This window comes from Erythrolamprus reginae, chromosome 6, assembly GCF_031021105.1.
Source record: "Erythrolamprus reginae isolate rEryReg1 chromosome 6, rEryReg1.hap1, whole genome shotgun sequence".
In the NCBI taxonomy this organism is placed as follows: Eukaryota; Metazoa; Chordata; class Lepidosauria; order Squamata; family Dipsadidae; genus Erythrolamprus; species Erythrolamprus reginae.
Window position 1 is genome coordinate 31649291 of NC_091955.1, and position 72089 is coordinate 31721379.

At 40.1% G+C, this 72089-nt stretch overlaps 1 protein-coding gene across 2 annotated transcripts; it reads right to left on the reverse strand.

Moving 5' to 3' along the window:
* Positions 1–18725: 18725 nt before the first annotated feature.
* Positions 18726–48380, reverse strand: TES (testin LIM domain protein). Of its 2 annotated transcripts, none has more exons than XM_070755480.1 (7): positions 47945–48380; positions 31546–31631; positions 29916–30168; positions 28466–28801; positions 24976–25191; positions 21983–22141; positions 18726–20302 (listed from the first exon to the last, which is right to left on the reverse strand). In XM_070755480.1, the coding sequence occupies exons 1-7, from the start codon at positions 47969–47971 to the stop codon at positions 20111–20113; spliced, it is 1269 nt and encodes a 422-aa protein (XP_070611581.1). In that variant the 5' UTR covers positions 47972–48380; the 3' UTR covers positions 18726–20110. The 2 variants fall into 2 exon arrangements, with proteins under 2 accessions (XP_070611581.1, XP_070611582.1); XM_070755481.1 differs by lacking the exon at positions 47945–48380 and adding an exon at positions 37261–37324.
* Between the last annotated feature and the right edge of the window lie 23709 nt (positions 48381–72089).

Below are 72089 nucleotides of genomic sequence, written 5' to 3' on the forward strand. Positions count from 1 at the left end.
GTCCATCTCTTACTGTTGTTTTGCATTTCCAAGTCTACGGAGAGGGGCGGCATACAAATTTAAATAATAATAATAATAATAATAATAATAATAAAAATAATACTTTCTTTTTTGTGTCAATTTATATCATTTTGTCCAAGTAGAATAGTAGTTTGAGTCCTTTTGGTCGTTTAGTTCCAACGTTAATCGGTCCATTTCTGCACAATCATATATATTTTTAATTATCTCCTTTTCAATGGGTGTCTGTGGGTATTTCCATCTTTGTGCATAGGCTGCATAGGCAATTCTTGTGGCTGTTACTATATGTAATATTAAATATTTAATATTTTTGGAATATGGTTTTCTAATAATGCCTAACAAAAAGAATTCCAGTGTGAATTCAATTACATAGAAACATAGATAGAGGCCAGTTGGTCAGCGCAAGCTTTCAAACAAGAAGGAGTTATCTTGTCTGGGCCTAGTGCTTTTCCTAGCTTTTGTCTGTGAAATAGACCTTGCACATCTTTTTCTGCTATCACCAGAGGTGGGAGGCCCAAAGGGATTGGGTCAGTTGTAGGAGGCTTGGCTGTTGTCAGTGTAACAGAGATGGAGATGGTGGAGATAGGACATACTGATTTCTTCTCAAACCTACAGTAAAACACATTCTGCCAATTGTCAATTTCCTTCAGCATGGAAAGGTTTGCTGTAACCAGTGATATTTTAAAGAGTTTCCACATATTTACTGGTTCATTAATATAAGATTTTCCAACTGTTGCGGTATGGAGAACTTCTGGCTCTTTTCAATGGTCATGGTGATGATGTGGTTAGGAAAGGAATCTGCCAAACTCCTGTTGGTCATTTTCAACAGTAATATACACACTCACACATTCATTAAAAGAGCACTATTTATAGGCTATATATATGAATCTGGAGAAATGTAACCCATCCTTGGTTCTAGAAGGGAATAGTGTTGGAACTTCTAATTGTTATTTGTTGTTCCAGCAGCAGTGAGAGTGGTGGAAAGGACTATCTCCAATGTTAGGGCTGGAGAAGGGTGGGTGGATGGGCTAAAGAAATGGAGGACATGCCTATCAATAGCTTCCAATTAGTTATTTATAAATTAAGAAGAGACAGTGAGTGAGAGATCCAAAGAACTAAAGAGGGGGAGGGAGAGAGAGAGGGAGGAATGGAATGAAATGAGTGTGTGAGAGAGCAGAAGAAAAATAGAGAAAGGGTAAGAGAAAGAATAAATGAGAAATTCAGCATAGAAAGACAGACAGAAAGAAAAAAAGGAGCACATTCATGATTAGGTGGCCTAATCTATACAATGATTGGAACTTTCCAGCAAGGCAATATAAGCCTTTCATCATCCTATGGATCATCCTCTGACAATGGATTAAATCAGGGGTAAAATGCTACTGGTTCGGAGTGGTTCAGGAGAACTGTTAGCAGATATGTGGCCTGGTTCACCAAACTGGTAGTAATGAGTGGCTCCAAACTGATCCCCTGGTCACTGCTCATTCACCCTGCCCCATCCTGTCTCTGTTCTACAGCTTGCCTGCCTGAAGTGTTACACCCCTGATCTGCTTGCCAGGTTAGTCTGCAAAGTTGTGTCCTATCTAGCTGCCCCTGCCCACCCACCCCCACCATACCAGCCTGCCTTCCCTACTCCATTCTCCATGGCCCGCAGCCCCAACATGCTTTCCTGCCTTCCAGGCAACATTGCCAGTATCTCTGTGGCCAGCATGCAAAGTCAGGCAAGCAAAAGGCCACCTGGAAGGCAGACAAGCATGTTGGGATGGTGGGGAAGAGAGGTAGCAGCCTACTCCGTTCCCCACAGACCTGCCATGCTTGACAGCCTTCCATGTGGCTTTCCTGGTGGTCCTCCATACCAGCTTGCCTTCCAAGGTTGGCATCCATCCTGGCCTGGCCAGTGAGTGGGCAGGCAGCTCTTGGTGGAAGTGCAGACACTGAAAGAGGCAATGGTGGAGGTGCTCCAGGAGGGCAAGTGGATGTCCCAAGGCTGATGCATATGCTCCTGCCCCCCTCCTTGCAGACAAATCCAAAGATGGGATGGGGGCACTGCAGAAAAGGCTGCCTTCCACCCAGGCACACATACCTCCCAAGCCTTGTGGACCCGGCACAGGAGGCATGGGTGGAAGACGGCCTTTTCTACAGCATTCTCCCTCCCTTCTTTGGATCGCCCTGCAAGGTGGGGCTCTACTGTTCAACAAGCTGATGCTTTTATGGCCTGAGCGCATGAGACAAGTGCACTGCCCGTTCCAGAGTCCTCCGCCTATTCATCCTTGCTGCATCACGTCAGCCCCCTCCCCTGATACTGCCGCAGGAGTTGAGAGCAAGCGAGGCAGCAAGTGCCACTGTGTTCAGGATGGACACCTCTGGATGCCCAATCTGCACCTTTGACTTTTCTGCCATTGAGGATGCTGCTCCTTGGGAGCTTAAACTGTGGGCTTCCCATGGAGCTCTCTAGATGGGTGAGTGGCGGGTTCCCTGCCTTCTAGCTTGGTGGTCACCTGTGCCCATTGTCCCAGGGCAGTTGCTTCAAGAAGTGAGCTGACAGCTTGGTTCCGAGCAAAGGCAGTAGAGGAGATGGACGTAGATTGATGGCCACTGCGATGCTGAGCACAGGGAAAGAGATGTGGTAAGATGGTGATGGCCACCTTCACCCAGAACATTAACGCTGTTGAGAGAGACAGAGGGCAATGATGGTATAAGGCTGGCTTGTGGCTCTTAGCCAGTGATGGGCTACCAAAATTTTTACTGCCACACTGTGGGCATGGCTTATGCATTTTGTTTTCAGCATCTTTCAGTGCAAATTGAGTATTCTGAGGTGGAGCTCCATTTTCTCTACCCCACTGCGTCTCCCCCATGGGCAGTAGCCCACCCCTGATTATCTCTTATATAAAGTGTATGTACACACACGCGTGCACAACTCTTCTAAAATTATACACATTCAATTACCATATTTTTCGCTCCATAAGACGCAGTTTTTTTCCTCCCAAAGTAGGATAAAAAATCAGCCCCGTCTTATGGAGCGAAGATGCAGGCAGGGAGGGGGGGAGGCGCTGGAGCAGAGGGGGGGCGGCGATATACTCACCAAAAGTGTCCCGGAGTCCTCAAGCGGGGACACCGGGGGGCCCCCTATTCATCCCGGGGACCCCATGCTGCCAAACCCGGCCGCCCCCCGGCCGCTTTGCCTTGGAGCGGCCGCCCGTCGGCCTCCTATGCTTATTTGGCCCTCAACAGTGAGGCGAATGCGCGGGAAAAGGAGAGCCACTCGCACAGCCTTTTGGCGCGCATCTGTTTGGCGGACCCGGCCGAGGCCACCCCTCTCAATAACACCAACGGCGGCGGCAACGGCAACGGCGAGACCAAAAAGTTAACCGGCTGCAGTGTAATGCCGGGAGGCTCCAGCGGGGATCTCTTCAACAGGCTGGTCTCCGTCTTTCCCGCTCGCGCCGCCCTGCAGGTGGATCCCAGGAGTCCTCCGTCGCCCCAGCCGGAGGAGCTGCTCTTCGGGGTGTTTGAGAAAGCTGCCAACCCGGGCGCTGGGCTTGGTGGTCGTCAGGCTCCTCAACCCTCGGCGCTCTGCGTCTTCCGCTTCGCGGAGATTGAGGACGCCATCCGGGTGGCCAGAAACTCGTGTTTCGTGGCGCCGGACGCCGATCTGGTCACTGTGCTGGACAGCGTCTGGAGATTTGACTCAAACTATATATATAGTAGTGGCACTATTGCATTTTCACTGACAAAAAGAATGAAAGGAACCCTTCAATGATGTTGGGAATTTAAGTCTTACTTGAATCATAAGCTGTATTTTATATTAAGATGGATAACAACACATATGCCTCTTGGTTTTAAATATTTACATTCATTTTGATGGATTCAACTTTTTTGGCCTTGGTATTCCTTTGATGAAAGAGCCATTTTTTCCAAACAACGTTTAGCTTTTTTTTAGTATAATTCTGTAAGGACATTTTTTTTTCATTGACAACACCAAATGTATGTTAAGACAGTACATGAAACAGATGTATCTTGTTTTCTATTTTAAGATTCTGTTAAATATTTTATTATTTAAAAAGCAGAAATGTTGCTTAAATAGCTAGCACTTTTTGTAAAGAGTTCAAAAATATTTTTTTTCTATTTTCCTCCTCTAAAATCTAAGTGCGTCTTATCAGCAGGTGCGTCTTATAGAGCGAAAAATACGGTACATTTACTGCGATAGAAAAATCATGCCCAGAGCCCAGAAGGGAAAAAAAGGGAAAAAAGGAAATTTTTGCTACCGGTACTGTGTACCTGACCAAAATTTTGCTACTGGTACTGCGTACTTGACTGTACCCATAGGAGCCCATCACTGCTCTTAGCAGGGAAAACTACTCTTTTTAAAAAAGGTGAAAAAGCCCTAGCTTTTGCTCTTTAAGCCATAGAAATGCTAATTTTGATTGCTAAGCAAGAGCATTTTTAAGTGAGTATCACCAAATTTTACAAGTTAGCCATACCCACCTAGTCACATCTCCAAGCCATTCCCACCAAGCTACACTCACCAAGCTAAGCTTGCAGAACTGGTAGGGAAAAAAATTCCCTACATTTTAGATTTCACCACTGGTTTAAATCCTTTGTTCTAGCCATCTTATCCACCAGCCCACATAAGATTTGCAATTAGTGGATATTTCTCTTACAATCTTTTTGCAGCCCTTTGATAATTTATTAGAATATTCCATTAACTGAGTCAATTGCAATTGAGAAGCTAATGAATTAAAATAAATAAATAAAATAAATCTTAAATCTTTCTATTATTTTTTCAGATGTTTGTAAAAAATGAAAATTCAGTTGTTGCTTGAATATCTGGCAATTCCACTTCTGTATTTGTGGATACATATTTGTTTCTTATAAACAAATACCTCTTCTTACCATAACCAGCCCTTTATCTACTGTATATGCAAATCCATAAATAAGTAACTCAGTTCTGTTGACAGCAAAAAGCCCATAAAGGGTTGCCAGAGCTTTTATAGAAACATGTCTTATTTTAATCTTGGTCAAATAAACCAACTTTTTATTAACTTCTTCTAACAATCTTGATTTTTTTTTTACTTCACTCACATGTTGTCATAGGATTTCGTCTCTCTTCAATTTTTTTTCTATCCCAAACACTTCTTTAAGGTTTTACTAAACTTTTTTTTTATAAATCCAATTAAAAGTGCTTATACAGATCATGCACTTGGTTTTTCATTTTTTCCCAATTTAATTTTCAAAGTGTTAATCAATTTCTTTTATATAGCCAGTAGAAAGTCCTTATCCAGATCATTTTCTTGGTTGTCATTTATGTTTCTATTTTAGCAGCCTTATTGTAGTAGAATTCATTATGATTCTATGAATAGTTTGTGTCATTTTATAAATCTCTATATAAATAAAAAGTTTTCATTTTCTCTTTTTCCTTTTCTGCCTAGAATCTTTAGTCCCCTCTAGTGTTCAATTTCTGAAATTATAAATTCCTAAATCTATGTTATGACTTAACATACACAAAAATTTTACATAGAAAATTTTCTTCCTTTAAAAAACTGTTGACATATTTTTTCTGAAGATCACTAATAGCCTTAAGATAATTCAATAGGCCATTTCTGAAAGTGATTAGAAATTGAGATTAGTGAAACCAGAGTATAATGGTCTAATGATTATCCCTTGGTCTCTGGCATTCAGACCTATTGGAGACCTCTGTTCTGTGGTCTGAGGAGCAGTGTCCAAAGCAAATATGGGTAATGTACCATTGTCTCCTTATCCAGAGAAGTTTCATAGAACCAGTCTGTTGCAATCTTTGCTTATTGTCATTTATACTCCTTCACCATATCTCAGCTCACCATATTCCTCCTGGAAATCTTCCATAAATCAAAAAGATTTTAATTATTTAAAATGCCAATGTGTTTGTAAGAAAAGACAAATGTTGTAAATAAATATTAGATCAAAACTGAATATTATTTAGAGTTGTGTATGCTGATACATTAACTTTGTTAATGCTTCTTTGAAGGAGGGGTCCTTTCTGGCTCCCTGCAAGGAGGCAATTGTGCATCTCCTCCTCAAGAAGCCTTCCCTGGTCCCAGCTGTTCTAAACAACTATTGTCCTGTCTCCAACCTTCCCTTTATGGGGAAGGTTGTTGAGAAAGAGGTGTCACTCCAGCTCCAATGGTCCTTGGATGAAGCCGATTATCTGGGCCCTCAGCAGTCTGGTTTCAGGCCTGGCTACAGCACTGAAACTGCTTTGGTCATGTTAAAAGATGATCTCTGGTAGGCCTGGGATAGGGGTCAATCCTCTATCCTGGTGCTTTTTGACCTCTCAGCGGCTTTCGATACTATCGATCATGGTATCCTTCTGCACCAGCTGGAGGGGCTAACAGTGGGAGGCACTGTTTTACAGTGGTTCACCTCCTACCTCTCTGGTCAGTTGCAGTCAGTGTTGACAGGGAGTCAGAGGTCGATTCCAGATCCCTCCTCAGGGTTGCTCCTCTCCCCCTTGCTGTTTAATATCTACATGAAACCGCTAGGTGAGATCATCTGAAGACACAGGGTGAGTTACCATCAGTATGCTGTTGACACTCAGTTATACATTTCCACCCCCTGTCCACTCAATGAAGCAGTGGAAGTAATATGCTGGTGTCTGGAGGCTATTAGGGTTTGGATGGGTGTTAACAGGCTCAGACTCAACCCCACCAAGATGAGGTGGCTATGGGTTTTGCCTTCCAAGGACAACCCTTTCATTACTCTGGGGACTTTTAACCCCCTCAGAAAGGGTCCGCAACTTGGGGGGGACTTTTAACCCCCTCAGAAAGGGTCTGCAACTTGGGCATCCTCCTTGACCTACAGCTGACCTTAGAATACCATCTTTCAGCTATGGCGAGGGGAATGTTTGCCCAGGCTTACCTGGTGCACCAGTTGCAGTCTTACCTGGACAGGGAGTCTTTACCCACAGTCACTCATGCCCTTATTACCTCAAGATTTGACTACTGCAATACTACATGGGGGCTACCTTTGAAGAATGTCCGGAGACTGCAGGTAGTACAGAATGCAGCCGCACAAGCAAACATGGGCCTTCCGAGACATGCCCATGTTTCTACAGCACTACACAAGCTGCACTGGTTGCCAATTAGTTTCTGAACACAATTCAAAGTGTTGTGTTGATTATGACCTATAAAGCCCTATATGGCATGGGACCAGATTACTTACGGGACCGTCTTTTGCCTCATACATCACAGCGGTTGATCAGGTCCCAGAGTCAGCCTTCTCCAGGTCCTGTCAGCCAGGCAATGTTGTCCCCGCCCCTATGGAATGAGTTCCCCCAGATCCACCTCTGCCAGCAGGTTTGGGGCCATTAATGCTTTGATATTTTGCCCCGCCCAATGAATGAATGTAGGATGTGTGAGGTGTAGTGACCAAGCGGACAGCTGAAGCAGGTACAACTCAACTTTATTAACCTTAACTCAGAACGGAACATTTACCACAACTTGACAGGTTATTTATACTTGGCAACCAGCCAATGGGAACGCAATGCTGTTCCCTCCAAATAGCTCCCCCTACTGTTGCTAGGGACATAACACCCCTTTCCCCTAGGGGGCGCAGGCGTAATCTTCCAGATACGCCGGTCTACGTCGAACACGCTCTGAGCGACGGGGTGTCGCCCTGTACGATGCAGTAAGGCCAGGTGACTGAGCGTTGTTCCGGAACTCCCCCCCCGGGGCTTCACTATCAGTGATAGGTAAGACCTCCTTGCCAACAGTTAGAGGAGAGTGATATGATTCTTTTGCTTGTACCAGCTCTGGTGGGTTTCTTCCGAATGGAACCAATAACGCTTCTTGGGGTGTAGCTGGGTCCAATTCGCTTCCTTTTGGGCCATCCATTTCAGCGCTCAGAGGGCTATTCAGTAGCGCACTATCGTGCGCCTCTGGCTCTGGGCCTAATTCCCCATGCCGGCTCCTTAGTTGATCCATGTGGCGATGCCACTCCCTACCATCCTGCAATAGTATGGTGTAAGCACGGGGGGCCCGTAAATGGGTGATAGTACCCGCAACCCAACGCGGGGGCCCCATGAAATTCTGAGCGAACACTGGATCTCCAATCTGGAAAGTACGAGTGTTGGTCAACTGTCGCCTGGAGTTGGCATATAACGGATGCATCCGATCTAATACAATTCGCAACCGTCGCCCCATTAATAGCTCCGATGGAGCCTTAGAGGTGGTGGCGCACGGTGTAGTGTGCTGTGCTAACAATAGCTCATCCACCCTCTCTTGCAAAGTGCCTTGAGTAATTCTGGCCAACATATCCTTGGTGCTGCGAACCATCCGTTCTGCCAACCCATTGCTGGCGGGGTGCCAGGGGGCTGTCTTCGCGTGGCGGACCCCCAACCCCGCCAGGTATGCCTCAAACCCCCCAGAAGAAAATTGCGGACCATTATCTGAAACTATAATGTCCGTGTATCCATGGGTCGCAAACATGGCTGATAAAGCTCTGATAATCTCACAGGTCGTAGTGGACTGCATTATTTTCACCTCTAACCACTTAGAGTACGCATCCACAACAATGAACAACATCCTCCCTGCTACTGGCCCAGTGAGATCGATGTGCAACCGGGACCACGGCATGTTGGGGTTCTCCCATTCTAGAGGTGAAGCGGCTGGTGGGGCTGCTCGGGTCTGTTGACACGGATGGCAACTTGCGACCTTCCGTTCAATCGCTTTGTCTAGCCCCGGCCACCAAATATAACCCCTAGACAACGCTTTCATACGCACAACCGCGGGGTGGCCAATGTGCACCAACTCCAACACCTTAGACTGTAATGACATGGGAATCACGACCCTGGCTCCCAATAATATGCAGCCCCGTAGTACTGACAGTTCCTTTCTGCGGACCCAATAAGGTAACAAATTTGGACTTAAACAAGATGGAGGCCACCCCCGCATGATCCAGGAGGATATTACAGACAGGACTGGGTCCTTAGCTGATTCCAGCATAATTGTGGTGGCTGATACCTTGATTGGGGATGCATCGATGGCTAGAACTGTGGAAACGGGGGCCGGATCTGTTACAATAACGGGTAACGGGCAACGGCTGAGTGCATCAGCATGAGGAATACTCCTGCCAGGCCGATAAATTAATTCATATGAGTAATTTGCTAGAAACATGACCCAACGATTCATGCGAGGGGACAAAATCTCGGGGGTTTGACGGTTCCCGGCCAGAATTCCCAGTAGGGGTTGATGGTCTGTGACTAATTGAAAACTATGGCCATACAGGTAATGGTGGAAACGTTTAACTGCTGCCACCAACGCTAAGGCTTCCTTATCCAGCTGTCCATAATTCCTTTCTGGACGGCCCAGGGTCCTCGAGTAGAATGCGATAGGGGCTTCTTTCCCTGAAGGCAACAGATGGCTAAGTACAGCGCCGATGCCATAGGGTGAGGCATCACAGGCTAAGGTGAGTGGCAATTCTGGACTGTACTGAATGAGGGCATCATGGGACGCCAACAACCCTTTGATGGCCGTAAAAGCGCCCGCCTTGAGCTTCCCCCACCGCCAAGGAACCCCTTTAGTTAGCAATCTATGAAGAGGCTCCGCGATAGAAGCCTTGTGGGGGAGGAACATCGCATAGAAGTTCAAAAGTCCCAAGAATGACTGCAATTCCGCTTTTGACCTAGGTTCGGAGGCTTCGGTAATTGCCTGCACCTTAGCTGGAGTGGGGTGGATTCCCTGACCATCAACTAGGAACCCCAGGAACTCCACGCTCTGTGAGGCAAAGGTACATTTTTCGGTTTTCACCCTTAACCCTACCTCTTGGAATTTACTCAGGACAGCCCGTACCCGCTGTAATAACTCAGGGCGGGATGACGCGGCAATGATGACATCATCAAAATAAGGTAAAGTCCCTGGAATTCCGTACAATAATCGCTCCATGAGCCCTTGGAATATCCCGGGGGCAGAGCTAATTCCGAATTGTAATCGCGTGCAACAAAATGCCCCCCGATGAGTGATGATGGTTTGTAGATCCGCTGTCTCAGGGTCCACGGCTAACTGCTGATATGCCCTGGACAGGTCAACTTTTGCAAAAACTTTGCCCCCCTCCAATGAGTGTAGCAAATGTGCCACCATAGGCACTGGATACGAGTGGTGTGCAAGTGCCCTATTAACAGTACACTTATAGTCCCCACATAATCGCACCGACCCGTCAGATTTTATGGCCTTGACCAAAGGCGTTTCCCACTTGGCTTGGTCCACCTGTTCCAATATTCCTAAACTGATTAATCGATCCAGCTCAGTGTCCACTTTACCCTTAATAGCCAGTGGCACATGGCGCGGCTTCAGACGCACCGGTGGAACCAAGGGATCAACAGCCAGTGACACTGGGTTACCTGTATACTTTCCCAAGGTGCCGTCAAAAACTGAGGGGAACTCCTGGGCTAACTGCTGGGACATAGAACTATCGGTGACAACATTTACACCCGTAATGGTGAACCCCAATGCTGAGAACCAGTCTAGGCCTAGCAAATTTGTCAATGGGCCGTCTACTATTATGAGGGGCAACCGCCCACAAAAAGACTTGTAATGAACCGGAAAGTAACCTTTTCCTACGGTAGGAATCAAACGACCTTGGTAGTCCTTCAGAAACAGTGGACACGGCCCCAAACGCCCTTTTGACAGACGGGGAAAAAGTCGTTTTATGGTGCTCCAGGACATCAGCGAAACCGATGATCCCGTGGCGATCTCCATTGGGCACAAAGAACCCCCCACTCGCACGAACGCTGTGATCTTTGTAGCAGGCGACAACTCCCTCTGCAGCTCCGACGCCGGCGGAATATGAGGATCGGTGATTGGCGGGATGACTGACGAATCCCAGATGGTATTGCAGAACTCCCATGACCAATCCCTGATGGTGTTGCAGAACTCTCGGCGACCAGACGACTCCCTTTGCCACCCCCTCTGCTGGGGAGGACACGATTCCCGACTAGGAAATGACTGGAAGTTGGACGAATTCCTCCTAGAACGGCACGCCCGAGCGATATGCCCTTGCCTGCCGCAGCGGCGGCAATAAGCCTCCCGGAAACCGCAATTGGATCGGGGGTGGTCACCGCCACAACCCCCACAAGTAATACGTGAACCTCCGGCGGTGCGGGGCTCTCCCTGGGGGAATTGCTTGGTTTTAGTTAAACTGGCCAGCCTGTTCACTTCCTCCTCCTCTTGCTTTAAACTGGACTCGATGTCCGCTGGTAATGTAGGTGACGCGACTGTGCTGTGCGTGGCAGCTGTGACAGGCGGTAAATCCATGTCAGCCAATGATTGAGTGGACATTTCCACAGCCCGTGCCTCCTTCAACGCAGCTGAAAATGTTAAATCTGACATGGTCAATAGACGGCGTCGCAGGCGGGTATCTCTGACCCCATAAACTAAACGATCAAGCAGATAATCATCTAAATCCTGAAATTCACAAGACTTAGCCGCGCGACGGAGGGCAGCCACATACTGATTAATTGTCTCTCCCTTTGCCTGGTTCTGATGATAGAACAGATAACGCCTAGCGCTTCGAGAAGGCGGGGGGGACATAATGATTTTGAAGCGTTGTGAGGAATTCATCCCAGGGAACATCATGAATGGAACATGGAGCAAAAAGGGAGCGGGAGGTTTCCAGCATCTCAGTCCCGCAAAAACTTAAAAGTATGCACGTTTCCGATCACCAGAAAGGTCTTTATAGTCATTAGAAATGAGAAAGCACTCAAAACGAGCAAGATACGCCTCCCACGACTCCCCTTGAGGGTTGAAAGGGGGAAATACTATTTGCGTAGACATTGTTAATTACCCAGCGTTTGTTTACAGGAATGTGGTGCCGGTCGAGCGTCTGGGTGTGGATTACCTCGTCGCCAGTGTAGTGACCAAGCGGACAGCTGAAGCAGGTACAACTCAACTTTATTAACCTTAACTCAGAACGGAACATTTACCACAACTTGACAGGTTATTTATACTCGGCAACCAGCCAATGGGAACGCAACGCTGTTCCCTCCAAATAGCTCCCCCTACTGTTGCTAGGGACATAACATGAGGTATGAACTTGTTTGTCTATTTTTTAACAATGGGATTTTTAGAATGAAATTTGCTTAGATTTCTAACATGTTGTAAGCTGCCCTGAGTCTCAGGAGATGGACGGTATAGAAATCAATGAATCAAACAATCAAACAATCAATCAATCAATCAATCAATCAATCAAACAAACAAACAAACAAACAAACTTGTTGAACTGAATTAAAAAGGGACTAAGAATTTTTAAAGGCAAAACCTAAGGTATTAGGAGAACAAATGTCAGAATCTGAGGAAGAGTGAAAAGGGGGATTAGCCTAGAATCGTTACATAGTCACAAGCTAACTAAATCAAACTGTTAAGCACTGGCAAAGTCAAAAGATTCTGGCTGTTCAAATGTGGATAAATATTTATTGCAAGCTTAAACTTTTTACAACAATCTGACCAATTAACGGACAAGGGAAATGAGTGGGAGGGAAGAAGGGCATTCAAGCTGGGCTGGATTTAGATCTCTTGTGGGTATGTAGAGACTTGTGATTTATGATGCAATTGACTCCTCTTTCAGGCTCAGCCTGGTCATCTCCTATCCTTGTGTCCATTATCTAATTTTAACCAGGTGTCATCCATTATTTGAGAAGATTTCTGTGCATAGGCCTTACCAATAAATCAAATTACCTGAACCTTCACATGTGGAACTGCGTCTTCTGTGCCTGACAAATGTCCAATTGATTAATTATTAATTATTACAATCAATTAATTATTTAATTATGACAGTTCTTTAATTCTTATGTCAGAATACTGCAAAAAACAGGGGAAGAAAAAGCCACTGAGCTATAGCACACTAAAATGCTCCTTTCTAAAGAATGCCACTGCTCAGCTAACTTTGCACTGTGGAAAAGGAGCCTGCTTTCAGTTTTCGTTTCCCTTTTATGCAGCACTGTCATGGATCCATCCCTGACCCATCTCCAGAGATATGAGTTCAAAGGAGGAAGGTGAGTTTGAGTCAGCAGAAGAAAGCATGGAGTAAAATGTTGGTTAGAATTGGGGCTCTGAAAGTGCTAGCCTAGTAGAAAAGCCTCAGCTGGGTTGATCAGATGAGTGACAGGCTGAGTTTGAGTGAGGTGAACCACAGTTGCAGAAAATTGGTCAGGGGACATTAGGTGAGAACCTGGAGCAGTTGCTGCCCATTAGAATGAGGAGAAGTTGGAGTCCACACCTCCACCTGATCCAAGGACATTTAAAGCACAGAGGAGGCAGGCACAATGGCAGTCAGCTAGAATACTTGCAAGGAGCTAGAATACTTGCAAGGAGGCAACCTTGCCTCTCATAAAGGGCTGCACTAGTGTCCTTCATCTATGCTCATTGGGCTCAATTACACAATGACTTTTGCCCTACTGAGCTTGGAATCTTCACAACAGGGACTCTGAGGATTTATTGGGGGGAGGTGTATATGTGTGTGTGGGGGGCAGCACAAACACAAAGTCAATCTCAATCCAGCCTTGCAGCCAGGCTTGGCACACCTTATCAGCAAAAGACAACAACATTGAATTAGACGAGTGGGCATCAGAGGACTAAAAGGGCATACATTGGGGGTAGTGGTGAGGGAAGCTGCAGGAGTTGCATTTGTGTTCATAAGCGCAGGTGGGCTCTCAAGCACATGAATTTCGATCACGTGACTGCAGGGGTATTGCAATGTCCATAATGTCAGGTATCCCTTTATTCAGCACTGTTATAACTTTGAATGGTCACTGAATCAATGTTTGTAAGTCAAGGACTACCTGTAAAATAGAATTAAAGTGGCAACACTACTAAAAAAAATCTAGTGTTTTTTTTAGCGTGTGAGTGAATATGAACATAGGAAACAAATAACCTTTAATCTCTTGTATATACACTCAGAATCAAGGAGTAAAAGTTTAAAAGTTTTTATTTCCAGGAAATGTATGCTATAGCATGCACACACTGAAGCACGATACAGCAAGTTCAAAAATACATTTATTCTTTTAGGCTTCACTGCTTCCTTTTGTGACTTTTTGGTATTAAAAGAATATTTACACTCTGGTTCCTCCCAAAGAGGGAGAAGTATATAACTGAGGCCCAATCCATGATACAAGAGGCACTGTTATTCAAATATGCAGTAGAGATCACTATTACCATACAAGGCTGCTTACATTCTTCTAATCTTTTATTACCTCCTAAGTTTTTTAGAACGATGCAAACATCTTGAACTTCACTTCCACTTTGTAAATACAAGTTTCAGATTCTGCTTTGCTATTGGCTTAGGCTATTTAATAGTTCTGGTAGTGTTTCAACTATGGTAACAATACTTAAGTCACACATTTTTTTAAAAAAGAAATGCCTTTGATTTTTGTTGTTTGCAGCCTTTTAACATCTGCACATATTCCTTCCCACAACTGTTTAAATAAAGCTGAGTTTCAAGCAGTTTACATTAAGTTTGAATCTATTTTGTGCATGTGTGTTGTTATGGTTGAAACTGAAGTATTCATTGATCGGTAGGACATTGTGGTAGATGATTTTATGAACTACATTTAGATCAGATCAAAGGTGATGTAGTTCTAGCTTTTCTAAGCCCGAAATTTCAAGTCTGGTGGAATAAGGTATTCTGTTGTGAGCAGAGGAGTGGAGGACTCCTCTTGTGAAATATGTCTGGATTCTCTCAATTGCATTAATGTCTGATATGCAGTGAGGATGCCAGACAGGTGAGCTGTATTCGAGAAGTGGTATGGTAAACGCAATTGTTCCCTCTTGTCAGAACCTATCCTATGTATATAAACAATGTTATATGTATGTATATTATAAATACATACTTGACAAAATAAAAAAATAAAACAATAATATTGCCAGAGAAGAAGCCATGCAAGATCTGGTTAACAATTCTTAGTGACTTTTTGGCAATGCTGTTACAATGGGCTCTGGCACTTAGGTCATTAGATATGAGTACTCCAAGGTCCTTGACAGAGTGAGGGTCGTTTACAAGGTTTGTTTACTTTAGATTTCTAACTTGTACTTTTCTTTTCATGTACTTTTCTTTCAATGCTGTTCTTTCACACTATAAATCCAATTTTTTTCGGTGTGGGCAGAAAAGTATAATATCTGAGCGGCACATTTTCATGCCTGGGCGTGGATCAGTTAGAAACAAAAGGGAGTCACATGACCTCAGAACACACAGCAACATGGTTCCCTCTAAGCTGAGCAGTGAGCAATCACTCACTTAAAAATCATCATCAACTCAGAGTTTTCCAAACCTGCCCAGAAGCCGAGAGGGAAAGAGTGAGAGGGAAGGAGAGAGAGAGGAAGAGAGGAAGAGAGAGAAACAGATAGAAAAAAGAGAGGAAGGAAAAGAGAAAGAAAAAGAATGGGAGTAAGGAAGAGAAAGAAAATCAAAATCTAGTTTGAAACTAGCTCAACTATTTAAGTGGCATTTTGATATTAATAGAGTTGCTCTATTATGAGCTCACTGTTATAGACACACAGTACAGTATTTTATTTTGAAATTCTCTGAGGCAAAACAGGGTGGGTTTTTTATTTATTTATTTATTTGTTTATTTATTTGTTTATTTATTTATTATTTCTGTGCCGCCCAGTCCCGAAGGGACTGCCGCTCAGACACTATACTTTTCCGGCCAGCCCCCCAAAAAATTAGAGGGAACACTGCACAGCAATGGTCATAAATATGAAACGGCAGCAAAGTTTTGATCCTGCGATCATCGGGCTGCTGTGAAGGTCCTAAGTGTGAAAAGGGTGCATAAGACACTTTTTTCAGGGTTGTTGGGACTTTGAATGCTCAGTAAATGAACCATTGTAAGTCAAGGACAACCTGCCTTCCCCCCTAGATGTTTTTTGAGGAGCTTCAAAATGGACTCCTGATCTGCTGATCTGCTTCTAAAAAAGTGCACTGGTCAGACAGATAATCTTCGACTTCTGTTCTGACCCCAATGGAGGCCAACGTTTCTATCTCCTGAGTAAGATAGTTCTTAAGTGAGTTCTGCCTCACTTTACCACCTTTCTTGCCAGTCGTTAAGTGAATCCCTCCAATCTCCACTTCTTTCTCTCCCTCTTTTTCCCTTTTCTTTATTTCTCTCCACTTCTCTTTCCCCTCTTTTCCCTCTCTTTTTCTTTCCCTCCACATCTCTCATCTCTGTGTACTTCTCCCTTCCCCTTCTATCTCTTATTTGTTTCTCCTCCCTTTTTGTTTTCATTTCTTATTTTTTATTATTTCTCTCACCTTCCTTTCTGTTTATCTCTCACTTTGATCTCCCTTTTGCTTTCTCTTGGGCTGCAGGATTGGGGTGGGGGTTGATGGAGCCCTTGCGCTGATCAAGGCCATCCCGCAGCCCGCAGGGGGCAGCACTATGCCGGCTGAGGATGATGGGCGTCGCGTCGTGGTCCTCCTCCTCGTGGATGCCCCCTCATGCTTTTCCCCTGGGGAAAAGGGCGCCAAGCTCAATGGGGGGCAGGCAGGTCCAGGGTGTAGGGCTGCTTTCCTCCCTCGCAAGAGCCTGGCTATGCAAGCAAGTGCCCAGCCAGCGCCTCCCTCTGCTGCACCCATCCTGCCAAGTCAACCAGCCCAACGAACAGACACGCGACAGGAGGGGAAAAGCCCCCCCACCCCCTTATCTGCTCCAAGAGGAAAGAGACTCCCGTTTGTCCTTCTTTGCAAGCTGCCTTAATGCAGCCGAGAGGGAGGTCTGCCCCCACGGGGATGCCCCCAGACACCGCACCAGGTTTCCTCCCCACTGCAGCCATTCAGAATTTGTAGAGAGCAAAGCAAGCAAGGCGCCATGGAAGGATTCCCTGTTCTCGGGGAGGGACCTCTCTTCATCCACCTCCTGCCACTAATGACTGTAATTTTATTGCTTGCATCCTTACGATTTATACTGACTGATTGCTAACATGATTGATTGCTTATTTGTACCTGAAGAGTTGTACCTTATGATTTTTGACAAATGTCTCTTTTCTTTTATGTACACTGTGAGCATATGCACCAAGACAGATTCCTTGTGTGTCCAATCAAACATGGCCAATAAAAACCTCTATTCTCCCCCCAGCAGGAGCAGGCAAGGTCTGCTGCCCCTGCGCTGCACTGGGTGGGATGGAGCTGGCTTCCTTGTGGCAGTTCCTCTTTGGTGCCTCCGTTGCTTCCTGGGCTTTGCCCGGAGCCAGGAGGGGTCATTTCCTCCTCCAAGGAGAAGAAAGAAAAAAAAAACCCCTCCTGCCACGGGCTTTCTTGAGCGTCACCTGCTTTTCCTCAGTTGCCGCCGCGTGTCACTTGCCCAACGGAAGGCATTTCTCGTGGGGTCCCTGCCAGCAGCGCCCCCATTTTGAATGCCCATGATGACTAGCCGCCCCCATCCAAACTGGGGGTGCTGCCAACAGGGACCCCGCAAGAAACACCCTCCGCAAGGCAAGCCCAGTGGCAGCTGAGGGGAAGCAGAAGGGTGTCCCTTGGTGCTCGAGAAAGCCCACAGGGCGGCCTTGATCGGTGCGAGCCCCCCCCTCCAATCTTCTGCCTTCTTCTGAGGTCACAGGGGAGGTGGGCGCGTGCGATGGCAGCCCCGCACAGCCAGAGAAGCCGGTGCTTTCTCCCCCGCTGACAGCTTGGGAGGGGCAGATCAGCTGTTAGGCGGGGAGAAACGGCACTGGCTCTGCGTGGGCTTGGAAAACGCTGCACCATCTTTTGGGTTTGTGTGCGCCACAGCGCGCTGTGCAGGTTAGAGGGAACATTGCTGGCCACATGATTACAGAGAGGTCTTCCGACATTGCTGGCTCTTTGGCTTTGAAATGGAGATGAGCACCTTTCCCTAGAGTTGGGAACGACTAGCACATGTGCGAAGGGAACCTTTCCCTTTAAGTATATTACAAATCACAATTATGGGCAGCTTCTGGAGAGCTTTGGCACTACAGTAAGGGATTCCTAGAGATTCTGGTTCTGCAGTCGTGATTTAGACTACTGTTTCTCAACCTTGTCAGCAGAGCATTGCTGGCTGGGAAATTCTGAGAGTTGAAGTCCATGCATCTTAAATTTTCCAAGTCTGAGAAACACATTCCGGTTATCCGTATTTGCAAAAACATTTATGTTTGTACATGGATTTATTTATTGCAGAGTAAACACAACATAAGAAGTTAGCATTCATTTTTGTCATCTGCTATAATTAGAGGTGTGAGAAACATTTTTTAAGCTAATATGCAAAATATTTATTATTAATATATTTAAAGGGACGGTTGTATCTGCTACTTTCTCTCCTGTTCTGTGAAACAAAATTAGCCATAGAAATTATGGTGAATTTTGATTATAATATATGAAAATGATTTAAGATGAATCTCAGACTGAAATCAAAGCTTGGATTATATGCAGTACATATTACAATCACTGACAATCACAAGACAATTGATTTACAACCAATTACCTAATATAAGTAAATTATAAAACTTCAACAGATAGGTTATGAGTCTATGGGAGAACTTATTCGGGAAACTATTATTAAGGGTCTAGAATTATGAAAAAGGAAAAGGGCTGGTGCGTTTTTTTAAACATTAAAGTAAAGTATAAATTCTAACTTGTTTAACAAGCTTTTTAAAAACTTTTGAACACATCTCCCTCTGCTGGAATAGTAAGCTCATTACAGTGGCCAAGACAGAAAGTAAAACACATAGCTAGGGAAATTTAATTCCCGCAATTTATTTTTATTTGTGAGCATTACTTATATGCATACAGTAACTAGTTAGAAAAGCTGAGTTATATAAATTTGTAAGGTTTACAAAGCCCACCTTCTACCCGTTTCCACATCAGCCTTTAGTTTGTATCTTCTTACATTTAACATGCCACTTATCACATCACACAAAACCAAAGCTTGGTACATAGTTCTGAGTTAGCCCAGAGATCAAACCGAGTCATATTTCCTATACAAACTGACAGTTATTCTACAGGATTTCACATGAATGAACCTATTCTACCATGATACTAAACCTGAGGGTTTTTTGTTTTTTTTTAAACAACCTGAAGCTCAGCTATTCAGTTCATTTTCAGTACATTCCAAGTTATCATTAAGCTTCCACTGCTCAAAAGAATGTCAAATGAGACTCTGGCTGAGCAGATATGAAGTAAGGTAACTTCTTGGTTTACTCACTTTAATTTCTGGTGAATTCATCAAAAATAAGTACAGGATTGTTTAATTTTTCTGCATTAGATTTGAATGTCTTAGAATATATTACAGCTATTCCCAAAATTCCCCATGTGGGCTTGGGAATTCTGGGCAAGAAATGCATATTTCTTAAAAGTTCCCAAGGTTTGTTCTTGGCTGACAGGCACATGCCAAAAAACCCCAAAACAAAAACTTGTAGTCTGTATTTGCAGATCAAATCCAGGGACATCTCTAGAAATGTAGGACTTTGGCCCTTTGTTTGGTTTATGTGTGCATATATTCATGGAGTCTTAAAGAGTACAATTCAGTATGAGACTCACGCTAGAGAGACACTATTGGTGTATTTTATTAACTGGTAAATGTGGGGATTTTTACAAAGCACATTTGAATGCATTAGGTTTGAAAATGTCAGTATAAGGCATAAGGTTTACAACATATCCAATCAATATTTTGTAACTGAAGAATCTGTATAATGTCAAATATAGAAGAAAAATCTGAGGACTATAGGACAAGATACAAAGCCAATGGTCTTCCAGATATTGTGGGATTCCACAATATCTCATCACATCTCTCATTAGGATTCACTCTCATGTCCAACAACTATTCATAATGGAAAATGCAGTCCAATTTAATGGCCTGAGGTACCATATCTCTCTATAGGACATTTTTTAAATGTATGGATACATTGAAGTCCGTATCTTGAGAAACATCCTGCAACAAGAAACCAGGGGCACTGAGAAGTGCCTAAGAATTTAAATCATAAGCAATCAACTTAATAATATAAAAATCTTTGGATTCTGCCATTTAATACTTTTGATTTTGTTAAAAATAATCCCCCAATGCAGTAGACATGGAGAGGAATTTGAAATAAGGCAAAACTTGGTTCCCAGTTTGGTTTCCTTCCCATTAGGACATCATCTTTTTCTTGCATTCCACTGAGCAGAAAACCATTCCTTCTACTGGCATGAACTTCTGGCCAATCAGACACTTGCTGCAACAGGAGCACAGAAAGCACTCTGTGGTAGCATGCCAGTTGAAGTTGTTGTAACTCACACGTTGAACTTCAGGATCAATAGCATTGTGGCAGCCTTGGCAGATCTGGTGAGTAAATGAAATCACATTCATTTCTATCAAAGTTTAGAAGGTAACGAAGACCAGAATATTCAACACAACATAACCGACTAGTTGAAATTAGTCAACTTTTCTAGAATTATGACACAAAAATGCCAATAATCTTATTACTTGTAATGCACATGCATTTTTAGCATATGGATTCTTTCCCCTTGCAACGATACCCCCTTCATATAATGGAAAATCCAAGGAAAATCATCCAACCAGCCAATTCAAGGTGCTGGATACAATCTTTAAAGCCCTTTATAGCCTGGGATCCAATTATTTTTGAGACTACAGTATTCACTCTAAGCAGAACTTGCATATAATATATGAAGGTATGCTATGCCATAAATTTTCTGCAGGAACAGGTTGCTCATGGAGATGAAATTGGCCCCTTCCATGAAGATATGTATGTAGGAAAGTTATTCATGACTGGCTCTTTCCTGAAGTCTTTGAGGAATATAATAATGTTGAGGTTAGAATGGTTACTTCCCTTTTCAAATTTTCATTCCCGTAGTCTGTATTAATTTTGATCTCTTTGCCTCCAACTTATTTTATAGTACAAGAATTCTGTAAGCGAACAATAGGCAGAGCTAAAAATTCTTTTTTTAAAGATTTTTTTCCCCACCAACTTCACATAAACATCCAGACCTATACCATAATATCAAACTGAAGGCCATCTTAGGATCCAGTTTCCTGATCCTAGACCAGTCCCTTAACTACTATGCAACAACTCATGCTGTGTCAGACTGAAGGTCCAAAATCATCATTATTTGCCAATTTCAGGCAGGACTTTTTCCAACTATAACTAGAAACTGAAATTGAAATTGAGACTATCCAAGTGCAAAACACATGCCTTTCTACTGGCCCATAGCCCTCCTGATTTCAAAGTTGTGCTCAGAACACCCTACAAGGACAGATATAAATTAATAATCATATTGCTGACATTAGAGCATGTACTCTAGTCAAATCATGTATTCTGCAGGAATAAGTCTCTTTTTTTCTCATCCACACCCTTACAGTCTTTGGGCACTATGCCAGCATTTCCACTGAATTCTTACCTAATCTAGAATGATGATGTATAATTAGAGAAGACCTGTAAACTGAATTGAAATATGAATTTATCCAACATCTTCGTATAGAGTTGAATGGAAGGAATTGAAATGTTTTAAAAGAGTGCCTTTGATTCTCAAACCTTGCTACTCTCAACAGTTGCAAGCAGTCGTGGAGGTTAACATGAGTGACGATACTCAAGGCTATCAAAAGGACCAGAAGAAGAACCCTCCTATATCAAACAACCTGATATAGACAAACCATTAGGGTGATCAGTGCAATTTATGCTTCTTGCCTAGAATTCCCATTCCAAATCCCGAATAAAAAGGGCCCTGATAACATTTACAAGAACCATCACTTTCTCAAAAATATAAAAAGGAAGATTGGGACATAGCTAGAAGTTATTACATACTGCATTATTGTATTATGTTACTTGCAGTATACCATAAAGATTTACAATGTAAGATTGTATTGTCTCTTTTTTTTCTGTCTACATTATCTAGAGAACTGTCTTTCAAGGAGCTACTCGTGAAACAAGATTTTTGAAAGTCCACTTAAGTATGTAACTTTACACAGTAGTTATATATCCCAGACAAAGCTAGACTTCCTTACCACAGCATGATTCTTCACATAACAGGGTTTGCAGATGGGCTTTTCATTAACCATGACGTAGATTTCTCCAGCCAAGACACAGTCACAATCAAAGCAGCAGAAATGCTTCAGATGCCAGTTTTGACTTTCAGCTTGTGTGTACTCATTGTTGAAAATAAGCTACAGGAAAGACAAAGTTAACAGGTTCATATTAATCTAGTTGCACAATTGCTTTCTTCTACCATAGCACATGAACATTTTTCCTTGGTGTGGTATTAGTTTGTTCTATTTATTATTTATTTATTAATCTAATTTATATGCTGCCCAACTCCTCAAGGACTCTGGGCACCTTACAACAAATAAAATATTTAAAAGAACAATTTAAAAAATAATTACAAAACCCTAGTAAAAGCCTTACATATGTTATCTCTCAATATCTCTCATGGCCAGATCTAGATGGTATCTCATTCGGTCAACAGCCCCAGGCCTGCTGGAAAAGCCAGGTCTTTACAGCTTTGCGGAAAGCCAGCAGGGTGGGGAGGATATGGATTTCCAGGGGCAGCTGGTTCCAGAGAGCTGGAGCCGCCACACAGAAGGCCCTTCCCTGCAGCCCCGCCAGCTGGCATTGTTGGTTGATGAGACCCAAAGAAGGCCAGCCCCGTGGGCCCTTATTGATCTCTGGGAGGTATAGGGTAAGAGGCGGTCCCAAAGATAGTCTGGTCCTAAGCCATGTAGGGCTTTATAGGTAATGACCAACACCTTAAATTGTGTCTGTAGACTGACTGGGAGCCAGTGCAGCTCATGAAGAGTTGGTGTGATGTAGGTGTATGTAGGTGCACCCACAATAGTTCACGTGGTTGCTTTCTGGACTAGTTGAATTCTCCAAATGCTTTTCTGGGGTAGCTCCATGTAGAGTACATTGCAGTAGTCAAGCTGTGAGGTAATAAGAGCCTCCCGGTCCAGGTAGGATCACAATTGATGCACTAGGAGAATCTGTGCAAAGGTCCCCCTAGCTACAGAGGTTAATCCAATCTCAGACAAGAATCTAGGAGGACTCCCAAACTGCAGACTTGTTCTGAGGGGTAACCCCCACCCAAACCAAGGATGAACAGTTGGTATGGTCCTTCGGGGGCAATATCCATTTAATAGATAGGATTATCTATTTAATAGATAGGATTATCTCGTAGAGGGGCGGCATACAAATCTAATTATTTATTATTATTATTATTATTATTATTATTATTATTATTACATAAAACGTTCTAGGATTTCTTTTTTTTAAAAAAATAATGAAAATTAAGAACAGCTACCCTCCTCATTTCAATAAAAAATTATTTTTATAGAGCTGTACAAAAATGTAACTGTAGTTAATGCTAAATATTTCTGGGAATTGTTCCTTGGCAATTGAATTGTCATGTGCTACCAATGCATTGAATTGATTTTACAGAATTGAATTCTCACTGAACTAGTATGCTTAGATAATTAATTTATCACCCATACCATCTACATGGCAAATAGTATGTAACAAATGTAAGAGAGAAGCACACATCTCAATTAAAGATAGTATTATATTATATTGAGATAAGCTCAGAAAAGAAATCCAGGGGCTTTTTAAGGCCACTGTTCAAAATGAATGCATCATGGTTCTGGAATTTATCTATGAAGTCTAATACATCTAAGTAAACAGTCTTAGAAAAATATTTACTTTTATTTTGGGTAAAATGATAAGAATTCGTAGTTAACTTTTTATAAAATCGGTTTAAACCATTAGGTTATAATAAGACGTGTTGAAAAATTATTAGATAAGCTCAAACATTATGCACATTAGGGCAAAACCCATAACTTCTCACTCAGAACCAACAGGAAAAATATTCTTGGGATATTTCAAGAAAAATGTCAACTCAAAATACAGCAATGTGGGGAAAATATAATTCCATACTAGGATCCAATGGAAAAGCAGGCAAAAATAAAAATGAGAATGTTGTAATGGCAATAAAGAAAGTTATTGGATATTTGCATCTGAAATACCATGCAATTTCTGGTTCCCACATTTTAAAAAAGGACATAATAGAGATGGCAAAATGCAGAAGAAGACTATCAACACTATTAGGGTTTAAACAAATTTTTATGAGAAATTGATTTGACTATTTGGAATTTTGGGGGGCTGACTGAACAGTACCTGATTGAGATGTATAAAATAATATAAAGTACAGAGAAGATAGTTTTCTTCAAACTGCAAGACTAGACTTTTTCAGTTAAGCTGAATGGAAAGTTTAAATAAAAAAAGCACATTTTCACAAAGTGCATAATTAACCTGTGGAATTCATTACCAGAAGACATGATAATAGCCATTAATTTGGATGTCTTTCGAAAGGGAGGAGATAAATTCATGGAGACTAGATATATGAAGGGCTTTATCTGCTGATAAATATCACTTCCAATGGAACAACTGGCCAGTGTTCTCTAATCAATGTGAAAGGAAAAATGCTGCAATAAAATGAGCATTGGCCTCATCCATGTGGACTATTCTATCAAGAATGTTCCTAAAGTGTTTCCTACGCAAAATAGTTCATTCCCCATTATTCAAAATTCAGGTGAATCCAAGCTTCTGTATGAGGGCTTCTATGCCTCATCTTCTACTTTATTCAGTACTGACTGGTAGTACCAAAATAATGCCTCTGAATTCAGAAACCGAAATGCACAAATGGCAGCTAAGGTCAACAAATGAAATTATTTCAGGAGTTAAATAAAATTATTTGCTACTGAAATTCAAAGTTGTATGGAGATCTTTAACTTTTTTTCTTTTTGTATAAAAAAATTGACAAGATTAAGAGCTAGAATTGCTAAGCAGATCCATCACACTCAGATTCTGACCAGAGTACTGTATATCTTTACAAGTGCTTGGCATTGGTGGCCAATCTTGGCAGACAGAAAATTGGGCAAAAGGGATTCTTGCCTCATCAGTCATTAGTGCTTCTAGGTACTAAAGAACAACCAGGAAGACTCTTGCTCACCTCATCACATCCAGCACAGCGAGGTTTTTCACTGTCACAGTAGTGTCGGCCACAATAAAGTTTTCCATTTTTCCAGAAATAGATCATATCTACCAGGAGTTCACTGCAGGTGCAGCAGACAAAGCAAGCAGGATGCCAGAGTTTGTCATATCCAGCCCTCTCAGCGTACACAGCTGGGTCACCTTCTTTCATATTTTGATTGCACCGGAAACAGAACTGCAAAGAAATCACAAAAATCATACTGGAGTCTGCTTAACTGGGGAACTGAACTAATATGTATGTATGCATGTAAGTATGTATGTATGCATGCATGCATGCATGTATGTATGTATGTATGTATGAATGATTTATTTATTAGGCAACTCATTCAGAACAGCTTTGGGCAGCAAGTACATTAAAAGCACAAAAGGTCAGTACAACAAGCAAAACATGAAAGGGAAAAGATGCTAAAATAGATACAGTAACAATTAAATAAACTATGGAGTCCTTGGTGTTCTTTGAGATAGGTTGTTTTTTTGCAAATGTTTCATTAACTGGCAAAGTAACATTTTTTGTACTAGAAAAGAATGAGGTTTGGTACAGTACAATAGCTTGCTCTGTCCGAGTTAGTAGGGAGTTCTTTTCTCCTTGGCAGTTCTTTGATTAGGTTATTGTTTACTGCTTGATTGTTTGTCTATGTTGATAGTTTCTGGATTAGGATATTGTTTACTGTTTTTTTGCTTTGTATTAATCCTAGTGTAAATCTCTGCCTATCTGGGTGTTAATTACTGGTGCTTTTTTCTCCTTTTTAGTGTGGGGTGTGTGTGTGTTAGACTCTTTAATCTCGTTTGAATGATGTATAAATGTGATTTATCTCCATGTGCCTGTTGATGGCTGATTTGTCTGAGGACCAAGCTTCCAGAATTCCCTAGTGTTTCTAGATTTAGTTTGGTCTAGAATCTCTTTTCCAGTTGAAATTATGCTTGAGATTGTTCATGTATTGTAAAATTAATGAGTTTTCATCGTGTTTTCTGGCTGCTACTAAGTATTCATGGATGTACTTTTCTGATTGTCTGTCCTTCATAGTGACTGGTTCCCCCCCTCCCCCAGAATTATTTTTTTATTTTCTCACCAATCATAGTGACTGTTAAGAGTCTTTATACTCTATGTTGAGGTTGACTCCTGGTTTTTCTTCTTGAACAACTGGGTATTTTGGCTTATGTTTATGTAAGAGATTGGAAAATTTGCTAGTCTCAATCGGCCTTAAAGGTGAATGTCTGGTAATGTGATGAACCTTCAGCTACTGAATAGTTCATGATTTAGCATGGGATGGAAATTCTATGCTACTCTTGTGATCTAAATTCCAATCTCTAGCAGACCAATCATAAATTATATTAGGAATATGTGTGGATTAACTCCCTATCATTCCCCTTTTGCAGATTATATTTATTATATTTATTATATTTATCAGATTAGATTAATGAAAAATGTGAGAAAGACAACTGATATATCTCAGAGTTATGTGAGTTCTAGTGTACAGAGAACTAGTAGCAGGGGCAATATTTCTGAATGCCCTAGAAGCAATACATGTAATCTCCAATATTCTTTTTAATCTATGCTCTAGCTTGTATTTTATTTGAACAAATCTTTTTTAAAAAATTTGTAAATCAGCCTGAGGTTTATAGGTTTTGTAACAGTTTGATCTCAGACATTAGAAAATATTTACCAGTAACAAACAAGAATATTACTGAAATATATTTCCTCGTATGGTTGCAAAGAAAAGTTAGAACCCAATCACTTTTACATAATATGGACTGTAAATTTATATTTTTCATGAATTTTCTACCTTTGAGAAATTATGGAAGTATATGATGGGCACAAGTCTCTGAAACAGTTGAGGATGTACACAGCCTTCCAGGAAACTTCTTATTGTCACCTAAAGTTGAGCACACTTTCAAACAAAGGCCCTAAGACTAGTGTTTCTCAACCTTTGCTGGCTGGAGAATTCTAGGAGTTGAAGTTCACATATCTTAAAGTTGCCAAGGCTGAGGAGCATTACACTAGGCTACAATCATTTGCCTTTGTTATTTTTTAAGAAGTATTATGACATTTACCATATATCGGATCCTAAAGCATTCTTGAAAATAAAGATAAAGATGCTTGGAGGCAACATACCAGTGTCATTTAAAAAGATGGCATAGGAAGTTTTGGAGGGCATCCAAAGAAGGTGTCAATAAATAAACTGGTGCCACATGCATCAGATTGATAACCCCAAATAATTTAAAAGGCTACAGTTAAATAGTTATTTCTGTCCCTGAGTGTGTCATTCATTCATGACTTTAACTAAGTAGAGCATTCAGTTTGGATTTCAGAAAAGGATAACATATTTAAGTTAGGAAACAGATATTTGAAATCTGCTTTTTATGGCCACTCTGGAGAAAGAGAAAGAGTGTTTCAATCTCAGGTTACCAAAGTTTCATCATATTTTCCCCCACCTTAGCCAGAAAATCTCCCGATGAGCATTGATAAACAGAGAGGGGGGGATTTGTATAGCACATTGGCTTTCTACTGTATCTGTTTTCCTGATTCATTGAAAGAAACAATGAGGAAGTTGTAAATTCTATTTTAAAATGGAACCAAAGCACCTTCTTTTTAAATTAAGTGGGAAAAGAGGAAATAAGATTGGCTTTCTTTTGTTGGTTCCCATTCAATGGTTAGTTTCCTCTCTCCACCTCTAGGGGAGATTTGTTTTCCTGCAGGGTTATTAGTTTTCCTCTTGAAAAACATTCAAAAAGAAATAATACAGCACATGGGGAAGTAATGGCAAAATATTGATCTCTATGCAGATCTCCAGTTGGGTATGTTATATTGATATTATTATAAGAGTTCTGCATGGTTGAATTGCTTTCTGTTGCTGCCCAGAAGATATTCTAATTATGAAGTGGATATTTTGGCTCAGATTTGGAAATATTTTTTTTATTGTAGCTGTCTAATATATGGTGACTGCCCCTAAAGATATTTAAGCAAATCCTGCACTAGTACATCTCAGTTACTTGTTAAAAGAAAGATTCTTACCCTGAGCATGGGGCTAGCCTAGATGATCTCTAAGGTAATTTTTCCATTAAAGTCTAACCAGCAGTAGAAGTTGTCAGATTCTATGACTCCCTCTCCCATCAGTAATCGCCAATCCTGGTTGCCATACATAGGCTTTTATTTTTGTTCTAGCAATTTTAGTTTGTAGAAAACCCCTTTGAAATAATAGCATCTAAAGGGATAAGATTTTATCCAAGCAAAACCTCTCATTTCTTTTTTTTAAAGAGGCAAAGTTATCATACATTAAGCTGAAAATACGGAAAGCACATTATGAGACAATAAACCTCCAAATAATTTATTTTCTTTGATCTGCTAAATAAAGAAAATAAATAAATAAATAAATAAATAAAATAAAAAATACAATAAAAATTTATTTTCTTTGATCTGCTACTCACGTACTCATGCATCACCCACTTACATATTGAGTTCCTTTCTGACCAGCCTGTTTGTCTTCCATGGCTCCTACGGTAGTGGAGGTTCCCTTCTCGCCATTACTCAGCATATCCTTCTCCCTGGCTTTTCCTTCCACTTCACTGGGAAGTTTGACATCACCCACGCCCAGTGCTTCGGTCTTGTATTTCTTCACAAACTGCTCCATCTGCTTCACCTCATTAGGTGTCAGCTCATGGCATTTGGAAGGGTCCTGATCATGAGCAGGCAGCTGCTTGGCCAACTGTTTCTTGCGGTACTGAGCCCCTTCCGAGCCAGCCACAGGCTGTTTCTCCTTTGGAAGCATCTGCATATAGTGCCTCGCCTAAAGAGTGAGGAGAGAGGGCTAGAATTAATGGTCCATGGGATTCCAGCTTTCTAAACAAAAAAGGGAAGGATATTAGGAGTGCTCTGTAGAAATTGCTTATCTTCAGGGGAAACGGAGAGCAAGGTGTGCATGGGGGAGATGGAACTCCTGAGTCACCTGGAACAAGGAGCCAGAATTTAGATTTAAATTGATAAAAGGGTGGCTTTCCTCCATTGCCACACAGCGGTACTGAATACTTTTAGCTATTAGTTAGTTTTTATCCTAACTATGATTTGCTGTCGGTCTCCTGACAACAGAAGGATTATTTTCTTCCAACAGAAAAAGGATTATTTTTCTTAATGGCAAAATATAACAAATCTGACAAGTACCTTCACAGTTTCTTAAATAATCCCTAAAACCTAGCCCTTTAAGGTTTACAAGTGCTTCTGTTTTAGATCACCCATCATGACATTATATAAACTTCGGGTTGAAGCACTAAAAGGAAAAAAGAAAATACCCAACAAGGCTATCCAACTACCTCATCTAGAATAATAGTTTAATAAACCAAAGGGCGCTTTTTCTTTTGGTTGACAATACTGAATTTAGTCTGACCATATACAGTAACAGAAATGTGCATACTTAAGTGCTCAGCCTCTAAGTGATGACATAGGTTCATGAGGTTTTTTTCCCAGGGTGGTGTCCCATTTCAGGATGTCATTTTAAAATGGTTCATTTGAGGGATTCATAAATCATCTAAAGTGGCTGGGATGCCTCCAATGTAATACTTGCTCCTAACTATGAACATAAATTCACATCCCCTTCCTTCTTAGTCTCATTCAAACACCATTATTTTTCTTACGTCCATGCTGCAAACCAATTGCTTTCGGCTGCTTAGAGAGGAACTTGCACAGGAAAACCAGGAAACTAAATTCCACTTATCTGCATATTCAATCATATAAATTATAGCTGAGGCAATTATGTCATTTTCATATTACGTTCCTTATATATACTTGCTGCCCACCACAAGAGACTATTCCTGACTTGCTTGTCTACTCCCAACTCCCCCTAAGTAGAAAGGATAATTATTCCTCACAAACATATGAGTATTTATGATCATAAGCTGATATCTCACCAAAGTTTGATTCTGAACAGGAGGTGCCCATTCATAAGTTACTGTATTGATGGACACATTCTTCTTGGCTGTCACGGGATTAGTCAGTATCATTACATTACGCTTATACATAGGGATACCATCTGATTTCAGCTTTGCAATTAGAGTTGTATACTTTGTATCCTCAAAGAGCTTCCCCACTTTGCGGTCATCTTCATTACTGGTGAGAATATCATGTTCCTCTTGTCCACACTTACAATTTCGACATATTTTTCTACGTTCAAAAGAGAAACATAATTTAGGCAACATAGATACATGGAAATAGAACTGGTCTTGTATAATTTATTCAGCCCAGCAGAATTCCAATTTATTTTAATTCTAGTACTGAAGATTTTATCTAGTTAGATAATGAAATGTCTGTAAGAAAACAACCAAGCTCAGAGAGCATCCAGGACTCCATAGTTTAACCCTGAATTACAGATATTTCTTCTATGCCATGAGTATCTAATGAGTCTTGAGAAGGACTTTTAAGTAGCATTCAAATTACCTCATGGGATGTAGCATGAGGGTTTTTTTTAAAAAATGTTTTGTTGTTAATAAATAGCAAAAAGAAAGGGATCAGGATGTTAAACTGGATTTTATTATTTTGGTTATATAAACCTGTTAAATAAATAAAGTTATACATTTGCAAGAATGAAACAGCATTTGATGTTTGTTGTTCTATAATTTAAAACTACCATTCCATTGTATTTTCTCTATCTTTAGTTTTCATATTTAATTGATTTTTGTCTCAATTTACAATTTTTAAACTATAGGTTTCCCTTCTAAATTATATTTAAATAAAAAGAGTATATACACTGTTTCCCAATTTAAAACCAAACCATTAGGAAAGTCATGGTTACATTTCAACAAAATTTAAAATGAACTGTGTTGATATTCATTTTAATTTAGGTCAGTACCTTCCAAGACAAAGAGGAAACAAAATATTCAAAACTACTGATTCTGAGATTAAATTGTTATCATTAATTTGGGAACAGCATCCCTTTCAATTGTGATGGGCATGCAACAGTGGAATATAGATCTGCCTCTGCTTTCTGCTTGTGGTCACTCCACATAGTTCTGCTTGATCACTGTAATCAATCTAATCCAGCAGTTACATTTTTATGTTTTTATTATTAACAGAAATTTGGAGTCTCTTATGTTCAACACAAATCTCCCCAGATTTCTGAAATTGCTCAAGAATATAAAGGTTTTAGTCACACCCTTCCTTTTATGATGTGAGCAGCAACCAAGATTCCCAAATCTGAAAGCACCGAAGTACAGTTTAAGGCCATATATGGTCTTGGAATACTAAATTGGACAACTTATCCTAAAAGAAATTTAATGATCACAATTATGCAGAGTTAAGGCACTTTTACATCATTGGACACATAGCAGTAATTTAAATTCCTCAACTGGTATGTTAGGAATTTTCCTAAATGGATAATTCTGTTTTTTTCCTTATTCATAGGGACTTTTTTTTGTTAACAAGTGTTATACTCCCACCTAGTGGAAAAATATTAAACTGTAGGTTTTAAAGTATATCTGTGTGTCTGTATTTATGTTGCATGCCCCCCTCTCCCTCCCTTCATATTTCTATATATCATTTTACCTCCAAAAGTGTAGTTCAAATCCTTCACATTTATCTTTACATTTTAAACATTGGGCTCCAAATCCTTCTTCATGTCCTAAACCCATCTAAAGTGACAGAAGCAGAGAAGAGGAAAAACAGTTTTAGCATAATATTAGCACAATAGTGGCATTATTGTAAGACTTTCACTGTTGGGGCAAAAATTGGCATACTTCCAAAATAAATTAAATAACTTGTCACTTTGGCATTACAATGAAATAAATCATAATGTGGTGCTTTATTTTGGTATCCATAAAAGATTATGATTATTATAAAGAAGTTAAAATGGAGAGAGAAAAATATGCAGCACATTTTTCTGATAGTGGAGGCTGGTATGTACATCTGCAACTAACACTTTTCCATTAAAGGGTATATTTCAGAAGAATGAATATCCATTAATGGTCTGCCTGCACATTTAAGCATACCATGTTCATTTTTTTTTAATGCACAACTTATCTGATACTCAATACATGAAAGAGTCAAGGCAGAGCATAATCTGTAGTGCAAACTAGATTAAATAAGAGAAATATGAGCATAACAATGTACAATTTAAAATAGTGGTAAAAGAGTTTTGAGCAATATCTTGTTACATAAATGGTCATTTTATTTATTTATTAGATTTGTATGCTGCTCCTATCCGAAGACTCGGAGACATTGTTATCAGCCATTCAGTTATGCTCCACTCTTGGCCACACTATGGATTAGCACTCTCAATGCAGGCCCCTCTGCCTCACATTGCCTCTTTCAGATCAGTAATAGTAATCTCGGTGTCATCCTTTATAGCCGTGATGGCGATCCTATGGCACACATTCTAGAAGAGGCACGCAGAGCCCTCTCTGTGGGCAAACATGCCATCACCAGCTGCTCTTCTGGTTTCTGGCATGTACAAGTACTTATAAAGAATGAATTGGGCTGTTTCTTCAGAGATAGAACAGGAAGAGAATGTTTCAGACTTGCAAGATTGGTATTAGCCTCATGGGGTAAAGCAGATAACCAGATGAGCTAACTCTATTTTATTGTAATGATACATTGACAGATATTTGCAAATCTGAAAGTACAATTCTCCTTCTGCTCCTTTATTGTTTGAAATAAATAAAATAAATATTGTTTGAGGGAGGGTCTCTTCTGAGCCACTTGCCTCAGTCACTATCCAGCCATGGGCTATATTCACTCTTATCTGACAATTTGGTGGCAGTATCTCTTTGCTCAGTCTGCCAAGATCTTTCTCACTTATTCTACTATTTACATCAAGCCACCATAGTCCTTTTAGTTGTGAATTGAAAAAGGTCCCTCTAAATCAGTGTTTCCCAACCTTTTTGGAGCCGCGGCACATTTTTCATATTTTCAAAATCCTGGGGAACATTGAGGGGGGGGGGGGCTAAAAAAGTTTGGACAAAAAAATCTATCTTCCTCCCTTTCGCTCTATTTCTCTCTCCCTCCCTCTTTCTCTCTCTTCCTTCCTTTCTCTCCATCCCTCTTTCTTTCTCTCTTCCTTCCTTCCTCTCTTTCTGTCTCCTCCTTCCTCTCTCATCTCTCTTTCCTTCCTCTCCCTCCCTTTCTCTCTTTCCTTTCTCTCCCTTTCTGTCTATCCTTTCTATCTCTCACCCCTTCTCCCTCTTTCATTCCCTTTCTCTCTCATTCCTTTCCCTCTTTCCTTTCTATCTCTTTCTTTTTCTCCCTCCTTCATATCTTCTTTCTCTCCCCCCTTCCTCCCTCTTTCCTTTCTCCCCCTCCCTTTCTCTTCCTTTTTCTCTATCCTTTCTACCTCTTACTCTTTCTTTCTCTCCCTCCTTCATTCAATTTTCTCTCCCTCCCTTTCTCTCTCTTTCCTTCCTCTCCCTCCCTTTCTCTCTTTCCTTTCTCTTCCTTTCTGTCTATCCTTTCTATCTCTCACCCCCTTTCCCTCTTTCATTCCCTTTCTCTCCCTCCCTTTCTCTCTCATTCCTTCCTCTCCCTCTTTCCTTTCTATCTCTTTCTTTTTCTCCCTCCTTCATATCTTCTTTCTCTCCCCCCTTCCTCCCTCTTTTCTTTCTCCCCCTCCCTTTCTCTTCCTTTTTCTCTATCCTTTCTACCTCTTACTCTTTCTTTCTCTCCCTCCTTCATTCAATTTTCTCTCCCTCCCTTTCTCTCTCTTTCCTTTCTCTCCCTCCCTTATTCTCCCCTGGGGCTGCCTGTGCCTTCCCTGCACCACCCAACACGGACGGACAGCCCCCGGTCGTCGGTTCCTCACCCCCTCCCACACGGAGGGAGATCAGGCTGGCGAGGGCGGTAGATCTGCGTCCCCAGCCACTGGAGGGAAATCGGGCTGGCGCCACCTCCCCAGCTGGGCGGAGGGAAATCGGGCTGGCGAGGGCAATGGATCCGCGTCCCCAGCCGCCGGTGGGAAATCAGGCTGGCGGGGGCGGCGAAACCACCTCCCCAGCCGGGTGGAGGGAAATCGGGCTGGCGAGGGCGATGGATCCGTGTCCCCAGCCGCCGGAGGGAAATCGGGCTGGCGGGGGCGGCGAAACCACCTCCCCAGCCGGGTGGAGGGAGATCGGGCTAGCGAGGGCGATGGATCCGCGTCCCCAGCCGCGTGGAGGGAAATTGGGCAGGCGGGCGGGTGGCCGCGGCTCCCTGCGCGCCCCTGGAAAAGGGTGCACGGGGGGCATTTTGGGGTGCTCTGGCGCAGGCGTGCCCAGCCTACAGGGAACGGTGCCCGGGGCCGCTGCAGCCGGCAGCCTCCCGTTCCTGCTGCCATTGCCCTCCCGCCGGGCCCGAAATTGCCGCCTCCACTGGGAAGCTCCAGCTGGGTTTCCGGTCTCAGAAGCTGAGCTTCACGGCACACCTGATGATGTCTCGCGGCACACCAGTGTGCCGCGGCACACCAGTTGAAAAACACTGCTCTAAATGGTTTTCAGATTAAAAGGAATTATAAAGTAATTATCATAGCTAATCCTAAATTGTGTAGATAAATAATTAAAAAAAAATCATCCAGGACTTAAAAAATATTCTCCAGTGCTCCATCCCAGGATGGAGCTGTAATTTTGGTCACTATCCCACTATCATCTTTTCAGGGGCACAAATCACCACAAGTGAATGAGGTCTACGAGGTGCTGAACCACACAACTTTGGAACCAGCACATTGTGTTCAAACAACCACAGTTATTTACTTAGCAGTATATTTATAGCATAATAACGTGGATTGAACTATATTAAACAGCTTATATAACAAACTATTATTAAACATTTATAGCTCAATAAATTTAATATACAGTACTGCTCAAAAAAATAAAGGGAACACTCAAATAACACACCCTAGATCTGAATGAATGAAATATTTGCATTGAATATTTTGTTGTGTACAAAGTTGAATGTGCACAACAGCATGTGAAATTGATTGTCAATCAGTGTTCCTTCCTAAGTGGACAGTTTGATTTCAGAAGTTTGATTTACTTGGAGTTATATTGTGTTGTTTAACTATTCCCTTTATTTTTTTGAGCAGTGTATAAAATGAACTGTTTAGATGCTATATTGTTTCAAATTGATTTATTGTAATAATTGCTATATTTATATACCACTGTTTATAGTCAATAGATTTAAAACAATACAGAAAAGCAAAGTGATTACAGTCTATTTTTCCTTATTTCGCAGTAACAATGATTAATCTATTCTCAGTATAAAATGTGTGCAAGTGCTTGAGTAAAATCTTTTTACACACTAATATAATTTTAAACCTAAGCACAATCCATATTCTATAACAATGTTTGAGTAAACAGATTTGGGGGAGGATTTACTTTTTTTTCTGGCAACAAACAATATATGCTACTGCAGTCAGAAAGTGGATTTATTCCAATTTAACCACACTGAACTTTGAATGCCTTTTTAAAAGCTTCAGCAAAAGCAGATCTTAAGCATGGTTACATTTGCCATCATTTTGATTATTTACCTCAGAAGATGTGTTATAATTACTATAAACTATACATTGGACTGACATGGAATACACTAAAACTAACTTTTCAACATGTCCAAAATTATAACAAATTGACCCATGCAAGGGTCTAACAGAGGATGGAATCAATTTCTCCATAAATGGAATCATGGAAGAAACTAAGATACATAGGTCATCTGAAATGTTGCCAGAAGAGATTTCTGTATGTCAGTTGCTAAAAATTCTAAAAACATCTGGCATTTTAAACATGTCTATTTCAATTTTAAACCCGTCGGCATATGAAAGGCATTATAAGCAGACGGATTGAAATCATCTGTTTCACAGTGTCTTCATGACTAAAATATTACTTCAGAGCCAATGTTGTAAATGGTTACAGGCAGCCTAATGTTTGAAGAAACAAAGGACTTGCTTTAATCAGTTTGGAATGCCCTTGGGGGTGAGCACTGGCTGACTTCTACATTAAACTGCATTGTCTTCAGTCTGCATCTGGCCTCATTCAAATGACTCTCACCTTGACTTTTGCATGGGAAATATGCTGCCCTGTTAAGCTAGTTTAGCATGGCTAGTTTTACCTCAGCCCCAAAATCAGCCCTCCCAATATATTGACCTCCATGTTGCTTCCTGGGAGCCTCAAGGAAGTTAGAGTAACATCCTAAAAGCATGGGCTTTGCCAGGAAGCAACCCTTGACTTCTGCAAAGATAGAACTTGGGAGTCCCAGTTACCCTAGACTGGACTGATTTTGACAGGAAATGCTGTTTGAGAGGAAAAGCATCCTAACCAGCATGCTGTCCTCATTTAGAAGGCTGTAACTTGCCCAAGCCCAGACTACACATCTACTTTATAGTCTACATCAGTGATGGCGAACCTTTTTTCCCTTGGGTGCAAAAAGTGTATGAAAACACACTATCGTGCTGCACGAGTGCCCACACCCATAATTCAATACCTGGAAAGGGTGAAAATAGCCTCCCCCCCCCCTGGAGGCCCTCTGGGGGCCAGAAACAGCCTATTCCCCAACTTCTGGTGGGCCCGGTAGGCCTATTTTTTACCCTCCTCAAGCTCCTGGAGCGGACAAAAACACCCTCCCCCATACTCCCAAAGACCCTCTGGAAACTGAAACTGAAAATGCCCTCCCAGATTCTTCGTGCAAACCGAAAAACAGCTGGCCAGATGGCAGATATGGCTCCATGTGCCACCTATGGCACCTGTGCCATAGGTTCACCATCACTGGACTACATAGTGACAAGAAATCCATCCACTCCTTTATTTTCCTATCTTTACAGCTTCAATCTTGCCAGCTTTTCCACAAAGGGGTGAGGGGGGCACGGTTGTCAATTTGTTGCAAATCCCAGAGCATAGCCACAGACTCTGAAACAATCACTGTCATGAAAGACTACAGAAATGATAGTGACACCAAAGCTTCACACATCCCATTTGCAACATCTTAGAGCAAACCATCTGTTACTGCAGGACATTCATAACTTCAGAGTGTTAGGAATATATAAGTTGATGCCCCTTACAGGGAGTCCCTCAAGTTACGAATGTAATGGAATCTGCCCATTCCGTTCGTAACCCAAGGATTTATGGGAGTGAATCTCATACCTTGAATGAGATTACTCTGCTTTTGCCTACGCATGCAGTTCATTAAGTGCATATGAGGTATCTCTGGTGGGGAAGGCCACTCAAGGCATTCCCCCAACCCACAGATAATCCCTTTTCTGAGGTCCCCACAATTGTTTTCCCCATCCGGCCAGACCCGTAAACTTACCTTATGAAAACCTGTCACTTCTCCAGCCTGCTTCTTCCTTTCTCATCAGCAAAGAGCTTGACGAGGCCTTTGATGACAAAAAAGGAGGCTGGTGAAAGAGTAGTAGATCCTTGGAACAAACTTCCAGCAGACGTGGTAGATAAATCCACAGTAACTGAATTTAAACATGCCTGGGATAAACATATATCCATCCTAAGATGAAATACAGGAAATAGTATAAGGGCAGTCTAGATGGACCATGAGGTCTTTTTCTGCCGTCAGTCTTCTATGTTTCTCTATGTTTCTTTTTCATCACCAGAGGCCTCATCAAGAACATCTCTGGCAAGAAAGGAGGCCTGGAAGGTTGCATGTGGTTCTCCGGGCCTCCTTTTGAGGATTGCCATCTTCTTAGGCTTTGGTAGTCCTTTTCAAAAAGCCTTTGCCAGTAGGAACAGAGTTTTGGAGGGATAAGTCCTTCCCTCCCAAGCTCTGCTGTTGCTGACAAAGGCTTTTTGCAAAGGGCTACCAAACCATACAGCTGCAGGCTTCAGCAAGGAAATGTCAAATGGAGACTGAAAGACTGAAGCTTTCCATCCATTTGTAAACCTCCAGGCCTCAATTCATAGAGCATAGAGGCCTAAAGTGCGAGATCAGTAGCCCGAGATCTCGTGCTAATGACTTCACATGATCTCATGGTATGTTAGGCCTCTGTTCTCTGTGAATGCACCATGGTATGTCTGTGTGTGTGTCTGTTAGCATATGGGGTTTTTTAAATATTTAAATATTTTAAATTTGTCTGATTGCTTATGATTTGTTTCTACATGTTGTGAGCCGCCCCCGAGTCTTCGGAGAGGGGCGGCATACAAATCTAAGTAATAAATAAATAAATAAATAAAAGACTGAAGCAAAAAAGAAGTCTCCACAGGCAGAACAAGTGCTGTAGTGCTGCAATACTAATAATTTCAGGATTTGTTCATACTTGCTAGGGGGCACTTATCACATACCGTAACTTCAAAGGGGATGTTCGTAAACTAGGATTTACCTGTATTTCCTTCTTTCTGCCCTGCAGAATAAGAAAATACTACCGTGTTTTCCCCATAATAAGACCCTATCTTTAGTGATGGGCGAACCGAACTCGCACAATTTGGGTCGTACCGAATTTTGCGGTGTTCGGTACGCTGAACACGAACACAATTTTTTTTTAAACTTCGGGCAAAGTTCGGGGTCGCGGTTGGCGTTTGGAGCTTTGACGTCACCAGCAGGTTGCTAAGGACACCAAGGAATAATAAGCATGTTTATTTTTACGTGAAAGGACCGCCCTTTGCTTGCAGCGCCGCTGCGGCATCCTTTTTTGTAAAAATAACAATGTTTATTTTTCTGTGAAGACCTCCCTTTGAAGGAGCTGGGGAATCCCTCCCACGAAGAGATTCCGGGGGCGGAGCTTTGACATCACCGGCAGGTTGCTATGGACGCCAAGCTGATCACTTCCTGGATTCCATGGAATGCAGGAAGTGATCACCTTGGCGTCCTTAGCAATGTGACATCAAAGTTCTTCCCCCGGAATCTCTTGGTGGGATTCCCCGTTTGGGTTCAGCCAAATTTTGCCTAAAGTTCATCCGAACTTGCCGAACCCGAACACCGTTGGGTTCGCCCATCACTACCTATCTTATTTATTTATGTATTTATTTATTTATTCACTCCCTCCCTCCCTCACTCACTCACTCACTCACTCACTCACTCATTATTTTGCTACCAAAAAGGCACCAGGTATCATCCACTGACTCACCTCACTTGCATGCATTACTTTCAGCCTCCTTTTCACTATCAGAGGCCTTCGGGAAATTCTTCATCTGGCATGGCCAGCAAGGCTTTCCTGAAGGCCTCTGAGCTGATAACAGACCTCCGGATTGATACAGAGCTGTGTTATCCGCTAAAGAGGCCTTCAGAAAACCTTGTGGGCAGCAGAAGAAATGGCCCAAGATGTGTTGAGGCATAGCTGCAACTGTCTGAAGGTAAGAACATAAGAACATAAGAAGAGCCATGCTGAATCAGGCCAAAGCCCATCGAGTCCAGCATTCTGTGTCACACAGTGGCCCACCAATTGTACATGGGGATCTTGAGTAGAAAGAGAAGGCAAAATCCTCCCTTTCCCTTGACCCCCAACAAATGGTACTCAAGGGAATCCTGCCTGCCTCAGTCAACATAAAGGCAGCATATGGACATCCGTTTCAATAACCACCGATACACTTGGCATCCATGAATCTGACTAATCCTGCCTTGAAGCTATCAAGGCTGACAGCTGTCCTTTTTTGCACCTTTTCCAGTAAGTAGTAGGGAAGCTCCACCTCTCCATTCCCACCCTAGCTTAATTTTTATCTGTGGACGAGGTCTTAATTAGGGCTTACTTTGAAGGGGGTAAGGCTTATAATGGCTAGGACTTACTTTTTGAGTAGGTTGTATTTTGGGGGAAACACAGTATCCAGCCCCTTCAGCCAGTGAGCATATATAAAATGAGGGGAAAAAATCAGTTTTTTTGCAGATTAGGCTGTCATCAAAGAACTATTGTTTCAGTTTAAGAATGAAATGCATGAAATTTCATTTTTCTCTTTTTGTGTTGTATCTTCCATATTGTGAAAAATGAAAGGACTTTTTCGGATTCTAGGAATTTTTTGAATCAAATGGGAATGAGGGAGAAATTAATTGATTTGAACTATCCAGTGTTTGCCCCATTGCAATTCAACAGACTCTTGATGGCTTAGAGATACTGTAAAATAAAAATGGGGAAAATACTAAACTATAAAAACCATAAAACAGGCAATGCCAACCTGGAATACCTTGGTTTTTATCTCCTAGAAAGTGATCAACATAGGAACAGACCTATCCTCCAGGAAGAGACTATTTCAAGGTTTAACACCACCACCATGAAACAATTCTGAACACTGAAGCCTTGGACTCCTGAAACTGGAGAACAATCAGCTGCCAATGGTCAGGCCAACTTCTATGGAAGAAGGTTGTTCTGTAGGTAGCTTGGTTTGAAGCCATAAAAAGTTTTACAAGTTTCCAATAGCGCTTTTGATTGCACCCAGAAGCTAACAAGGCTCAAAATATAGGAGGTCACATACTCACAGCGACAACTGCCAGTGAGCATCCAGGGCACTGTATTCTGTATCCAGTATCCATTTGAACCTTCTTGAGGGAATATGGGGCAGTGGCTTAATGATGCTGGAAGTGTCGGGCGGAAATGATCTGCAGTTCAAGTCTGACTCTGTGAGCATTCCTCACCTGATCCCTAGCTCCTGCCCTCCCAGCAGTTTGAAAGCATGCAGTATTGTGAGTAGATAAATGGGTACCACTGTGGTGGGAAAAACCTAGCTGCATTCACTTGTATAGAGAGAGGAAATCACCGCTGGATCTGGACGGACACAAGGCATTGCAAGAGGAGGCGAAGGTGAGGCAAGATTGGCAGAGGAGTCTGAAAGAGCCAGCAATCCAAATGGTGCTAGCTAATTGATGTAAAGCTAGTTTGCCCCACATGATGCACCAAGGATTGGAATACAAATGCTGAACTGAATGAACTAGTAATCTAGGCTGTTAGACGGTATGGTATCTAGCATGTGTAGATTTCCTTGACCTTCTATGCCAAAATAAACAAGAAGCTTCTCAATAATTTTTAAAGGCAGACTAACATGCTGTATTTTTCGGAGTATAAGACGCATCTTAGTTTTGGGGGAGGAAAATGGGAAAATAATTCTGCCTAACAATTCTGGCCAGTCCTTAGTCTGGTCAGCTTTAGCACATTAGTCTGCTGGTTTTGAGTGTGAGTGCCTGCTTTTAATCCTCTGGTTGGGGATAAAAAAAGTTTCTAAAACACTTCACTTCTCTCTCTCTCTTCAGAGAGAAAAACAATGAGAACGCAGGCAAATGGAAGATCAAGATCACTTCACTCATTAGCACCTCATTAGGGATGAAAAAAGGCAGAAGATCACACAGCTGATTGTTGGAGGGAGCAGCAATGAAAAAAGCAGGCAAAGGGAAAATCACTTAGCTAGGAAGATTCACTGTTAGCACCTTGTTAGGACTGAAAAAAGCTTAGTAAAAGCTGTATTCAGAGTATAAGATACACCCATAGCTGTAGTAAAAGCTGTATTTAGAGTATACGATGCACCTAGAATACGTCTTGTATTCTGAAAAATATGGTAGACTGCAATGCATTAATCTAGATGTATGGTGATGAGTAGGAGTCACTGTCACAAAGACCTTTTATCTCAGAAAAATCTGCAATTGGAACTGCAATGAGTCCTGTCCATAGGTCCTATCTATTGCTTTAGTTTGAATCCAAAAAGACTCCCAAGTCATGGATTTGTTCCTCCCTGTCCAAAATAATCACTGGGCCTGAAAGAGAACCCCAATATGCAAAGAACAATTCTGTCTTGCTTGGGTTCAATTCCAACTTGGTCTTCTTAACCTTGATTGAACTTCAACTGCATCCTCAGTATAGCTGGGGTTGTGATATAAAGCTGGGCATCATTGGCAAACCTAATATTAAAAATCAGAAACTGCCAGATGACCTTTCTCAACAGCTTCATGTAGAAAGCAGAGCAGAGAATATGGACTTTTGCATTAGTCTATAGGGAAACAGATCTTTCTTCTACTATCATTGACTGGTACAATCTGCTAAAGAGTGTTTGCCCCACAGGCACTCATAAAAAAGGTCATTTACTACAGTGAACAATGCAATCTTGTTCTCATGCTCAGGCCTGAACCCTGATTGATGGGTCCAAACAATGTATTCCATCTATGAAGCTCAGTATGGTCACTGTCCAAGACAAAAGGAGAAAGTTAGAGATTGAATGATGTTGTCTAAATGGAGGGACCTAGAGACCTATTATGAAGGAGATGCACTATTGCATCATGGCCTCTTTCAAAACCACACCTTCCTCTCTCATAAGCAAGTGTCAATAATCTCTTGGTTGCAGGATATCCTTTTCTCCTGCCACCCAAACGAACCAAGACTGAGGAACCAGCTTACAAATATCCTACAGATAGCCTACAGATGACCTTATTCACTTCCTTAGATAATATGCTGAGAGAATTCTCCATGCATCAAGCTACATCCTGCCCATGTAGAGTCCAGAATGAGTTTAGTCTGCATTCAAATTTTGTGTTTTTGAAACAAGGTTATAATTTTTTTTAAAAATCAAGACTGTTTGCCTTTTAAAATGCAATTTGCAAACTAGAATAGAATAGAAGAGAATTCTTTATTGGCCAAGTGTGATTGGACACACAAGGAATTTGTCATTGGTGCAACTAGATATACCATTCATAACTAACTAACTAAATAAATAAACACGTGCCGCGCGCACACACACACAGTGCATCTAGATATTTACACGCGCCCACACATACATACACGCAACACACATATAAACACATGCATATATATTGTGTGCTTGTACCTGCGTGCCCATTGTTTGTAAAAATTGTAAAAATAATGGGCATGTGGGATATATTCCATTTTCCTTATTGCAATATATGCAAGAAAAGTTATTGCCTTCTTCACATTTTGGAAACTTGAGAGGGAATCAAGAGAATGTTAGCCTAGACAAATGAAGGCTAATTTCTAAAGCAAGGCAAAGGAAATAATTTGGTTGTCCAGCTGAGGATGTGCAGTGCTCTGGAAAGTGCATTTCTATATGCAAACTCTATCCTATCCTGGCATCTTTTTCACCAGTATTACTATTGAGCCATTATTCAGAATTCAGAGACTTGGAGCTCACACAGCTAAATGTGGCCAAGGTCCAGAAGTGAAAGAACATACTGAACATATATAAAAACACTGAAAGAGATATTGCTATTAAACCCCATTTGAATATAAACACCATAGAGCCCTTATTTGGTTCAATAAGGTTTTAAATGGATGAAAACAATTTATTACCTTGGTTTTGGGGATGAACATTTGGTTTCTTTTAGAACTTACCCTTTCATGTCATGATTTTATGCTCTTAAGATATTTTATTAGACAGATTCCTTGCTTATAAGCATCACCACACAATTCTTGCTTAGTTCTGCTGTGATAGAAGTCCAAGTATAGAAATAAATTCTGGGTTTTCCTGTGATAATGTCACTTCTATAAAATAGCCTGCAAAAAGTACTAAAGCAATTGTAAGTCTATTAAGAAGAAGAGGTTTCCATTTGGCTTCACTTCAGACAAGTTGCACTGAATTAAATTTCAACCCAATGATGGCACTGAACCCAACTTCAGAGTAATTAAAATAGTGATTTTCATGTTTTCTTGTTTCCATGGTAGCAGCCACAAAGCAAGAAGAATTAAGAATAGCTCTGTGAAAACAATGAACTAGCACTTTGCAGTAAATGGGAGTCAGAACTTTATTCTCATATGTTAAGTAGTACAGTACTTGTATTATATGATTAAGCTACCTTGCGTTTTTGACTCTCTTTATTTTAATTTTTCACACATCCAAGAATATAGATACATTTATTTTTCAAAAAGAGGGGGACAGATGGATTGAACATGCATGCCAATTTCTTCTTTCCTGAGATAAATTATGTAAGTTTCCCATGCAAATTGACTCATGTCTGTGACCTGATGACGTGTATTATGAAAGTCACCAATGTTACAGATGGCAACATAGACTCCAGCCTGGAACAAAAGCTGATTCAGGAAGCATTTAATAAAGGATGAACTGGATTGACCTTAGCTGATTTATGGTGAATGTGATGTGCTGGGCATATATAAAATATCTATGTGCATACACACACACTACATATTTTCACATATTTGTAATAAACATACTATATACAAACCCAGACACAGCTTTTTATTTGTGTAATAGATTTGACTAATTTTAAAACGTTTATTTATTTTATTTTATTTATTATTTAATTTATATGTTGTACAACCCCCAGAGGACTCTGGGCGGCTTACAGTAAAGACATGTAAAAACAGTTTAAAAGAACAATTTAAAACCCCTTTTTAAAAAACATTCATATCCTTTGTGACCAGATCTAAAAGATGTCTCATTATATTTATTTATTTATTTATTTATTGGATTTACATGCCGCCCATCTCCAAGGACTCGATGACCTTGACATCTGCTCAATGGCCCCAAGCTTGCCGGCAGAGCCAGGTCTTTAAGGCTTTCTGGAAGGCCAGTAGATTTGTGGCAGTACAGATCTCAGGAGGTAACTGGTTCCAAAGAACCGGTGCCACCACAGAGAAGGCCTTCCCCTGGGGCCCACACTGCTTAGCTGATGGGATCTGGAGAAGACCAACCCTGTGGGCCCTTAACGGTCATTGGGAGCTGTGCAGCAGGAGGCGGTCCTGAAGATAGTCTGGCCCTGAGCCATGTAGGACTTTATAGGTGATAACCAACACCTTGAATTGCATCTGGAGACCAAGTGTACCTAGGTTCACCCACAATAGCTTGGGTGGCTGCATTCTGGACTAGTTGTAATCTCTGAATGCTTTTCAAGAGTAGCCCCATGTACAGCACATTACAATAATAAAACCATTGATAGAAATAGCCTTATTATTGGGTTTATTAATTACTGACCTTTAAAACTTATTGATATTTAGGTTCTACCCTTCCAAACAATCTATTGCTTGTGACCCACCAGTTTTTTCCCTGAAAGGGATGATTCATTTATTGTTGAAAATCAACAATCTCCCTGGGATTACATCAGTAAATTGATGTCATGCTTATGACCTTATCTTTGTCAAACTCTTCATACATCTAAGATGACTTCATTGCATTACATACTATTAGATGAAATAAGACAATGTGAGAGTCTCTATGGATTTTTTTTCACAGGTAATTAGGCGAGGCATTTTAAACAATGTAGATTCTGTACTTGAACTCTATGACATTTACTGCTGAAAGGTTAAGAAGTCTGTTGAAGATGAACATTCAGGATTTTAGAACACATGGTAGCTCCTCTTGTAAAATGGCTGCCATGGGGAAATAACTCTATGAAAAGTACAGATTTCTACCAGCACTTTTTTTCCTGCACTTTCCTTTGTATTCCTTCAGCTTACTTTCATCCCCTTTCTGGGTAGATGATAAATAAAGACAAGTCTTTTTAAGCCCAACCTTGATGACTTTACAGACATATTAATATAGACATTTCGATAACAAAACACAAACAGTTTATCATTTCTTTAGTGCAGTATATATATTTGATTTTGCAGTCTATTCTATAACTTTGGTATCTTCTGGAGGTTTTCCACCCAAGTATTAACTTGGTTTGATTATGTCTATTTTTATGACATACTGTAGCAGGTCAGTATAGTTACAAGCCTACCAGTACATTGTACCCATCTAAAATAAAATGTAATACTTTGCCTCTTCACGCCCATTATTTAAAATATATTTGATTAGCACTCAGAAGACTGCTTTTAAGACAGCAAAAGATTACTTTTAAAATAGGAAATAATACTCACTCATTTTACAGCTATTTGAGAAAAATATTTTCCACAGTATTGTTGTACTGATAAAAATTACCATAATTGATACATTTAATAACAAAATATGTTCTTGAATGAATCAGGCATACAAACTATGTAGATTTTAGCTGGAGGGGACTCAATCTCATAGACAATTGGTGAGATTTAACATAGGCAAGATTGGGAAACACTGCTCTATACGGCAAGCAAATATGAATCTGATTTCTGGATACTTGGACAGAGAAAAGGCAAAATAGAATGACCTGACCAAAAATAAAAACATTCAAAGGAATATAGAAATCCAGCGAGATAGATTAAAATACTCCTCCAAAAAGTACATTTTAATACAATTAAATCTACTGCGTCAAGATGAAACAATGGTAAACAACTTGGATGGTTTTAAATTCATGGAGAATTAGACCATAGATTCCTTCAACTATAATTTATTTTATTTTATTTATTTTATTGGACTTGTATGCCGCCCCTCTCCGAGGATGGCTAAGTATTGGAGAAAGTGGCGAGGTTCACAGGTAACATTACATTATAATGTAGCCAGTTTGATCTCAGTTGAATTAAGTGCAAATCTACCCATTGCTGCTTAGTCTTACATTTAAAAAAATTATTCAACAAACTGATTTTAAAAATAATGTCTTACCATCATATCTAAATCTCAGTCAGTTGCTGAGCACGATTTTATGGTGGGGAGAATATTACTGCATAACTGACCAGCTCTTGGGCTACAATTTTTTCTGTATGGGGACAGGCTACATAATTAATGCTACATATGTATAAATGGCCAAATGTTTTAGAATTATAACTCCTAGCACCATCCACTATAACAGGGCTGGTAAGATTACTAACATGTATATGAACAGCATTATAGATGTTCTTAACCTCTGACGAAAGCATTTGGTCCTATATAGATTTTCCATACATTATTTTTTAAAACTCTCTTTTGGGGTGGGGGAAAGGGGGGGGGTAAAGACTCCAATCTCCCAGAACTTACTTTGACTTCTGCACCATTTTTAAGAGTGGGAAGGAATTGCATTCCTCATCTTTTCTTTAGTTATTATAACCAGAAACAGTTGATAAAAATGGAATGTCGGACAAGCTATATTAATAAACAACTATCTCTGCAAATTTTAATATTTAGTGTGCTCTATAAAGAAAATGATCTGTAATTTTTTTAAAAAGCATTATTTCACAGGCATATAATAAAATGTCTTTAAAAGAAAAGCTTAAGCAGCAAACTGATATAGCAAAGTCCATTGTTCAGATGCTTTTCCAGACGGTAGGTTTCTTTTTATGTTGGGCGTTTACCTGAGCAACTTTGTATAGATAGCATTTTGGATAATAAAAAAGTCTGCAATTTTTATGCCAAATACAGGAAGTCTTCGACTTATATAACAGTTGGTTTAATTGTTCAAAGTTACAATGGCACTGAAAAATGTGACCTATGACCGTTTTTCATACTTATGACAGGTACAGCTCCTGTGGTCATGTAATGGTCATGTGATCAAAATTCAGATGCTTGGCATATGAATGCTTGGCTTAACCCATATTTATGACAGTTGCAATGTCCCAGGGTCATGTGATCCTTTTTGTGACCTTCTGAGGAACAAAGTTAACAGGGAAGGCAGAGTCACTTAACCGTGTTACTAACTTGACACAACTGCAGTGATTCACTTAACATCTCTGGCAAGAAAGGTCGTAAAATGGGACAAAACTCACTTAAAAATGTCTCGCTCTACAGCATAAATTTTGGGCTCAGTTTTGGCTGTAAGTCGAAGACTACCTGTACTTAATTTCAGCATTACTAACTGAAACGATTGGACATTATTAAGGGTCCCCCCTCCATTTATATTTTGTATTCAGCTGAAGGGAGTAGATAATTCCATGTAACTTTTATTTACAGAAGTGAACACGACTTACTTCCGAGTAAATATAATTACAATCGTATTGCATTTATTCACCCACTTACGTATCATAAGTGTCTCTCACCCTTAACCCAGTCTACCAATCAATCTACCAACCAATTATTCGTTACAATAAAGAAAATAATCAATTTCCCTTTCAAAACACTATTCTCTGGCTTCGATGAAGGAGGACTGAAATGGTGGGTTGCGAAATTTGAGACCACGTCAAAAGGCAAGACAAGATTCCAAGGGATTCCCACATTGCTGGGCGCACACAGGTAACTTCTGACTAACTACCCAGTTTCCTGACTCACTGTTCTCTTACCTTCTTGATTTTACTCTCCAAATCCATGTCGGGATCCTCAGCACAGACAACAGGAGATTCCGGGACCAACGGCAACAGAGACGCCTTTTTCCTTCCTCCTCCACCCTTACTGACAGAAGGATGTGGTTAGAAAGGAAATGTGTTTCGCGAGATTGCTCCACACCGCTCGCTCCTGGACTCTTTTTGCATTTCTCCAGCTGCTGCGGAGTACAGTCAAACTTCCGTCTTCTGCGGCAGCGGGGAAAGGAACAAAGGAAGCCCTGCAGCCAATCAAAGCCCAGCAGCTTGCAAGTCTGATAGCCAATGGCGGACCTTCCGAATACCTTTGCTCTTGCAGGCGGGTTGGCTTTTGGCTCGGGGGCAATTCGTGTTTAATTGCGGGCGTCGAGTGAGCGCAAGTCAGAGCCTTGGCAGCGGCTTGAGCCGACCAAATGGGACGTCTAGGCTTAAAGCGGAACTTTTTGCAGGGTTTTTGACTCAGTCAATGAATGGGGTGTCAGAGAAGGTCATGACAACGGTATTTGCTGACGCAGCCGCCCAGCTCAGCCACTTGCTGCTAGTGCATTTGCTTGTGTTTTCTTATCTGGGACGAAGGAAAGGCAAGAACAGTTTATTATTGGATTGGATTGAGGGACTCGCTGCTCTTAACGAGATTATCCCTTCTTTTCAAAAACTATTTCCCCGCATTTGGGTAATTAATGAATCTTTCTCCCCTCTCTCTTGAGTTTTGGACTTAGCTAGACTGCATTGCTTGCCAGATCCAAAAAAGCTAAGCATGGTGATACAACGTTAGTAGAGTACCGTTAGTAGAGTTCCAAAGGCTGTAGAAATAGAGTAGAGTAGAATAGAATTCTTTATTGGCCAAGTGTGATTGGACACACAAGGAATTTGTCTTGGTGCATATGCTCTCAGTGTACATAAAAGAAAATGAAAAATATCAAAAGAAGGCAATGGAAAATTGGGCACATATATGGAATCATCAGGAGCTGGATTCTGTTGAATGAGATATTTCCTTTCTCATTTTATATCCTATATTTCCGTTAGTTGACTTCTTCCATATGATTGATTATATGTTCAAAAGTAAAACCAAGCTATCCTTGGGAAAAGTAGGGCTGCAATAACATGGCAGCAGACAGAAGCAGAATAGTCACTCTTACCTGCCATTTGGCTGTGGGTGTTCCAGCTGATTCATTTGCTCAAGTCATTTCTAGGGTGGAGTAACAAAATTATTTCTCCAGTTGAAATTGAAAGCTCTTGAGTTTTAGAAAGGTGAGGGACAAAAATATTTTGGCAGGATGTGGCTTGAGGAAAGGGTTTAATTAGCGGGAGTGGTATTACAGAACTGAATCAAGAGAAAACAAATAGAAAAAGTCTGAAAAACTGGGCCTTGAACATGGGGGCCAGGGAGTAGTATGGAAAAGGATTTCAGAATGAAGTAGAACAAAGTGCAAAGCTGAGGCTGGAACTCAGCCTTGAGTTCTTTCAGCTCCTGAGGCGTTTATTGTTCAGCAGCTTTTGCAAAGTCGATAGAATGACTCATACAAGTTTGTTTTAAGCATGATTTAATAAATCAGTCACAGTGTGGCTCATACCTAATACTAAGCCTTTGTTTACAAAATGGGCTGGATTTATGTACTGGACCCCATTAAATCAAAACCAAATAAAACCTATTATGGTCTGGCATGTTCTGTGAAGCCAGAATGTTTCAGAACAAAGTCTTAATGTGTAAGGGCTCGCTACATGATCTGTTCCTTCCAATTAGCCATTGTCCATAAATGACTCCTTTAACCCGGAGAATAATTAAGAAGCACAGTGGAAAGAGAATTGACCCACAAGAGGCAAGAATATTTCAGAGTTTAGACCACTGCTACACAACACTATAAGATGCTTATCAGTCTTTACCATGAGTAGCTGTGGGACATTGATCATTGCACGATTCACCTTGTACCTGCTTATAGGCAAAGACTTAAAATCACAAAACCAACAATCAAATCAGTGAAACTTGAACTGAGGAGGCAAAGTTAAAACTACGGGCTTGCTTTGACTGCACTGATTGTAATATTTTTGAAGATACCTCTGCAGACCTGGATGAATTCACAGATACTGTAATATCAAATGTCAGCTTCTGTGAAGACCTATGTGTACTGACCAGAAACTTGTGATTATACAGTAACAACAAACCTTGGTTCACAGCTAAACATAAGCAGCTACATCATTCCAAAGAGGAAGCCTACAGAAAAGATGATAGAATGTGGTACAGTGGTACCTCTACTTAAGAACTTAATTCATTCCATGACCAGGTTCTTAAGTAGAAAAGTTCATAAGTAGAAGCAATTTTTCCATAGGAATCAATGTAAAAGCAAATAATGCATTCAAACCCATTAGGAAAGAAATAAAAGCTCAGAATTTGGGTGGGAGGAGGAAGAGGAAGAAGAGGAGGGAGACAGTAGCTGCCAAAGGAAAAAGGTGACGTGAGGGGAATCAAAAAAATCCAAAACTTTAAGGCTTAAAAAAAAAGAGAGGGACTCTGAGGCGGCGAGGAGGAGCACACGCCTCCCATACACCCGACACGAGGCTACCTCCCATACACTGCACTAGAGAGAAACCCAGGTGGGCGAGAGGGGGGAAACCTCCCACTCCTTTGACCGAAAGATGGCTGCTGCTGCTGCTACTACCTGCTTCCTCTTCCTTCCCATACTGAAGGGCTCCCCTCTTCTCTCGCTCGCTTTGTAGCTGGCACCTTTCCTTCACTGTGGTGACTCCTCGGTTTGGCTGAAGCTGAGTTGATTCGGCTAGGATGAAGTGCCCCTTTTGCCTTTCTGCACCCAGATGCTCGAGGCTTCCAAACTTGCGCCAGGTGTGTGGGAGGCAGCGTGAGGGAGTCACCACAGCAAAGTGGTTTATTCCCTCTCCAAGCGCCCAGAGAAAGGAAAATGCTTTGTTCTCTCTAGACTGCCAAAGCCTCCTTAAGAGCTCCTTAAGGGCTGCCAGAATAGCCCAAGATGGCCAGGATTAAAGGGAGAATGGCGGGAAACTGTCCAGGCCTTCGTGCTGCCCTCAAATTTCCTGGAAAAATTTTCCGGGCTTGGATTCTTAAGTGGAAAATGGTTCTTAAGAAGAGGTAAAAAAGATAATGTAATCTTCAAGTGTGGTTTTTCTGCTTAGATCTGATAATAGTTAGAGTTTTTTATATTCTGTATTAGTTAGACTTCTGTGATAAGCGGAGCAATGGTAGCTCCTTAAATGTTCAATGTTGTATGTCTTTGTTTGTTTTCTTTTGAAAATAATAAAAAATATTTTTTTTAAAAAAAGAAGAGGTAAAAAAATCTTGAACACCCGGTTTTTATCTAGAAAAGTTCTTAAGTAGAGGTGTTCTTAAGTACCACTGTATTAACAAAGGAGATCAGAGCAGCAAAAAGAAGCTACTCTGAAAAGCTAAAGAATTAGTTCTCAACAAATGAACCAGCAAACGTGAAAAACTCTTTAAAATATCACTGGTTATAGCAAACCACCTTCCCAGGCTGAAGGAACTGGCAGATGACCTGAACGTTTTCTATTGCAGGTTTGAAAGGAAACTACAGCCACCTACCTCCACAATCCCCATCTCAGACACATCAATAACGGTCAAGCCTCCTACAACTGACACCATACAATTGAGTTCACAACCCCTAGTGATCATATAAAAGAAACTGCAAGATCTATGTCACAGACAAAAAAACAGGAAAAGCTCCAGGCACAGACAAAATAACTCCTCCTTGCTTAAAAGTCTGTGCTGACCATTTGTCCCACATTTTCACCCAAGTCTTCAATAAATTGCTAGATAAGTGCTGTGTTCCTTCTTGCTTCAAACATTCTATCATCCCAGTGCCCAAAAAGCCCAACATCAAGGAACTGAATGACTACAGACCAGTTGCTCTAACATCTGTAGTTATGAAAACCTTTGAAAGGCTAGCGTTGTCCCAATTGTAAACCATCATGGATCCACTGTTAGCCCCCCTGCAGTTTGCATACCGAGCGAACAGAACACATGATGCTGTTAATATGGCTCTGCACTACATCCTACAACATCTTGAATCTCCAAAGACCTAGGCAAAGATCCTCTTTGTAGACTTCAGTTCAGCATTCAATACTATCATTCCAGATGCTCTTCTAACTAAGCTAAATCAGCTACCTGAACACACTTGTAAGTGAATCATAAACTTCATAACAAACAAGAAGCAGTAGTTGAAGCTAAGCAGAATCATATCATATACCTGTTCAATTAGCACACGAGCTCCCAAAAATGTGTGCTCTCTCTATAGCAATGACTGCATCTCTAATGATCCATCTGTGAAACTACTGAAGTTCGCAGATGACACAACAGTTATCGGTCTCATTCGAGACAATGATGAATCCACATACAGATGGGAGGTTGAACAACTAACCTTGTACAACCGGAACAATCTGGAACTGAACACACTCAAAACTATAGAAATGGTGGTAGACTTTAGGAGAAACCCTCCCATACTACCACCTCTTAACAATACTAGATGACACAATATCAACAGTAGAGACCTTCAAATTTCTAGGTTCTACCATATCGTAAAATCTAAAATCTACACCTAACATCAAAAACATCATCAAAAAAGCACAACAAAGAATGTTCTTTCTGCACCAACTCTGAAAGCTCAAACTGCCCAAGGAGCTGCTGATACAGTTCTACAGAGGAATCATTGAATCTGTCACATGAACCTCTATAACTGTCTGTTTTGGTTCTGCAACCCAACAAGACAGACAGAGATTTCAGAGGATAATTAGAACTGCAGAAAAAATAATTGCAACCAACCTCTATACTGCACAAATCAAAAAGACTGCTGTGAAAATATTTACAGACCCCTCACATCCTGGACACAAACTATTTCAACTCCTACCTTCAAAATGATGCAAATAGAGCACTGCATACCAGAGCAACTAGACACAAGAACAATCTCACTCTGCTAAACAAATAATTCCCTCAACACTATCCAACTATTTACTAAGTCTGAACTATTATTAATCTTCTCATCGTTCCCATCATCCATTTCCTCCAGCTAATGACTGTATGACTATAACTTTATTGTTGTATCCTTACAATTACATCGACTGGTTCCTAATATGATTTGATGGTTTATTTGTACCTAGACTCTCATTAAGTGTTGTACCTTATGGTTCTTGACAAACTTATTTTGTTTGATGAACATTGAGGCAATATGCACCAAGACCAAGGCCTTGTGTGTCCAATCACACTTGGCCAATAAAAATTTATATTCTAAAATTGACATGGAGCAAAATCAGATATAATTATTTTGTGCAAAAGCAGAATATTCAAAAGTAGGAGTGAGGATGTCACAATTAGGTTCAGGGCAGGCTTTGATTTTATGTATGTATGTATGTATGTATGTATGTATGTATGTATGTATGTATGTATGTATGTATGTATGTGTACACACAGAAACAGACAGACAGACAGTGGTGGGATTCAGTGCAAAACAGGGTGTTTTTTTCCTTCTCTCACCTTAATAGTTCCAGGCAATAGCCAAGAACCACTTAATAGGCAAATGCTTAATTGTGATAATGAAACTGCAAGAATGTAGCCAGCACAAGTCTTGAATAAACAGTAGAGACTGATAGGATCAGGGCAGGGAAACACACAGGAAAACCATCAATGACCCATCTAGGGATGGGATTAATCTCTTCCGTTCAGGAAGAAAGACAAGATTAAAAACATTTTCATTATAAAGTAACACTTCTGTGATCAGCTGATACTCCCTAGAGTTCCTCAAGGCCTTTTATAGCACCTTCAGTATTGGCAACTTTTTGTTTCTTCCTGGGGAAAAAAGCTACAGGATGGGACAACGATGCAGCTTGATCATACAGGCCCTGAATTTAACGCATGTATGGTCCAGCCTGCTATATTGCTAGATTATAGACAGTGTTGAAATAGTGTTGGAAGAGACCTCAGAGGTCTTCTAGTCCAACTCCTTGCTCAATCAGGAGACCCTGCTATTTCAGACAAACAGTTGTCCCATATCTTTTTGAAAGCCTCTAGAGTTGGAGCACCAAAAACGTCTGAAGGTAAGCTATTCCATTGGTTGATTGGTCTTACCCTTAGGAAATTTCTCCATAGTCCTAAATTGCTTCTCTCTTTGGTTAGTTTCCATCCGTTGTTTCTTGTGCCTTTGGTGCTTTGGAAAATAGTTTGATCCTTTCATTTTTGTAGGAGTCCCTCAAATATTGAAAAAGTGCTATTTTATTGTGCTATTTTATTGTGAATTATGAGTGCTATTTTATTGCGAATTGGGCAAAAATGATTAAAAGGAGAAAAAGGCATGGTTGAATTTTTTTAAAACAAATCCTGTCAGCACTTATCCAGATAAAAAGTGAAAGATCATTAAAAGATCACCAGTATTGTAGATCTGGGGCATTTTTTGAGCTGTCAGTTTGAAACAATCTCAAAATTTTCAATGAAAAGAGCATATAAAAGGGGCATGGATGACTTTCCTATCCTGTAGTTGACTAGGTTGTGCCAGTTTGATGAGAGGTGGATGTCTCAGCTCTCTCCTGCCTGAGATCCTCTGCTTTTTTGCACCCTGGTGCCTCCACAGTTCTCTCTTAATGTAGCTGCTTAATGATTTCTGTTGCCATTGCCTGTCAGTCACATAGATGTGTTTACCTAATATTATCCAACATAACCCTGGCATGTGAAACAGGTAAGAATTTCACAGGCCATGCCATCATTGAAAAATAAACCCAAAAATTAGAGAAAAATGAAGTAGATAAAAATGAATAAATGCAGTAGTGTAAGGCATGTGACAAGACAGTCAGCACCCCTTCTCCTTTAGAAGGACATCATTCTCACAAAGGATTCATTTATTTTGTTAGATGTTTATCCTGTTTTTCTTACTTTATAAGGAACTGAAGATGGAGAACTTATCTAATGTCCCTTCCTCCTCTTAAGAAGTGGTTTGGCTTGGGAGAGAGTGACTGATCATTTAGCCTAAAATAGGACTAGAACTCAGAGTCTCTTGGTTTCTAGGCCAGCATCTTAACTACTACTTTGTTTAAAAAGGAGGAAGGGATGTCAAAATAATTTGTAAGAATTGCATGTGAAAAAAGGGTTAGAGGACTTGTAAAGCTGCAAAAATTACATATAGCATTTCAGAATAATCTCCCATAGAACGATGCAAAAGACAAGAGAGGTTGTAGCAAATTACAATCTGAGATGTACCTATAGTAGGAAAGGATATTAGAATGAGCAGTAATACTTTGCAAGATTCATCAAAATGTTTGTTATTTATTTGCATAAGGCAAGCATTCTTTTTATTTGAAAACTACTTCTCCAGTGAGGTGGGCGGCCAGGCATGACAAGGAGTGACTAGGAGGGGAGGGGCAAGGCATGGCTGGGCATGGTGAGGAGAAGCTGGGTGAGGCAAGGCGCCCTTCGATGTGAGTGATGTCAAGTTGCCCATGCCCACCCAGTCACATGCCCACCCAGCCACGCCTACCCAGCTTGTCATTAGGGCAGCAAACCAGCTGTTAAATTATTTTAATCCCACCACTGAATCTCTGTCTTCTCTTCAGCAGGAAGGCTTCGTGGCATAAACCTTTGGAATTTTCAGTCCATAAGATCCAACTGGGTTTTGATTCATAAATGGAACAAAGAACCTCTACCGATGATTGAATCTGATGTCCTGATGGCTGAGAAGGGTGGGATTCACCACACATGAGCAAAGATGGGGACTGGACCTGAAGGAGGCTGGCCGGTCATCCCAGAACAAACACTGAAAGCCACGTTTAAAAGGCTTTGAATGGGTGGTGCAGTAGAACCTCTATTTCAAACATCTCTACTATATTAGAATTCCAGGTGACCACAGACAAAGAACGAAAAATGTTGGTGGTGACTCATGAGAGAAGTAAAAGTGGTTTGTTACAGGTAAACCCAATAACTGAGACAGAAGTCACACCATTAGAAACTGAAAATGTAGATTTGTAAATTGTAAGAATCAGGTGGTAAATGTGTGCCTTTTGTTATTGTCAATGTAATTGCTGTTGCTGCTGATATTGTTGTGATTGTGGACCAATTTGTGGAGGTGAAATACCATGTAAAAACCACGAGGGGGTGGATTTTAATTCTAATATTCCTGAAGACAACATCAGAGCAGAGCAGCCTGGGAAATGAAAGTAAAAGAAATGTTTATGGAATTTAGAGATGGGTGATAATGAAACAGTAACAAAAAACGTAAACACTTTGAAATTTGGATTAACATTTTAAAATCTTGATTTATATATATGTATGTATGTATGTATGTATGTATGTATGTATGTATGTATGTATATATATATATATGTAGATTGTTCTGAGTTCGGGTTTTGCCCTGTGTAATATTTTGCATGTCTATGCGACGTTTCGGTGAAATCACATTCACCATCATCAGGCTGAAGTTTCAAGCTTTGTGCTGTTGTAAAATGGAATGTTTGCAACTGTCATTTCTTCCTAGTATATAGTGTGGGGTGGAGATTTGGTTTGAATGTAGCAAATAGATTGGGTGATTATGTTTTAGTGATCTGATTGGTTCCTAGACCTTACCAACCACTGCCTGACTAATACATACTTCCTCTATAACGAACAAAGATATAAACAGATAGAGGGAGCCCCCATGGGATCACCCCTCTCACCTGTCATCGCCAACCTCTACATGGAATATTTCAAAAATAATGCATTAGAGCAATCCAAATACAAACCTAAACTTTGGCTGAGATATGTTGATGATACCTTTGTAATTTGGCCACATGGTAAGGAAAAACTAGACAATTTCCTGACACATCTCAATAGCCTACACCCCAAAATACAGTTTACTATGGAAACAGAAATCAATGATCAACTTCCCTTTCTAGATGTACTGGTCTATAAAAAACCCAATGGCAGCCTAGGACACACTATCTACCAAAAGAAAACCCATACCAACCATTACCTAAATGCACACTCACACCACCACCCCGCACAAATCACCTCAGTGGCCAAAACTCTCATCACCAGAACCAAACGCCTAGCTGACCATGAGCACTTAAAAACTGAATTGAACAAACTCAAAGATGTATTAATTTCTAATGGATTCGAAGGGAAAACAATCACAAACCTAATCAAAAAAGAGACACTCCCCAAAAAACAAGATCAAGAACAGGACAATGGTACCACCATCCTCCATTACATCAAGGGCACCACAGACAAAATTAGTAAAATTCTGCACAAACATAACATCAAAACTTCATTTTGCACTAACCAAAAAATATCTAATATCCTAAGGAGCCCAAAAGATAAAATCCAATTGGAATACCAAGGAACCTATGAAATTCCTTGCAAAACATGTGCAGCCACATACATTGGACAAACCAATCGAAGAGCAAGTGCACGCATTGCAGAACATAAAAATGCAATTAAAAAAGAAGAAAAGACTTCCTCCCTTGTCCAGCACATTAAAAAAACAGGGCATTCTGCACAAACATAACATCAAAACTTCATTTTGCACTAACCAAAAAATATCTAATATCCTAAGGAGCCCAAAAGATAAAATCCAATTGGAATACCAAGGAACCTATGAAATTCCTTGCAAAACATGTGCAGCCACATACATTGGACAAACCAATCGAAGAGTAAGTGCACGCATTGCAGAACATAAAAATGCAATTAAAAAAGAAGAAAAGACTTCCTCCCTTGTCCAGCACATTAAAAAAACAGGGCACAAAATGAAAAAACTAAATTAAAAAAACAGGGCACAAAATGAAAAAACTAAATTACTTCACAAAACAGAGAATTTATATAGAAGAATTGCCTTGGAAGCCATAGAGATTGAGAGGAGCCCCCTTTGCATAAATAAAAGAGATGACACGTCCCACCTACCAGAGATTTGGAAACCAGCCTTAAACAAAAAAAACACTTCATAAAAATCACCATGTCAATCCTTCTAATAATTATGATTCCACCAACCAATCAGATCACTAAAACATAATCACCCAATCTATTTGCTACATTCAAACCAAATCTCCACCCCCACACTATATACTAGGAAGAAATGACAGTTGCAAACATTCCATTTTACAACAGCACGAAGCTTGAAACTTCAGCCTGATGATGGTGAATGTGATTTCACCGAAACGTCGCATAATTACACAGGGCAAAACCTGAACTCAGAACAATCTACATACATATACCCGTGAAAATTTACAAAAACAAATATATATATATATATATACATATACATATATTCGACACAAAATGTAACCCTTCCCTGGTACAGAGCTGAAGGGATTGGATACTGTAGCCTAGAGGATAATTCTCTGCCTTACAAGGCAAAGGTTGCAGGTTCAAGTCCCAGTGGGTATGGCTAGCTGATGAGGCCAAAATAAGGCCGAAATAGATCTATCCTAGTCTCCCTTAATTTTCAAATTCAGCTTAAACATGTGACATATATATACAATCTACATATATATATATATATATATATATATATATATATATATATACACATACATATATACACATACATACATATAGTATGAAACAAAGTGAGTTATTAAAAACTTGTATCTAAATAATCTTTTGAAGTCCTGGTTTTTCCTTCCTTTTTTTCTTTTTCTTTTTTTACTAGAGACGGAAATGTGCATTTTTACCTCCTTTTAAAATTTATGACTAAATAATGTTTTCTTTTGAAGTTCTAGTCAGCTAACGAGTGATCTCTGCTACATTTTTACATCTGTTTCTACATCTGCTTTACTTCCTGACACATAAAATACTATGAGTAAGTATGTTTAGATTCCATTCTGACTTTTGGGGGGAGGGAGGGAATGAATATGGCTCAAGTTATTTAAAGTTGTTTTGTGGCCTTTTATACAGAATGTAATTATTCATGTTTTCTAACTCAAGTATTGCAAGCTACCATAAATCAGATTTGAGTTCCTTTCCTCAGTTTAAAAAAAATGATAAAAAAGATAAATAGACATGGATTTAAATCAGTTGCATTATCTCAATTGATTATTGGTATCAAGAGTGGTGGTTGCATTGGTCCCAGAAATTATACTAAGAATCTCAACATATTTAATAGAAGATAAGATCAGTACTGTTAGATTATAGTTGTGCCTACTGCTGAACAAATATTTGCACCTCTCTGGACTGAACCATGAGAGATACAAAATACTGTAGATGGCAAAATATTTTAGTAAAACTTCAACCTCCCTTGCAAGCTTTTAATCAGTGTGTAAGTAGTCTTAAGTTGAAGCAGGTAGGAAAAACTGAACTGTTTTGGGCAGTTATATACCCCATTTTCTCTATGAGAAATTTATAGACTAATTAGGAAGTCACAGTACTGACATGGTGAAACAGACTGGTTACAAGAAGTGAAAAAATGCTATATACTGTATTTTCCCTCTATTTATTGAACCTGAATGATAAACATATATATTAAGGGAAGATGATCTGGAAGAAGATGAGCATGGTTTTAAGACTGAAGGAAGAAACACCAATGGTGGAGCTCTTACCATGACTGCCAAAAAACAAAAACAAAAGAGTTTCTGGTGATAAGTCAAGGAGCAAAGTGAAAAAAAAAGGATTAAAATTAAAAGAAAAAAATTACCAAGCTAATGACAATGGGTAGGACAAGCAGACTTGAGAATGAAGATACTGAAGTGAGAGGCTGCTTCTATCATTTGGGATCAACCATGAAGAGTCGTCAAGTGCAAGGAACAACAAGAATGATTCCATGAGTAGGTCAAAGTAGCCTCCTTCTTGTTTTTCTATTTACAAGAATCTCACCAGAGTAACTGTGAGAACAGTTTTCTTGCGAACAGGTAGATAAAGTCTTCAAGAATCTTCTTCCCACAGAACAACTCCAAGTTATGTTGATAATAATCATAATCCCTCTAGAGATTTGCACACACCTACTTGCAAGCTCTTTCATTGTTACTCTCTGCAAAGAATAATGTTTTCTAAACCCTAAGTCTTTGCAGAGTTTTTTCCATTGTTCTATTTGCTTAGACTGTTTCTTTCCAGGTGCTAATGATGTTCCCAGCCCTTACTGGCTTGCAAGCTCTTTCATTATTATTCTCTCAGAATTAAAAAAAAAATTAAGCCCTTAACCAGGGGATAAAATAATGTGCTGAAGTGACCAGACTAAGGATACTAGTCAGATGAATACCTGCCAATTTTTTGCTTCCACGTTGGAAAGCGGACAGTCCATGTTGAAAACTTGAGCACATGGCAATGGGAAGAGCTCCTGTTACTTGTTTCAGCTCTTGTCCACCATGTGCCGAAAGCATGCAAATGAAAGTAGATAAATGGGTACCACTTCAGTAGGAAAGTAAGAGTGTATGTATATAGTCATGCTGGCCACATCACCATAAAAATGTCTTCAGACAACTCTTGCTAATAAACAGAGATGAGATCACTCCCCAGAGTCGGACATGACTGGACAGAGGAAACTTTTACCTTTATTATGACTTTTAATTCATATGCCAATGGTTTCTAAGGTTGCATTCTATTCATGCTTATCCTTGAAATCAGAGTGTGCGGAGTAATAGCACAAAACATAATATATTTCTCAAGATAAGATTTTTCCTCACAAGACCAATCAATGAATGTCTGCCATCCTTGTAAAGATGTTGTCTTGCTTAGAAAGTTCACCCTCAACCAACAATCACTGCAATTTTTAGAGTGTGATCAAAAAATGATATTTTACATTGGTTAACAGTCTATAACTAGCATTTCTGTTAGCTGAAACTTTGAAATATTCTTCAATGATAAATCTATGAAGAACACATTATAATAATCTACACATGATGTAAGGAAAGCAATACTAAAAGTTGCCAGGAGTGAGCAATTTAGGAATATTTGTGGTTAGCATACTAAATACAACTGCATAAAACGGCTCCTCATCATTGTGTCTATCTAGAAGTTCTTAGGTAGGAAAGGGTCAAGGAGCATTCCTTACCTGTCAATGTACTCTGTATGTGGAAGTAGAATCACTTCTGGAAGAGTTGAATTCCAATCCTGTCTTAACTTTTTCTATTAACCTACAGCACCTACATCTTCTTGCATTTAATTTCAGTTTAAGATTCTAATTTTTCCAATATATTAGCTGCATGCCAATAATGATAAGTAATAAAGTGAACATAAAGTGAAACTGTAATTGAAGAAGAAGGCATTTAACATGAAAATAACCACAATTGGCTGTTTCTATGAATATTAAAGTAGGAGAAGCTGTAATTGGGTCAGTTTGCAAAGAACAATTGGATATTTAAAAGAACAGAAGCAGATATGAGTAGGTCTATGCTTTTTGCCAACATATATCAACCTGGTACCTTCCAGGTAAGCTGTGTTACATGGCATTTTTAGAATTGCAGGAAGGAATGCCTTTTCTCCTTATAGTTACCATAATCCAGCATTCCGCTGCCATGGTGGCATCTGGATCTGTTCAATTATAGATCCTGTTATTCCAGTTAGTATGGCCATTAGGGTTAGGATATACACACCTGAATGCCAAATTGCAACATCAATTTATGTGTAAATGGAAAAAAAGTGCAGTAACAATAATAAAGATTGAATGGAAACAATAAAAATGGCTTGCACTTCTAGAGGACAGAAAATTTTTCTTGGCGCTTCCAAACAAAACCTTCTAATTTTTTAAATCAAAAGGCATTGGGCCTTTATTCCTTTTCCTCACTCAATGCATTTTGGTTTTATCATAAAGACAAAAAATATAATACATATTTTTATCTATGTATCATGAACTCTGAGCAGAACTCAAAAGACATCATGGCCCAGGATATACTGACCTATACATTGACTACTGTGCTGACTGTATCAAAACTAAGTCCTGCAATCCACCATTCAACACCTCATGTCCAGTCAACGAAGTAGTGGAAGTGATGTTCCAGTGCCTGGAGGCTGTTGGGGTCTCGATGGGTGTCAACAGACTCAAACTCAACCCTGATAAGACGGAGTGGCTCTGGGTTTTGCCTCCCAAGGACAATTCCATCTGTCTGTTCATCACCCTAGGGGGGAGAATTATTGACCCCCTCAGCGAGGGTCTGCAACTTGGGCGTCCTCCTCGATCCACAGCTAACATTAGAAAACCATCTTTCAGCTGTGGCGAGCGGGGCGTTTGCCCAGGTTCGTCTGATGCACCAGTTGCGGCCCTATTTGGACCGTGAGTCATTACTCACAGTCACCCACGCCCTCATCACCTCGAGGTTCAACTACTGTAACGCTCTCTACATTGTGCTACCTTTGAAGAGTGTTCAGAAACTTCAGATTGTGCAAAATGCAGCTACGAGAGCAATCATGCACTTCCCTAAGTATGCCCATGTCACACCAACACTCCGCAGTCTGCATTGGTTGCCGATCAGTTTCCAGTCACAATTCAAAGTGTTGGTTATGACCTATAAATCCCTTCATATCATCGGGCCAGAATATCTCCGGGACCGCCTTCTGCTGCACGAATCCCAGCGACCGGTTAGGTCCCACAGAGTTGGCCTTCTCCGGGTCCTATCGATGAAACAATGTCGTCTGGTGGGACCCAGGGGAAGAGCCTTCTCTCTGGCAGCCCCTACCCTCTGGAACCAGCTCCCCCTGGAAATTAGAATTGCCCCCACCCTCCTTGTCTTTCAGAAACTTCTTAAAACCCACCTCTGCCACCAGGCATGGGGGAATTGAGACATCTCCCCAGTGGCTAATCATGGCATAATGCATATTTCTGCATTTTTTCTTTTAGAAGAAGTCTAATCTAGTAGTTTTATGAGCTGAGAAATACAATCTAGTGAGTGATAATGTGGCTAATATTTTCAGAATGCAAAAATTGGGAAGGCTCAGCATTCAACCCCTTGCTCACCTCAAAGATTTTAGCTGCAACACATAGGTATTCTTTGAGTAGCAACTGCTTTATTTAGCAGTTATGACATTGATGAAAAAGTAACTTTTTGACCAATCTTCCCATTTACGACTTTCCTATTTAAGAACACTGAAGTAAAATTGTTTCACTTAGTGATCACTTCACTTAACAACCAAGTTACATTTCCCCAAAAATGTGGTCTCTGAACAACAATTAAATGTACTCCTAGCTATCCAATTTATATGCATCCAGTGAGGGGAGCCTTTGGGGAATATATCTATTGAAGTGTAATATTGCTCATTCCTTCTTCAAATTTACATGGATATTTTTCAGTCAAATCTACAGATAGAACTTGTGAAATGCAAGATGAGATAAATGCTTCTCAAGTTTCTGTCCTCAATTCTATCAGCAGCTCCTTGTCTGTTACCCTGCAATAAAAGTTGTCAACATTGTTCTTGATGAGGTGTAAGATAGAATCTGTTTACATACTACTTCATCCTAATCCTTTTTATAACCATCTGGAGGACTCTGGGCAGTGGTGGGTTCCTTCTGGTTTGGACCAGTTCTCCCAAACCAGTAGCGACCTGCTGGTGGCATCACAATGATGTCATGGACCCGGTTCAGTCAATGCTGGTTCGTGGGCAATGCCACCTTTAAAAAAAATATATTCTTGAACTTTTTTTCCTTCCAAACATGTGCCGAAGCCAAATTTCCAGCACTGTGCATGTGGTTGCCACCTTGTTAACATTTTTTTCCCTTGGATATTTTGGCACTGGGTATGCGAGCACCCACAAGGCACACTCACACGGCAAGGAGGAAGCGAACTGGCAGCAAAGTAAATTAGAACTACTACTGGTTCTGTGTATAAATTCTTCCTGCAATATTGAGAGGACTGCTGAACACAATATTGTCTATCAAGCCCAGGGCAGTGCTGCATTGAAATGGTGTTTGGGAATTCCTGTGTTGGTTGTAATGACTAATTACTAATTATCAGCGAGTTACATTTTCAAGTCCACTAGATTCTTTGGTTCTTTTGTTACTGATATTACTTGAAAGTATGTTTCAGTATAAGTAGTCTTCATTTAGTGACCACAATTAGGACCAGCAGTCTTTAAGCAAAGAGGTAATTAAATAAAACCATGACTGTGCTTATAATCTTGCCACAGCTTGCCTTTGCTTTATAAACTTACAAATATCTTAAATGTGAGGATTGATTAATAACGTCATATTTTCATTGCCTTTGTAACTGTGAAGGATCACTATATGAACCAGTCATTAAATGAAGACTAACTTTAATGGTTGTGAAGAAATACTTTGACACAAAAAGAAAGCACTTGTTATGGATTTGGGAACAGATAAATGCTTTTCAGATATCATGAATGCCACTATAATCAAAAGCAGGATATTTTCCAAAATCTGGCATGTTGGTATCATGACTGTAGGTATTAGCTTTTGCTGTAGAGACATTGCTTGTGAAATGAATGTTATAGCCAGAGGCTTATTTGAGGAAGTATAAGCTCCTTTAAGGCCCTCTCTGAAATATTGAATTTGTAGAGTTGTATTAAGATTCTTTTGGGGTACAGAAATGATGCATTTCTTCACAGAAAGCTGGTTAAGCTCTTTAATCAGGTTATGCCCTATCCTATCATTGTCATTTTGGGTGATATTTCCATTTACTTCTTTGTGTGCAGATGAATGAATGTAAGGCTTCCTCCCGTATTCTTGTAAACTGTATTCTTGTAAGCAATAGCTCTTTTTCTCTTATTAAAATGTTGCTAATTAACCACAGTTCATTGAGGCTATAATCCTCCTTTGCATATTTATTTTGCAATTGGTGGAAGTTCCTTCTAGATGAAACTTATTTTGGGCAATTGCTTTGTCCCATTCATAAAATTTTATGTAGAGAATCCAGGCATTCCTGCAATTTCTTTTTGTTTTGTTTTTCCCCCTGAAATTTATTTCTTCTTATTGAAAAGCAAGGAATGATAGGCAAAATATTTTCTAATGGCAGGAAATATTTTTTGAAGGTTCAGTTTTTCACAATTGAAATTTAGTCTAGCGATCTATTTTACAGTCAGTTTATCATTTTTATTCTTTATCATCTGTAGGTTCTCAGTAAGCACTTTCTTAAAACCAACCAGACTTCCAAATCAGTATTTAATATGTCAATACAGTGGTACCTCTAATTAAGAATGCCTCTACTTAAGAACTTTTTAAGATAAGAACCGGGTGTTCAAGATTTTCCCCTCTTCTTAAGAACCATTTTCTACTTAAGAACCTGAGCACAGAAAAAATTCCCAGGAAATTTGAGAGTGGCACGAAGGCCCGGCCAGTTTCCTGCCATTCCCCCTGGGTTTCTGTCTCTGGCGCAGTGTATGGGAGGCAGCCTTGCGCCGGGTGTATTGCTCCTCCTAGCCATCTCAGAGTCCCTCTTTTTTTTTAAGCCTTAAAGTTTTGGATTTTTTTGATTCCCCTCACCTCACCTTCTTCCTTCATCAGCGACTGTCCTCCTCCTCTTCTTCCTCCTCCTCTTCCTCCCACCCACATTCATTCCTAATGGGTTTGCACGCATTATTTGCTTTTACATTGATTCCTATGGGAAAAATTGCTTCTACTTACAAACTTTTCTACTTAAGAACTTAATTAGTTCTGTGACAAGGTTCTTAAGTAGAGGTAGCACTGTACTTTAGAAAACAGTTTTTGAAAAATATTTTCTAAAAGAAAATAATTTTGTTTAGATTTGCAATACTCTTTCTGCAGCCCAGACAAATCCCATATGGATTTAAAAAAATAGAACGGTCAGTTTGTAAGTCTTAGAGTTCATCCAGATAAATACATGTACTAGGACATTGTTCTGAGCATATATTTGTATGTAGATATGCCGGTCTTTTTAAGTAATGCTGAACAATATTTTAAAGTTGGTAAAATATTGTAGATTCGATAGAATAGAATAGAATAGAATAGAATAGAATAGAATTCTTTATTGGCCAAGGGTGATTGCACACACAAGGAATTTGTTTTTGGTGCATATGCACCCAGTGTACATAAAAGAAAAAGATACATTTGTCAATCATGAGGTACAACACTTAATGATTGTCATAGGGGTCAAATAAGCAATAAGGAAACAATATTAATAAAAATCTAAGGATACAAGCAACAAGTTACAATCATACAGTCATAAGTTGGAGGAAATGGGTGATAGGAATGATGAGAAAAAACTAGTAGTAATAGTAGTCCAGACTTAGTATATAGTTTGACAGTGTTGAGAGAATTATTTGTTTAGCAGAGTGATTGTGTTCGGAAAAAAAACTGTTTTTGTGTCTAGTTGTCTTGGTGTGCAGTTCTCTGTAGTGACGTTTTGAGGGTAGGAGTTGAAACAGTTTATGTCCAGGATGCAAAAGGGGTCAGTAAATATTTTCACTGACCCCTTTTTCACTCGTGCAGGATACAGGTCCTCATAAATTGGCAGCAATTGTTTTTTCTGCAGTTCTGATTATCCTCTGAAGTCTGTGTCAGTCTTGTTTGTTGAGAATTGATTCTTTAGGTTTTCAGAGTAGCTTCTTTTTGTTGCTCTGATTTCCCTTGTTAATACATTTCTGGCCTGATTGTGCAGCATTCTATCACCTTTTCTGTAGTCTTTCTCTTTGGAATGGCATAACTGTTTAAGTTTAGCTGTGAATCAAAGTTTATTGTTACTGTATAGTCGCAAATTCCTGGTTGATACACACAGGTCTTCGCAGAAGCTGACATATGATGTTACAGTATCTGTGAGTTCATCCAGGTCTGCAGAAGTGTCTTTAAAAATATTCCACAATGTGCAGTCAAAGCAAGACGGTAGTTTTAACTTTGCCTCTTCAGTCCAAGTCCTCACTGATTTAATTGTTGGTTTTGTGGCTTTAAATCTTTGTTTGTAAGCAGGTACAAGGTGAATCATGCAATGATCAGAGTGGCCAATAGCCGCTCTTGGTAAGGAATGATAAGCATCTTTTAGTGTTGTGTAGCAGTGGTCTAAGATATTCTTGCCTCTGGTGGGACAATTGGCATGTTGAAAATATTTTGGTAGCTCTTCACTTAAATTTGCCTTGTTTAAATCTCCCAAAATAATGGCCAGTGAATCAGAGTATTTGACTTCAGCCTCCATAATCTGATCAGCTAGATTTCTTAATGCCTTTTTTTTTACAGATACTTGTGGATGGATGTAATATTAAAAAAGAATTAATCTCTTGAGGAGAATAAAAGGGTTTGCAATTAATAATTAAAGACATCACAGAATTTTTGTAAAATGGTGATATCCTGAGACCAAGCCTCCTCCGTTTCCCCCCCTGATAATTCTGCAATCCTATCTGCAGGAAGTATCTGGAACCCCGAATGTGCATGCTATTATCATCAATTTCCTTGTTTAGCTAGGTTTCAGTAAAGCATACAGCACATGCGTTGTGAAAATCAGAATTGCATCTGTTTAAAAGAAGTATTTCATCCATCTTGTTGGCAAGGGAACGTAAATTGGAAGAAAGATTGAAGGGAGAGGGTTTTTTAAATTCCCTTATTCCTTAGTCTATTTAAAATTCCCACCCTTTTACCGCTTCGACTCTGCTGTCTACGTTTGTTTTTGATGATCCATTGTTTCCAGGAAATGGCTTCCTCCTATGCTAAAATCTCCTCCATTATTTGAAATTATATTCTATTTAATTTTGTCTCTAGTTCAAAATTGCTTCTGGATTTTGTGGTTGCTTTCAAGCTGCTAAAAGCTGGAAACTGACCCTGTTATGTGGTACTTAGGTCTCAAACTATCTATCTTCCATTTAACAAGCCCAACATCTTAACCACTTGGCCATCATGTCACTCACTCACACACACACACACACACACACACACATTGCAAGTACTGTTCCCAAAAAACAAGTCCCATGTATAACAAAAAAGTAATTCTTTTATTCATATGATTATTTTCTCTAGTTATTTGCAGCCAGACCATAATTGGGAATCTAATGCTTCTTTAAACTTTCTTAAAATAACTTTGGGTTGATGATGACTATTAAGATATCCTCTTGTTGGTGTACCAACTATTAAAAGAACACTTTTACAACTTTAGAGATGATGTACTACATTTTTGGGAGCATGTTTAAAAGCATGTCCAGGAAATGACTTTTTGTTATACAGGCAAGGAATGTTTGTTACCCATTTCTTCCACAAGTCTCAGTAGTATTTCTGGGGGAGGGTAGGAGTGGAATCCAAGGTACATTACATGCTATTATATACCATCTAGATTCTTTTAAAAATACTCACGTAAATAGTTTTTTAGCCTTAACAAATTAGCTTTGCGTTAAATTTAGGTAATTAAACATATGTGTATCACACACACACACTTATGTATAAAAAGCTAAAGGGTGATTGTTACACCCAAAATTAGAGCAGAATAAAAACAGATGGTCTTCAGTGCTGCCAACAAGCAATCAATTTTTTTTTGGAAATGTAGATTTTTTTTGTTCTGTTTTTGTTTCTGTTTTATACACTTTTACTTAACTTTTCCTCTTTTTTCCTCCTCCTGACAGATACTTTATACCATTTTATCAATGTGAAAGAAATAAATGAGCCAAGGCATTAGTTCTATAGTGCATAATAGCAGAATATCAATATAAATCCAGGGATGAGATATATTTGTATGAAAATTAGGAAAACACTATCTGTCCTGTGTTAGACAGAATGCCACAATTGTACTACATTTATTCCAATTGGAATTCATGTTAAGGGTGGAAAATTGGTATCTCGTCTTTTCTCATTTCAATCCATGTATGTATTTAGATTCATTTCTGTATCAATTTGCAATTTTAAAAAATAATAATTTGCAAAAACCACCTATTCGGAACAGCCTAGATACATAGATGTTACCTTAACACTCTTAAGTTCTTGACACTCTTAAGTTCTTGATTAGTACTTGAATTGTTAGGTTTTTAACCAATCCTAGACTCAATCAAATTGAAGATATAATAATAATAATAATAATAATAATAATAATAATAATAATAATAATAATAATAATAATAATAATTTGCTTTCTATCTCAGCAGCTAACATTAAACTAAATATAAATATAAATATAAATATAAATATAAATATAAATATAAATATAAATATAAATATAAATATAAATATAAATATAAATATAAATATAAATATAAATATAAATATAAATATAAATATAAATATAAATATAAATATAAATATAAATATAAATATAAATATAAATATAAATATAAATATAAATATAAATATAAATAGGTTTGTGGTTTTATTAGATGTGTTCTAGTTAAGTGTGTATTGCCTACCGTAGTTGTATATGGCTTGCTTGTCCTTTGTTAAAAGGACATTATAAATCATCATCATCAGCCTCAGCATCATCAAATATAAATATACAGTGATACCTTGTCTTACGAACTTAATTGGTTCGTAAGGTGAAATGTTCGTAAGACGAAACAATGTTTCCCATAGGAAACAATGTAAAACTGATTAATGCGTGCAAACAAAAAAAATATCGCAAAAATGGTGCTCCGCTGGGTGCCACTGCCCAGCTGTCACCTTTTGAAACAGCCGGGTGCTTCTCGGCATTCTCCCAAATGCCAAACCCAAAAAGTTTGGCAAAAGTTTGGGTTTGGTGTTCGGGTTCAGAAGAACACCAAGAAGTGCCACCGCCCGGCTGTCACCTTGCCAGAAGAGCCGTGGAGCTGTCGGCCAGTCGGGAGGCACAAACAGAGGTGGGGAATCCCAATAGGGAATTCCAGAAGCGGAGCTTTGGCATTACAGAGATGTCCTTCCTGGAGTCCACCTTTTGGCCGGCCAGGAAGGATGTTTTTGTGACATCAAAGCTCCTCCCGAACCCGAACGCCTAACCTGAACTTTTGTCGAACTTCTGGGTTCGGCATTCGGGAGAATGCCGAGAAGTCCCCCCGGCTGTTTCAAAAGGTGACAGCCAGGTGGCGGCGTTTCTCGGCCGAACCCAAATGCCGAACCCAAACTTTTGCTAAACTTCTGGGTTCAGCGTTCGTGGCCCCAAGTTCATAAGGTGAAAAAAGTTTGTAAGAAGAGACAAAAAAATCCTGAACCCTGGGTTCGTATCTCGAAAAGTTCGTAAGACGAGGGGTTTGTATCATGAGGTACTACTGTATATGTGTGTGTGTGTGTGTGTGTGTGTGTGTGTAGGTAAGGTAAAGATTACCCTCAAACATACATGCCACTTGTTCCTGACTCTAGGGGGAGGTGCTTATCTCCGTTTCTAAGCCAAAGAGCCAGTGCTGTCTGATGATGATTCTGTGGTCATGTGATCGGCATAACTAAATACCAAAGGCGAATGGAACACTGTTACCTTCCCACCAAGGGGGTCCCTATTTTTCTACTTGCATTTTTACATGCTTTTGAATGGCTAGATTGGCAGAAGCTGGATAAGTAACGGGAGTTCACTCCATTACGTGGTGCTAGGGATTTGAACCGCTGAACTGACAACCTTTTGATTGATAAGCTCACTGTCTTGGTCACTGAGCTACTGCATCTCATATATATGTATGTATGTATGTATGTATGTATGTATGTATGTATGTATATATGTGTGTATGTATATTTATATGTGTATGTATATGTATATGTACATGTATACGTATATGTAAAATCACATTAAAAATACACTATATAACTAAAACTTAAAGATAGAGAGAAACGGAGCAGAATGTATGGGAGGCGGGAGCTGCTATTAGTGGTTCAATCATTTGCAGTGTTATACTGTCCCATTGAGGACTCAAGTCAACTGGCAGAGCCAGGTCTTTAGGTGCTTGTGAAAGGTCAGGAGGGTGGGAGTCAATCTCATCTCAGGGGGGGTAAGATCAGTGATGGGCTGCAGTTACAGTTTGCTACAGTTCCGGTAGCAAAATTTGGAGCTCTACCCCTGAGCACCCAATTTGCACTGAAAGATGTTGAAACAATTTGCACTGAAAGATGTTGAAACAATTTGCACTGAAAGATGTTGAAACAAAATGCATAAGCCACACCCACAGTGTGGTAGTAAAAATTTTGGTAGCCCATCACTGGGAACGCAGTTCCGGTAGCAAAATTTGGAGCTCCAACCCTGATCACCCAATTCGCACTGAAAGATGTTGAAACAAAATGCATAAGCCACGCCCACAGTGGGGTAGTAAAAATTTTGGTAGCCCATCACTGGGTATGATGTTCCATAGAGAACAGGGAATGTTCTTCTGGACCCTGCCAGCTAGAATTCCTTGACTGACAGAATTCACAGCATGCCTCCTCTGTTGATACAGATGGGTGGGCCTGTTCCATATTCCTTCTGAGGGTCACTTGAAGACATCTCCCCTTCCCCAATTCTGATGATAGAAGAACTTCTCCCAGTTGAAAATCTGCCCTGCATACTTTCCTTTGCATGCAATTTGGCATAATATATATTTCCCTAATAATGTTCCTTGCATATGCATTCATATACAAAAGTGAATATTTCCTTCCTAAAATTTGCATTGTGGAATGGGAAGAATGTACATTTGTAAATAACTAAAATGTCTCCCTTATTTCTATTCCCACATACTCCTTGATTCCTCGGAGAGGGGTGGCATACAAATCTAGTTAATAAATATTGGGCAGTGGTGGATAGGAACCTAAAGTTTCTTCTGGCAAGAACGTGAAGTGAGAACTTGAAGCACATACCGTGGATCATACTGTAGGAGGCTGGTTTGGCTAGAGAGGGTGATTATACAGTTTCAATTGTATCTTAGGGCATCTCTGTTTGCTGGGGTACGGGGAAGGGGTCAGAAATGGGTTATATGAATGGAAGCAGAGAAGGTTTCCAAATTGCTCCTCTCTTGTCCTTTATTCAGGCTTGGGTTTCCCCAAAATAAAATGATTTTGTTCGGTGTACAGCAAGCAATATGATATAATGGTTGGAGAGGAATCTGGTCAATAAGCTGGAGATTGCACTAATTTGCATTGATGATGTACCTAGATGGGTAATGAAATACCTCCTCATTTATCAGGACAGAAATATCAGACATTTGCCAAGTAATGAATTGGAAAAACGGTCTCTTTGTCAAAGAGCACATTTTTCCATTCTCCCATCCTGGAATAAATATATGCAGGACTGGTTTTTAAAACCATCTCTCTCCAATAGGTTATCTGATGGGAAAGGGAACTGTTTTCCTAAGATATAAATAAGAACCTGCATTTACAAAAACCATTTATCATTTGTTACAGAT

Coding starts and splice junctions, on each gene's coding strand:
- TES (XM_070755480.1), bottom strand. CDS start 47,971: ATGGATTTGGAGAGTAAAATCAAGAAG. Junction 25,192..28,465: donor GTCAGAAAGGAACTCAATAT/GTAAGTGGGTGA, acceptor ATTTCTTTGCAG/TTCTGTTTCCGGTGCAATCA. Junction 22,142..24,975: donor GCTGTGCTGGATGTGATGAG/GTGAGCAAGAGT, acceptor TCTTTCCTGTAG/CTTATTTTCAACAATGAGTA.